Raw genomic sequence first — 72,089 nt, 5'->3', positions numbered from 1 at the left:
TGAAGCCATGATCTAAGAGACAACAGGCCCAATTCATAACGAAGGGAGACTATTGGAATGCAGTCCGGCAGTCCCAGTGTACGTTTCCATAACTTGGCTTCCCAGGAATCCCACTCAAGGTCCATAGCTAAGATGTTACAGTCAAGACCAAACAAAAGAATCGGGATTACTTTCCATATATAGAATTTCATCAAGGGGAGAATAGAAAATCAGCAAAACTGGGATTTTATTTTTTTCATTTGTGCCCCCAATTTTACAACTTTTAACTCCAACAAGCACACCAAATTGCCTTTCGTCGGGAAGGAGCTAATCGAGGCTCCCAAGTATGTCAACACCGAGACTACCTCAATTGGAAAGTTCATCCAGAGTCCAGACGTATTGCTTAATTATCTTTTTTGGGTGTTTAAATCTCATAATCTTGGACTTAACTGGATTGATAATGAGGTTATTATTTTGGGCATAACTTTCTAAGGCAAATAAGAGGCGCTGGAGCCCTACTTGGGAATGATCAAAGACTACGACATCATCCGCATATGCCAACCAATTAATTTTTGTTTTTCCTAATATCGGAGATATTAGACCTATTCTCTTCATCGCCTTGGCCAGATCTGCCATAAACAAGATGAACAACAGGGGAGCTAGACGACAGCCTTGACGGACCCCTCTCTTTACACCAATTGGATTTGTCAAGAGGCCTGATCTTCCAAGCCTCACCTGCATGGAATTATTATGATGTAATTGTCTCAATATTGACAAGAGAGTAGGAGGCAAACCCCATCCATCTAGTTTTTTTTTCCAGAGAAGCTCCCTGTCTATCGTATCAAAAGCTTGGGAGAGATCTAACCAAGCACCAAACAGGGGCGGGCCCCCTCCTTGGACAGACTGGGAGGTCAGGGCACTCAGAACCAGCCCATTTAAGGAAGTAGATAAACCCTTCCTGAAACCCGATTGTCTTGGGATGACACCCATTTTTTTTGCCCATGATTCCAATTCCCCTAAAATGAGCCCTGTAAAGATTTTACTGTCTGCATCTAAAAAGGAAATTGGTCGATAATTGACAGCTAGCAATCTATCTCCCTTTTTATAGATTGGTATCACTAGGGAGTTTTTTCCATGAGTCTGGGAAGCTTTTCTGATAGATTATAGTATCAAAAAGTTTCTTTAAGATCTCAGCCCATAGGGAGGGGTCCTTTTGAAAGATTGAATTACTCAACCCATTCAGTCCCCCCGCTTTGGAAGTTGATGATTTTCTTATCAATATTTCCAGATCTATAGCTGTAAAGTCCAGGGACCACTTAATCAATTTGTTCCTCTCCCCGATTATAGCATTAGGTGAGTCATAAAGACTGGCAAAATGCTCAGACCAGGCTTGTTCTTGAATAACCACATCCATTTTTTTATTCCGGTTTCCCTCACCTCACCCTACCATTGTCCAAATATTTCTTGTATTTCCCCTCGAAAGAGCAGATAACATTCTCTCTCCATCTTGTTGCCATATAAGCTACCTATGAGCCCTATACCAATTTCTATAGTTGTTCCTAAGAATTCTCATACCCCCCTTGAGTTGGACCAAGTCTATGCAGGAACTCTTTAGCTATGTTCTTTGCTGCCTAAGCTCCTTCTTCCTTTTCACTATTTCAACATTCGGAGCATGCTTGTGAATTCTATGAGGTCTCTGCAAGTTGGAATCGATAGGCGCCGAGTTAGAAAGAAAGAGAGAAAAATCATCAGGATTACAGAAATTTGAGAGTTGTTGATCTGATGATTGATTCACCCAACCCCTCAATTCAGAATTTAGATCGTCCCCCCCTATGAAACCTCCTGACAACATTTCCTACTCTGTTCGTTATAAGGACCTGCTCACAGAATAATACATCCCGAACCCCTTCAAACAACAGAAGTGCTCTCAGGATTTGATGGTCATCTACATTCCCTTCCCCCACTTGAAAACCTGAACAAGATTCAAAAATACATTGCGAGGCAAAGAGATAATCGATGGTCGAGAAGGCGGGACCTCTACGCCACAATGGGGCGTTAGAAATGTCCCCCCTTACATTACCATTGAACATCTCGAGGCCCCATTCATGCATAAAGTCTGTCCAAGTCTTCCCATTTGCGGTCTTCTGGCGGGTTTTTCCTGAAATAGGGTCAGTTGTGGAAACACATTGGGAGTTAAAATCACCAGCAATAATAAAATCATCAGAAGGATATTGTTGCAAACAGTCTACCAAAGCGTTCGAGGGATTAAGCAAACAATCTGAGAGAGGGATAGCATTGGGGTTCCAATAGACATTTACAATGAGCCAAGTATTCCCCTTGGTAATCCCTCTCCTCATCACTCTTACCACAAGCATACCATCTTCAGCATTCCATACAATCTTTGAATTCTCAAAAATCTCACTACTACATGCCAAAAGGAAACCCCTATTGGCCTACCCCCTTCAGACCCTCGAGCCAGTTGCTGAAAAATGGAAAAACCATCCAACCCAATTACACCAGTTAACCAAGTCTCTTGAAATAGTATTAGTTCAGATGATTTAAATATTTGCGATTTCCTTTGTTCCTGGGAGAAAGATGCATTTCCTCTTGTGTTCCATGACAGTACATTAATTTGAGTCTTCCCTAGAGTCTCTGCTGGGGAACACCCAGTTTACGGAATACCTCAGAGATTATCCCTGGGACCATTTCCCACATATTGATTCTCTCTTTGTTATTGATGTCAGTCTTCTGATTTTGGGTGTCAAAAAGGCCTTGACTCGTATTTACTAAAGTTGGGCATATCTGGGAGATCCTAAAACCTCTCTGGTCCCATGCCATTGACTCACCCAAGATTAAATCGACACCCAATCTTGATTTCAAGGTAACCTCTGCGGTATTTGTGTCAGGCCCAAAGGGAAAGCTCACCACATCAATATCAGCTCAGCAGTTGTAGTATATTTGAGGAATGGAATCATCTTCATTTCCCGTAAAATTGTAGATCAGTTCAACAGGATTGTATTTTGGGAGCTGGAAGATTTTCTCGAAAGAAAGACTCTATGGTCTTTTACTTTAGTATCAACATAGGAAAGGCTCTGCAAACCTCTTATCTTCTTACTGAGATCATAGGTGCTTTCCATGGAATTATTTCCATTCTCCCTTAGTAAATTCACCGTTCCCTGATCCACAATGGGAGTTATTTCAAGATTGTTATTCTGCGGTCCTCCATCTTCAAGACTTATAACTGCCCCTCTGATTTTGGCCCCACCTCCAGTGTTCGTGCCCTGATTCCCCACTGGGTTTACGGAGGGAGCACTTAGGTAAGCTTAGTTTTACGTTTTGCCAGAAGGAATATAGGAGCAATTTTCTTTGGCGGCTTTGGCGGCTCAATTTTATCCGTTTGGATCCCCACCGTTCATTTTGCCACAGTTATATTTTTATCCATCAAATCCTTAGTGTCTTGGCTCTTTGATTTATTAATCTTCTTCATCTTTTTTCCTTGACCCCTTTCGGAGAAACTTTCCTTCTGTTTGATTTAGTCTTTTTTCAGACCATCTTTTACGTTTTTCAGGAATTGGCTAGCCCTTGATGTCTTACAGTTCTTTTTGCTATTTTCTTGACTAGTTGCCGCCGATGGAACTCCAGGTATAGCTCTTGCTTGCCTTTTTCTTTTCCGCTTCATTTTTCCATTTACTTTTTTCTTCTTAGTAGCAGCACAATCAGAGTAGCTGAGGATATATTAATCGGCTGGTCATAGTCGGCTTGCATAAGATCATTATCTAGCACAACTGCGAGCCTCAAAAACTCTTCCATGACCGATGCTGATAATGGGGTATCTTGCAAAGCGGATTCTGTACTCGTTTTAGAGCAGACATCTTTCTCTTGATTCTCGGGGCTTCTATCACTAGGATCAAGTTTCTCTGAGTTGATCATTGACACCCTAAGAAAATCTGCACAAACTGCTGTTAACAAATCTATTTTTAAAGATTACTCCTTAACTTCTTTTTGGATCACCTTCACAGTTACCCCCATTGACTCATTAATTGCCGATTTCAGAGCAGTCATGGTTGAGTCGTTTATCTCCAATTCTTTAGTGACCTCCAGCAGGATGCCCGTATGCTGATGAACTTCCATCTTAAGATCTTCAAAAACTTTTACTAGCGAATTTAGGACAAAATTTAGGGCCATTATCGTCGGCTGAGCCAACTCCTGGGATTTATTGCCTTGATCCATATTAGAAGTTGCTTGTGGACTTTTTATAGAATTAGCAAACTTACATACAGCAGGATGCTCAGTGGGCGATTGCCCTTGATCTTCACGTCTGCATTTAACTCTACAATGCCTTTTGGTGATTCCACCACTTCTAACTCCAGGAGATTTTCATCTCTTAATTCAGTGAGGTTGTCGATTAACGGCAGTTGAGAATCCCCATAATGGATTCGAACTACTTCTTCAGTCGGTGATACATTCATCAGAGTATTCATGGAATGTTCTGTTGTTTTTGTTAGCTGTTTCGAAATCACCTTTCTCATTGTAGTTCCTCTTAGTGTATAATCCAGGGTGCCCTGGACTTGAAGGAGTAGACTCCGTTCCCTTGAAACTTGATTCAGCAGATGGATTTTGGAGCCCTGAGCCTGTAAGTGATTGATTATCAGATGGATAAATGCCAGGAGAAGGAACAAAGATGCCTCCTCCTGTCTTATAGGGTTTGAAAAAACTCGAACCCCTCTTATCAAGACATTCAGAAGAGTTTGAGACTACCATAGTCTTGGAGTGGCCGTCCCGATTAATTTGGGGACCTTGGGTTGAGCTGCGCAGGTCATACATTATGGCCCCTACTTCCACCATCTCCTTAATATGATGGTGATTCTAAGGTCCAGCTTTTGGAACCTAGAACTGGTGGTAGAATACTTCTCCAATAAATGCCAAGATCAAGGCTTGTAATAAGTAAATAGATGGCAGCACACTTCTCCACTGGCGAATACCGGCAATAGTTATAAGCCTCAAAAGAGTGTCTCAAAGGACTAAGTCCCGCAGTCGCCACTTCCTTTAGTTCGCCTATTAAACTACCACTCCCCAATACTCCTTTCAACTAGAGGATGATTTCAGCAGTAGTACGGGCAGCCCCCAAATCAAATAATTCTCTGAGTTCTCAAACACAGCCAAACACAGTCTGTAAAACAGACCACTTCCACGTGCAGTTTCTATGCTTCTGAGCACTTCCCACACATTAGATTTTATTATTTATTGAGGAGAAATGCCCCCCAGGTATGTATGTTTGTGTGTGCCGTTTAGAATTAGAGCCAATCAACAGAAGATACAACAATCACACAGCCATACCTTTGGTATAGCGATCACACCTTTAATATGGTGGCCTCACCTCTCCTGTGGCTCAACCTCCTCCTCCTGCATGCTGCCGCTGTCCACCTCTAGCCAATTGAGCAGCCACGAGAGGACGAGAGGAGTTCACAGCCTGGCCTTTTTCCAGCCTGATTTTTACTCACAAAGGGAGGGGGGGCCCTTAGGGGTCTGAGGCCGGACCGCTGCCGCTGCTCAGGTGCCGCCCTCGTGGAGAGCAAGTTTTGCAGACAGCAAGTTTTGCAGACACATACAGCTGATACAGCTTCCGCCGTGTTGCCGCGTCGAGTTCAACACAGCACAGCCAGAGCTTGTATTTGAAAAAAGGACCCTACAGGCCCGTCAAGCCGCAATGGCAATGCTACGCAACGTCAGCCGTTTCCGACAATCCACAGGAGTCTTTTGCGCCCCACATGAGGGAGGCGATGGTGGCAGTGTTACTCCCCCAACTAAACCCTGCCGCACAAGCACTCTCTCAGTGGAGGGCTGCGGCTAGGTCTGTGCCGGCATGCTGGTGTGCCAGGCGGCAGGCCATGGTGGTCTGCCCCAGTTGGTACTCCATTCCATGGAGAGCGACAGGGACACTGTCTGGCAAGGAGAGGGTGGTTTGTTCCTCTTCGTCAGATGGGGCCAGCTGATGGCAATGTGGTGTTAGGGCACTCTCTCTCCTCTTTCCTCCAGGCAAAAATGTGTCTAAACTTAATGTAGCGGCATAGGCCACTCCTCTCCTCCAGGTGGAAGACGACCAACTGACTGCAGCGGCGGATGCCGTGCCTCCTTCCTTCTTCCCCCAGAACGGGAGTGATCAAAGCTGCTACAGCAGGGTACCACTCCCCATACCTTCTCTCCCCGATAAGAGTTAATTGCCACCTGATTGAGTTGATGCAGTGGTCTTCGCTGCTAAAGGCGCCCCTAGGTGGGAGTAACTGATGACACCCACTTGCTCCCAGGCAAAAGATGATTTCACTAAGGTGGTGGCCCCATTCCCTCTCCCCCAGGAGGGAGGTGAATAACTTACCTTGGCAGCAGGCGCCGCGCCAGGTTTCCTCTCCCCCAGGTGGGAGAAGTTCACCCTCATGCGATGGGTGCTGCACTCCATCATCCCTCAAGGTGGGGGAAATATTTACTGGATGCAGCGTTGCGCTGCTTCCTCTCTCTGCCCGCCCAGGGTGTTTGTGCAACTGTGGCGTTGGTACATGCTGTGTTGATCTCAGGATCCCCCCCAGGCGGGAGGGGCATGGGTAGCATGTCTGGGCCATCCATGCTCTCTCCCCCAGGCAGGAGGTATAATTTGCAGCAGCAAGTGGGCCGCACAGACCATGGCTCCCCCACCCAGGAGCCTCCCTCCACCTAGGCAGTTGGACATGGCGCCTACATCTGTCGTGCATCAGCTCCATTCAGCAGCGGCACATGGGCTGCGCTACTCAGTGTATCCCCCAGCGGGAGCATATTTCAATATAACCCTGTTGCAGCGGCCCACGCCGCGAGACTTCCAGGATTCTACATGTGGGAGCAGAGTGAGCTACGCGCGGTGTAATAACGAGACCTCCACAGGTAAGTTATTAAGTCTTTATTCTCAAACCCGAACGCCGTACATCATCTCTTCCCTCCTCCTTTCACTCTCCCTCCACCAACCGTCCCCCCCGAACCTTAACCCCTCAACATTCTATTGTAGAACCTTAGATAAGAGCTCGCGGAAGCACGAGCAACTACTACACATCTCCCCCTGTAAACCTCCATAATGAACATTCATTAATTATGAACATAGGTAAGGCAAGGTTGGACAGGAAGAATCCTTAATATGCAATAAGAGGCATATTTATCTATATGGAACATTGATAATGATTACAGTCCAAGCATTAATCATCTGCAAATTCTAAAACAAAATCCTTGTATTTGGCTGGAATATTCTTTATACGGTTTGGGCGATTATTCACTTGGTTGGAGGATTTCGCAAGGGCAGAGTTTTCACACTGTCCCCTTCCGTGTGGAACTATGCTTGCATTATCTGATGCAAGCACTGACAACTCCTCTGCAACCCTTACATCCACACCAGTCAAACCAAAAGCACCTTTATCAGAATCACACTCAGAATGTACATCCATCCCTTTAGCATAATGAGCTCCTTCTAATGGCACAACATCATCACTTTCCGAGGCAGACGCCTGCCTCCTACCATACCCCACCCGAGCATCCTCCCCAACCAGCACAGCCATATCCTTATCCCTCTCTAGGGGAACCACATCCTCAGAGGCATAAACTGGATCAACACCTATTGTATCACCACCTCCCTCACAACACAGCTCCTTAGTACCCGCCAGCTTTCCCTTAACAAGGACCACCCTCCTCAAACTCCATCTGGTACCATCTTGCAATTTAACGTATCCATGACCTACTTTGGTCACAATTTTTGGTTCCATAAATTTGGACAAACCCTTTGCTACAAATCTTGGATTTTTCACCACTACAAGATCACCAATTTGTACACGCAGGGGTTTCTTTTTTTTAAGCTGAGATTCCCAAAAACTGGATTGTTTAACACGCACCTTGTCAAGAACCTCCTGCATGTTGATGCGACTTTGTACACCACCCCCAAGAGCGGCCACCCTTAGTTTAGATCCTGGTTTTCTCCCTCTCATTAACTCAAAAGGAGACACTCCAGTAAAGGAAGAAGGGGTAACCCTATAGGCTTTTAGAGCTTCAGTCACCACACTGCACCACGGCAAACCATTTGCGATGGCCAACTGAACTGCCCCCTTCACAAACCTGTTCATCCGTTCAACTAATCCATTGGCCTCTGGATTGTACAAAGCCACTTTATGGTGACGAATTCCTAGTTTTGAGAAGAACTCTTGCATGGTGACTGATACAAATTGGGGACCATTATCTGAGACTATTCCAGCCGGAACCCCTTCCCTGTCAAACACTGCTGACAAGAAGTCAATCACCTTCTCAGTGGTGACCGAGGACAAGGCCGTGGCCTCCACCCACCTAGAGGTATAGTCCACTAACACCACAAAATATCTGAAACCTCCACCCAAGGTGTCCATGGGACCCATAATATCTACTGCCACTTTTGACCACACCTCTTGCGGCACTTCCACAGGCTGTACGGGTTGGGGCGACGTTGTCTTACTTTTATCACTGACTGAACAAGCCATGCAATCCTTAACTACCTTCTCAACCTCCTCATCCATCTTGGGCCACCAATACCCTTCTCTCAGCCTTCTTTTCGTCATAGATCTCCCGAGATGCCCTTCATGAGCCAACTCCACCAACTTGGCCTTAAGAGATTCAGGTGGTATTAACCTGGTACCCCTGGCAATGCCCCACGGACCTTCAGACAACTCTGTCCATACTTGTCCGAACGACTTGTCCAATTCATCCTTGCCTGCACCTGTAGTAAGAGCAGTCTTGATTTTGTTCAACACAGGGTCCATCGCACATTCTCTACCCCATTCCTGCTCATTTACTGCCGGAAACACTTTGGCCACCAACACATATTCATCACTCATCACAGCCTGTTTTGAGTTTTCCGCACTTACATCATGCCGGGGAAACCGAGATAGCCCATCTGCAACCATATTTTTACTGCCAGGTAAGTACTCCACCTTAAAATTATACTCATTCATGTCTGCCATCCAGCGCATCACTCTAGACGATGCCTGGAACAAACCCTTAGATGTCAAAACATGCACTAGGGGTTTATGATCGGTGCGTAATGTGTATTCTACTCCCCACAAGAATGTTCTAAAATGTTTGGATGCCCAGACAGCTGCCAAGGCCTCCCTCTCTATGACAGCATATCTACGTTCTGCTTCACTAAGAACCCTAGATGCAAAAGCAATGGGGCGATACGATCCATCAAAACACTGTTCAAGAACTGCCCCTACACCATACTCACTAGCATCCACTGTCAAAACCGTCTTCCTAGATGGAGAAAAGGAAGCTAACGATGGAGCCTGGTCCACTTGAGCCTTCAAGCCTTCAAATTCTAGCTGGCATGCCCCTGACCACTCAAAACGTACGCCCTTTTTGAGCAACGCTCTCATGGCCACAGTTTTGTCGGAGTACGTGGGAATAAACCTACTATAATATTCGGCCAATCCCAAAAACGACCGTAATTGGTCCTTACTGGTGGGTGGAGATACTTCACATAACGCCTTCACCAACTCAGCCTTGGGATGTATCCCCTTGGCATCCAGCGTGTGTCCTAAATAAGTCACACTCTCCACCCCTATCTTACACTTACTTAATTTGACCGTCAAACCACTCTTCTCCAAAATGCCCAAAACTCGTAGAATCCTTTCATTGTGTTCCTCACGTGACCTGCCCCACACCAAGATATCGTCCTGGAAATATTCCACACCATCCACCCCGCAAAACAACTTTTGCATCACCCGCTGGAAAACAGCGGAGGCGGATGCCAAACCAAATGGCATACGCCGGAAACGGAAAGCTCCAAATGGCGTAATGAACGATGTAAGAGGTCGTGATTCAATGTGCAAATCCACCTGGTGATAGGCAGATGACAAATCTAAGGTGGAGAAACAAGATGCCCCTCCCACAAGTGAAAGCATTTCCTGTATATTCGGTAAGGGATGCCTGTCTATCCAGATACTTGAATTCAAATCTCTTAGGTCAACACACATCCTCATACCACCATCGGATTTACGTGCCAATACAACAGGGGCTAACCACTCTGATGACTCTACCTCCTCTATTACACCAGCTTCCATCAGCTTTTTAAGTTCTGTCTGAAGACTTTCACGTGCCATGATTGGTACACGCCTAACTCTGTGCACAACGGGAACAGCATTCCTCTTGAGCACGATCTTGTGTGAGAAACCCCGCAACTTGCCCAGGACGGAGGAGAAAACTGATGGAAATTTCTTTTGGAGATTATCGGCTGACACCACACTTCCTTCACGCAAACTACCTTCTCTTTCCTTGCTTACGCACAAAACCGGGACAGCTTTGCCAGGTCGAATCTCCATCTCTAGAGCAGCCTGCTCCTCCCACCCAATAACCGGATCGCCCTTACAAGCTACGTACAGTTTTCCTCTGGCTTTTCTGCCATGAAATTCAATTTCAACCCACTCATATCCCAATACTTTAATTGGAACACGGCCATACGCACAAGGATTAATATCAGACGGGTTAAGACTAGACACCTCCTTATGGAACTTAGATTTATACATCTCAGGAGATATCATAGTGTATGGAGAACCCGTGTCAACCAACACACTGAGTGGAACTCCATTCACATTAAGAGTAGCCCACGCACTTCTTCCCGACGGTCCCACACTCAACAGTGCACCTTCTTTTGGAAGCACATCCGCCCTAACAGAAGGACTAACATATCCTACAACAGTTACATTATTATCATCTTCTTCGGGGTCCACCATCCGCACCACTTCCTTCTGTGGTATAGTCTTACACATGCGGGCAAAATGTCCTCTTCCCTTGCACTTTCTGCACACAACGGCAGAAGCAGGACATTCCCTAGCACCCGCAATATGACCCCTCCAACCGCATTTCTTGCAGAATTCTCTGCTATTCGGCGTGACTCTTTGATCCTTGTCCCTGGCTCGACTTTCTTCATTTTTGCGTGGCTGAACCATGTGTACAATGTCCGCCTTTTCCGTCACTTCTTTGACACTCTTCCTTGACTCCTCCAGGGCACGGGCTATTTCAATTACTTTCTCCAACGGAGGATCCTTCTCTGTCCACAACCTCTCCCTAACCTTCGAGTCACTAGTTCTCATCATGATCTGGTCACGAATGTATTCTTCTGCCATGCCCGTGAACTTACAAGTAGAAATGAGGGTGCGCAGTGCCGTCACATACGAATCAATGTTCTCGCCAGAACCTTGTGCCCTTGAAAAGAAATGATACCTCTCAAGCACAATGTTTGCTCTTTTGCCAAAACGTGTCTCAAGTTTTTTTAGAGCAGTCTCAAATGCCAAAATCACTGCCTGCCCCCCTTCACCATCTCCTTCTCCTGAAGACAAAGCCAACACATCCTGGCCCGGAAGGTGTCTGAACACCCTTAAACCCTCCGTACCAAGGCAATTGAGTAGGGTCGCTTCCTTGTCATCATCAGACATTCTGGAACCCCCTGACGCTCTCAGATATACTTTGAAAGTGTCCACCCAAAGCTCCCATGCAATGGGGGGCTCCCCCGGATTGGGGAGGAAGGCCGGAGGAGGACGTGCATTGCTGCGCTGCATAGTCACTGGATCCGACATAGCCACTGACTGAGGTCTATGCTATGAAACACCTGAACTCTCTGCGCTCTTCCGTGAATAACAATGTTTAAGTACCTTGTTCAACACGGCAGACTAGCAAGATGAATATTCCACCTTTACATATGCACAATACTGTTAAAGGCAGGCTCCAGTCACTTCCCTCCTCTATATTTTGTAGAAAATAGAAAGCACAGTATCTCAATGTCAGCACACAAGTAGTTAACTTTCCTCTCCTTGCAGTTCGAGTAATATAGACACACCCACCCTTGAACAGGAAGCCTTCCGTTAACTTCCTATGTGGTGGGCGGAGCCGAACAACAGGGCATCCGTGTTTAATTTGCGTCTTCACAGCTACGAAGAACGCCGGACTGTGCCCCCTCCCAGGGTCCTCCTCTCACCTGTGCCGCTCCCCAGTATTATTGTGCACCGCACGGCACAGTCGCACCCCGCCGCAAGCCGCACTCGACCTCTTCCGGGAGCACGGCTCGGCAGGATTTAAGCTTGAGACAGCGGCCGCTCAGCCGTGAGCACGGCTGCACTCCTTGCCGTGTGCCGCGCTCGACCTCCTCCGGGAGCGCGGCCCGGCAGGATCCTCTGCTTGTGGCAGCGGCCGCTCAGCCGTAGCACGGCTGCACTCCTTGCCGTGTGCCGCGCTCGACCTCCTCCGGGAGCGCGGCTCGGCCGGCCGCTGAAGGCAAAGTAGCGCTGGCCCAGCTGACACTTTTCACGCCGGGGCCCGCGCTCGACCACGTCCGGGAGCGCAGCCCAGAAATCAGCTGAGGTACCGGATGATGTGTACGGCTGGCAAGGCGCGTGGGTCGGGTTTGAAGATCCTCGTCGCCAGTGTAATAACGAGACCTCCACAGGTAAGTTATTAAGTCTTTATTCTCAAACCCGAACGCCGTACATCATCTCTTCCCTCCTCCTTTCACTCTCCCTCCACCAACCGTCCCCCCCGAACCTTAACCCCTCAACATTCTATTGTAGAACCTTAGATAAGAGCTCGCGGAAGCACGAGCAACTACTACACGCGGCATGGAAAGGCTGTGTCCCTTTCATAGGGATCAGCGTGAAGCCAGACTCCATCCTCGTTGCCAGTTGTTATGGGGGCCAGCCAGTACGGCCCCCACTGTGATGAGGTTGCCTGGGGAGACAGGGTGGCCAAACCGCTCTCCCCTTTTATCGAAGAGGACATGTGATCACTTCACATGTCACTCATCACACATTGCATTAATATAAAAGCTTGTAAATAATAAGCCTGCCACCGCATTTCACACTGGAGAGTGTTTATAGGACTTAATTGCCTCGTGTTTTGATGAAGTCTTATAAACACGCGACAGTGTGAAATGCTTCAGCTCCATTGCATTAATATAAAAAAAGCTTGTATTGTTAATACACGCAGTGGCAGGCTCATTTGGAAAGTGGTTAGTGCTTTCCAGTGACACTAATACGGTTGGAAAAAAAGGCAAATATGAGCATTATGAAGCATTTCAAAAACACATGTTTACAACGTGAGCCTGACGCTGCGTGAAGCATGTTTATATGCGTTTTCAAAAAATACGAGGCAGCCACTGCATTGTGTTAATACACTTGTATTACCACAGCAGGTTGTTGAGAGAGGAAGCCGTTAATTACTATACATTTGTAATTTAAATACGGACTGCCAGTGAAGCATAATTATCTACCATCGCAACTGGCGCAGCTCAGAAGTCTCCTACTTTGGGCTGCGCTAGCTCAGAAGAAGGGGGCGGTGCCGAAGGTAACACAGCCAATCAGCGATGACCCGAAGACAGGGGAAGCTTTCCGGTATGGGATACCAAATATGACATAACACCGGCATGGCGCGCGGCGGCGGCACACACTGTGAACCAAGTGAAGCCTTCTAGTGCTCTATTGGAAATCTGTGGCCCCGCCTCTCCAGGTCTGCTGCTGTCTGTCCGGGAGGCTGTTTTCTTCAGCCCTCACCCTCTTGCAGATTTGGAAGCAGGAAGGTCGAGTCTGCGGCGAGTGTGAAGGTGAGCATATCCTCCACGGGGGCAGAGTTTGGGGCGATAATGTATCCAGATATGCGTGGGACTGCTTTGACCAGTGGTTTGGTTGGGGGGGGGGGGATTATTTCATAATAGTCTTGTTTTACCTTAAGAGGAGTCCCCCGTTTGCCTGGAAATGTAGGTTTGTTTTGTCGACCAATCTTTATTCGCAATGCAGAGGTAGGGGGTCAGTGGATTCCCGGGCCATAGAGGAGTGTGAGAGCAGGATCAGTTGTTCTCTGCCACCCCCCGGGGCCTCGGTTTTTTTCTGTTCACTTCAAGTACAAGGGAAGAAACATAACTTTCTTATCGGCAGAGCATTTAAACAGCAGCTAGCGTTACATGGTCATAGACGCATCATTGAGGGCGTAATATGGGGCACATGGTAATGGGTTGCCCCCTAAGAAGCACACATGCTTTGTGATTAAAAAGAGGAAGGGTACATAACATGCTGTGGTAAACAGACTGCACGTGGGTGACCTTATCATGCATTAGCACATACCTGAAACGACTACATATGGGAAGATATGTGGCCCAGGACCTAAATTGCAGAAGGGAGATCCATACTTAACTAAAGGGTGTGATCCTGGGTAATTCAGTTAATCACACTGTTGATTAGCTTCCAAAATAAATTTGGGAGTCCATATAAGTCATTCAGTTAGCAGAGTGCCATACCTTTTTTTATAATTATTATTATTATTATTATTTTAAAAAAAAAGCCTTACTCATGGTTTACTGGAATACAGCGTACCAACTAAAAAACCAACAGTTATGTCTTGTTGATAGTGAAGATGTTCCTTCGCAGCAACATATTCACCATACAAAGAAATATGTGTTATTTGCAAAGGTGTGGGCAACCCCGAGTATCTTGACTAGTTGCTTTTGCCGACTGTTTAGAGGAGTTTCATTAGATTAAAACTAACAAAACATATTTACAGTCGTTAATGGCCTAAACAAGGAGGCTATTGGCTCTAGTTATGCACTCAATTGTGAAAACATTATTGAAAATATGTTACGTAGCAACAAGAAATACCTTTCTGATGCTACAAAAGTCTAGGAGAGAGAACCTTTGGCCAACAAACATATACATGAAATAATGAAAGAAAATACTTTGTTTGCAATATTCTTGTCTACTTTGCTGTGCCTACTTATCACTACAAGTACAAGTTAAAAAAATAGCTTCGGTTTATTTTACAATGATTTATAATGTTGCAGTACAGCATTTGCAGAAAAAGGGCGTATTCTAGTGTTTTGCAGTGGGCCCTATAGTTGTAGAAAATGTCCTGTGAAGGGGTATTTTAAAACGGGTCTATTAAGTCCTAACCAATGTAGTAGTTGCATTGCTAGGTCAATGTCATCCTAAAATCCACAGTGTGAAGCCCGATATGTCTTGCTCCGGACGTCCGTATCATGGTGCACACTGCGCCCCCAACCGCCCGCTGGAGCCCTATTATACGCCTTCCACGTCTAACCCCCGCCAAAAGCTGCCTCCGCCACTGTACCGTACCACATGTAGGGCTTTGGCGCAGTCTCCCATATCAAGCATGGCCTGAGAAAAGAAACTGCAAAGTGTTGCACAGCTACTGATGGCCTGATTGTGCAGTGTCTTGAGCAGTGGTGTTGTGGCCTGGACAAATGACAGGACACTGTTGAGGTTTAGTTGGGTGTTTAGACACCTGGCATAAAGAAACAGTGGAGAGGGGTATTTAGCCCAGGGCAGGGATGGTGTCAATACTCACTGTTCATGTCCCTCCAGCTCATGCAGTTGATTTCACTGCATACTGAATGTCAAAGGTGTTGACCTTTTCAACAGCTAGAGCTCCCAGGAGGCTGCCCTCAGCCTTGGAATTAAGCTCTGCTGTTAGGGCCTAGATCTGACAGGCTGTATGGTAGCTGATAACGTCAGCAGGAGGAGCGCCGGGGCTGATGTGCATTCCTCAGCCTCCCGCCGAGTTCTGTCGGATCGCGCTCTTCGCATGCTTCACACACGCCACCGTGATCTTGCGAGGAGGAGTCCCCACACACCTCCTTTCGTGGGAAGAGGTGGTTGTTAGTCCAAGACATAGTCGGTGAACCTGGTTGGCTTTCTTCGCTTCCTCTGGTTGCTAATGGCACTTGGGGATTGGGTGGTTGTGCAGGGTGTTTCAGGTGGGGTGGGGTCCATTTGGGTTGCCCCCCAGTGTGGTTCTCTGGACTGGGTCATGGGGCTCATGTAGGCATGTTCCTGTTGGTTCCTTTCTTCTGAGATGCCCGTCTCTGGTTGATGAGGGTCGCTTGCCGATACCCATTGTTCATGGTCATCACCTGCTTCCATGGAGGGGTAGGTGGTGGACGCTCCTTTCCGGTACATGGCCACTCTTTCCAGGTTCTTCTGTCGCTGGTGTAGACAAGATTGGTCCCTTTCTGAGTGACTTCTATGGTCTTGCTGTATTTGGAGCCCGTGCTGGCATCTTTGTGGAGTAGACGTATTTTTACTACGTCCCCTGCATTGACCACTGTAAGATGGGCAGCTCTGCATTTGTCCCCTTGAGATTTCATGATCTTGTTCCTTTGCAGTTGGAACACAATGTCACTCATGTCTATGTCTTCGTCCTCTCTCTGGTGTAGCCACGGTGGTACCATCGTGGATGCAGCCCTTCTCTACAGTTGAAACGGAGATACTCCTGTGATGGTATTTGGTGTATGGAGATGAGCTGCGACCGCCTCTTTGACGATCTTGTGTGGGTTAATGCATGATGCGCATGCCAGTAGTAAGGCACCTTTTGATGAAACTGTTTGCCCTTTCTAGCAGTCCATTGGCTTATGTGTGGTACAAGCTTGCTCTCAACTGGCGGACATTGTGCTTCTTTAGGAAACTTGAAATTTCCCTGGAGACTAGCTGCACTCCATTGACCGTTACGATCTCTTTGGGTAGCCCTTCCCTTTGAAAGACGGAACTGAGTACTTCTATAACTGTGCTCGTGGTGATGTCAGGCACAAATTTAATCTCAACCCACTTGGAGAAGTAGTCCACCATGACTACTCCGTACCTGTGGTCGGCCGACATGCCATCCTGCAGGCCAATGCAGTCCAGTCCTATTTTGTGCCAGACGCCTTTGCAGGATTTCCGTGGGTATCATGGGTGCCTGTCTGACTTTCAGTCATTTGTCACTGTGCATTCATGGCATATTTCAATCATTTCCCTTTACGTCTTGGTCCATGCCGGACCACCAGTATGCGTTGTGTACTCTGCGTCGTGTCATGTTGCTGCCCAGATGACCTGCATACGCTCTGCACAATATTACTTTGCGGATGCCTTTTGGGGGAATCGTGTGGTCTCCTCTCATTATCAGACCATCCATTACTGCAATCTCGTCTCTGACTTTCCAATATGGCAGCAGACTTTCCAGCACTGCTCTCTCGTTGGGCCACCCGTTGCAGGCCCATTCTGCTACACGGCCCAGGACATCATCCTGTTCCGTTTCTTCCTGCCAATGTGGCTCGCTCATCTCCATAGAGTCTCTGTTCCTAAGATCTCCTATTGATGCCACTACACATTTTTGTTTTTGAGGAATGTGGTGCCCGGGTTACTTTGGTCTAGTAGCCTGGACATGCAGTCTGCTTGGGCGTTCTCCCAGCCTGCGATGTGAGTGATCTCATATGTATACTCCTGGAGTTTTGCGTCAATTCTTGCTAGTCGTGGTGTCGCAGTTTTAGTGCCGCCGGGGCTCAGCATGTGCACCAGTGGTTTGTGGTCGGTTTCTAAATGGAATTTGGTTCCCCAAACATACGACCTGAAGTATTCCACACACCAGCATCTCCTTTTCCACAGTGCAGTAGTTCTTTTCCAAGGTGGACAGAGCTTTGGCCGCAAAGGCCACTATATTTTCCATGTCTCCCTTCTTTTGGGTAAGGGTGGCGCCCAAGCCGTATGTGCTGGTGTCTGTTGTAATGCACGTTTGCCAAACAATTTGAGATAGGGTGCGTTTTTTTTATCTCGGTGAAAGCCTCAGCTTCAGGAGCAAAGTGGTTTCAGAGAATCTAGGAACTAATTTCACGTAATGCTCCCCGAGACCCAGGAACGACCAAAGTTTGTCCTTCAACGTTGGGGCTGGGGCCTCAACTATGGCTTGCAGCAGGTTTTTCTTGGGGCTCACCCCTTCATTCGAGATACGATAACCCAGGTACTCTACTTACCCAGCGCCGAATATGCACGTCTCGTGGCGCAGGTGGACTCCAGCCCTCTGTAGTTTGCTCAGCACTACGCTCAGTGCTTTGTCGTAAGTTCCTGTGTCCTTGGCGTATACCAAGATGTCATCTTGGAAATACGACACATTTTCAATGCTGTGCAGCAAGGAGCTGCTCATTCTCTGGAAGGCTGATGCCGCGGAGGACGGGCTGAATGGCATGCGTGTATATTGATACGTGCCAAATGGGGTGATGAATGATTTGAGCGGGCGCGAGGCCTTGTGCAGATCTATTGGATGGTAGGCATCTTGCATGTCAAGTCTTGAAAATATGGTCACTTCCTTCATCATTAGTATGATTTCGTTGATGCTGGGAAGCGGAAAGCTGTCTGTGACTACCTCTAGATTTAATCTGCGTAGGCCTATGCACACTTTTAGCTCGTTGGAGGATTTCTTCTTTGAGTACCACTGGGCTTAGCCATTCAGAGGACTCCACTGTCTCTATGGTTCATTCTTTGACCATTTTCTGGAGCTGAGATTCGAGTGCTGTTCCAGCTGTAGCTGGAACCGGTCTCACCTTGTGCTTTACTGGTACTGCATTTGGTTTGAGGCAGATCTTGTGCACGTCGGTTTTTATTTTCCCGGGTGTTTCGGATAATAACTTGTTGAATGCTTCTTTTAGGTTGGGCGCTCCTCCTGAGGAGACCAGCAGCACTTGTTCAGGGGTGCTGGGGCCTAGTCATATGCTCAGCTTGTGGCTTTCTTTGTGGTGGACCTATCCTTGAATTCAATTGTTGCCTTGATATAGACCAGTAGATCTACGGTGGCTCCTCCGAAGACAGTTGGCTTTTGCTTTGTGCTTCTGATTTTGACCTGGTCGCTTCCCATCATATCCTTGTATGTCTGGATGGTGAGGTCGGACCCGGAATCGGCCATGAAGCGCGTTTCCATACCGTCCACCCTTACCACGCAATGGGGTTTCTCCCCCTTTGCTTGGGTGAGTGTCCATGAGCACCATGGGCTTGTCGTACTGGACATCACCATCACTCGACTCTCTGTCGCCGTCAATGCAAGTGACATTCTTTTCCCGCCACGTGCATGCTACAGCCACATGGCCGAAGCGCCTGCACTTGGGGCATTCCTTGTTCCTCGCGGGACATTCACGATCATTCGCCATGTGCTTGGTGCTGGCGTATCTGTAACACTTGGATGCTTCTCTCGATTTTGGTCCCTTTTCCTTGATGGTATCTCAGGGCTGTCTCTCCCTGCGTCCTTTCTATTGCACGGCGGCCAGTTCCGGTGCAGGTGATGGCCCACTGACTTCTCTGCGCCTGCTCGAGGTTTCCTCTTCGGCCCTGGCGATTTGTATGGCTTTATCCAGGACCAGTTCTTTCTCCTGTATGAATTTGTCTTGGACATTGCAGGAATTTGTGTGGACTACTAGCATGTCGCAGATGATTTGTTCCACGTTGTCCCCAAAGCCGCACATTGCCGCCAGTTCCCTCATCCTGGTGATGTAATCATCTACGGGTTCATTGCTCTCCTGCTTCCTCGTCCAAAACTTGATTCTGTGGAGGACCACATTTTCTTTGTTGGTGAATCTTTTGACAATGTGGCAAACCGCCTCCATGTAAACATCGTCATCATCACTTGCGATGGGCATGGCATTTAATCCTGCAAAGATGCGTTGCAACCCGCATAGCGTTGAGCAGCATGGCCGTTTTTCTGGCTGGTGAGTAGTCCGTGTTGCCTAGTGCCTCATGTAGGTGGAAAACAATGGCTCTCATTGCTGCCACGGGATAGCCGGGGGACGGCAGGAAAGCGGGGGGCGGTGTGGCGCCCTGCATGGCTTCCCCGCGGTTGTTTTTAAGTCCTCGTCGCCAGGACAAATGACAGGACACTGTTGAGGTTTAGTTGTGTGTTTGTTTAGACACCTGGCATAAAGAAACAGTGGAGAGGGGTATTTAGCCCAGGGCAGGGATGGTGTCAGTACTCGCTGCTCATGTCCCTCCAGCTCATGCAGTTGATTTCACTGCATACTGAATGTCAAAGGTGTTGACCCATTCAACAGCTAGAGCTCCCAGGTGGCTGCCCTCAACCTTGAAATTACGCTCTACTGTTGAGGCCTGGGTCTGATGGGCTGTATGGTAGCTGATTCCCTCAGCAGGAGGAGCGCCAGAGCTGATGTGCATTCCTCAGCCTCCCGCGGAGTTCTGCCGGGACACGCTCTTCGCTGGCCTCATACTCGCAAAGTCTCGAGAGATCATGGGGTGGGATCTCGCAAGGAGGAGTACACACAAGTGGCCTGCTCAGAAAATTAAGAGGACATGGCGTTTTCCACTTTTGGAGGGCGCCGAATTTCCTTAAGAGGGTGTGGTGGAAGTTAGTTTTGGAAAGCAAATGTAACAAAACTGCTCTTAAAAGAGCAATGTTGTATCTTGCACAGGAGTCCTAGGTGGATCGCTGCTTGAGTATTGCAAGAGTAAATCGTTTGGGGTCATTGGTGCACAGTCAGTTTTGGGTGTTGCTTTGGTAGTTAGCTATATCATGGCTTTTCCCCTAATGATGCAGATAGGATGTACCCTAGGGGCACCCAACTGAAAGAAGCCATGCAGAGAATAACGTACACAGTGCAGTACTCCCCCTCTCCCCGCCCAACCCATAATGCATTGGCGTGGCGAATCGCAGGCTGTCAAACACAACAGTTGAGACTACATACAAGTACACGCTTGATAGTACATGACAATATTTGAAAACAGTACTCAGACGTAAGCATTGTATATTTGTGGGGCATTGCACCAATTTCCAACAAAAAGGTCCCTAGTCCAATATTAATGACGAAGAATACTGACCATTCAACTCAATGGTCAAGCTGTCGGTTGATCATGTACACTTTTAGATAATGCCAGGTGATAAGAGAATACCATTTTAGATGCATAGGGATCAATGAGGAGAGAGAAGCTGAAAAGGGCAGCAACCAAACCATGTTAGAGACACCACCTGTGCCACGTAGGAGTGAGCTTGGCAGTCTCTGAACGAGTTATTCTGCAGTACATATAGACTAAGTGCTACACTGATTTATTACTTACATGACAACATACCTAGAACTATGACACTATTTTTTTCCAGATGCTGCCCCTTCTTACCCCCCCACCCCCAACCGTTAATAATTGCAGCTCAGGCAAGGTGGGAATAATTAGCCTTACATCGAGTGAGAATGCCTGCTTGACAAATCATCAGCAGAGCTTCTGCCACTAGACACAGTGCCTGGCTCTCTGGCTCCCACATAACTTGCAACTGATCTCATGTCAGAGTGGTCACCTTCAACCACTTATTTTAAACCGTACGAGTGGGCGTGCAAGCACGATCATTCACAATTCTGCTGGATAAAGGGCTCTGGTGACATGACGCTAGCCGACAACTATTACTGTAATAACTGCCTCCTCTTACTTATTTACCCCAGGATATTCAATGTATTTTATCCTGCAGTGTCATGGAATTTTGGGAAGACCAACATGAATGACTAGAAGTGAGGGTAGATTGGCTCTTGTAGTGACGGACGTTCTCAACCCATAGTATAGAACGGTTATAGGTCAAAGGATAAAAAAAGGGTCGAATGACAAAAGGGTGGAGTCAATTCGACTGAAAAAGATCTATTTTATTTTTAAAAAAAAAAAAAAAATTGGGGGGGGGGGAGTCACCCCCCCATCCCCTTTTTTGGGGTAAAACATTTTTTTAAAGCTACACTAGAGCAAATATATATATATATATATATATATATATATATATATATATATATATATATATATATATATATATATATATATATTTTTTTTTTTTTAAATGTAGATCCTTTGGTTTTCGGTCAAATGCACTCGACCCTTTTGCTTTCGACCCTTTAATTGGACACCGTATAGAACCCATTGATCCAACTTTAGAAATCAGGCCTGTGACGCAGGCAGTTCTGCTGAGCCTTTGATAGCAGGGTTATGTGGGGGTGTTTTCTATCGCGAATTAGGTCTGAATACCTTCTTCCTCCAAAGAAGATGGTCAGTTTCCCCTGGGTAAACGGGGCCATGTTTGAACTAACATCATTTTAGTGTTCAAAATCGACACAGATGACAATGCTGATGAAGTTCTAGGCACTTAATTACATCCCTCTGGGCTGCCTCTATCTGCCACGGCCTGTGTGAATAAGTAAATGTGTGGGATTTGAAAAGCTGGTGCATTAAGACGTTCTCCTCTTGTGTAAGGGGTTGCCTTAAGCTACTTGCGTGGCCTGACCATATAGATGCCATCTATTTATATTTGACTGGGGTGGTGACAAGATGTACTCTGATATCCGCACAACCGGGGCTCCTGTAATTGATGACCGAGGGATGGTTCGGCCTGGTGAAGTTCCTCGACGTGTAGGCCCAGTGAGTAAAATCTATGGAGTGATCCCCGAAGGAAAGATGATCCAGTGGCAGGGATCGAAAATAAGATTGGATAAGCAGGAGCTTAAGGCAGCTCCTGGGTATCCAGCATTAACAGTGACCAGGAATTACCACTCTGGAACAAGGAGCTAGTTCATAGCGTTCCGCAAATCTAACTTCCACATATGATAAAAACATATAGTGTTGTCCATTATTTATGTCAATTTGTGCTTTAAATGTCATGTGATGTGTATTTATGAAATGTCCCAAATTCACGTAGATGTGTTTGTTCAGCATCATTTGGCTTGGGGAGCTAAAAGTAGTGCATGGTTGCTGTTGGCATCAGGCTAACCAAGCGCTTCTAAACGACAACCGGATGCTAAATAGCTCCCAGTTCCCTTAATTTCGAACCTTGCAGTGGAGTATGAGCGCTCTAGTCAGTCACCCTAAATTACGTACATGTGCCTGGCAGAACCTTCCCTGCATTCCAGATATATTTTGCTGGCACCAAATCGGTTACCCATATGCCCCAATTCTTTAAAGGGTAGCAAGTCTTTTCTTCCAGGAGCCAGTTGACCGCCATCATTGATTAGTGAACAGTAGGCGTGCTGCGTGCTCCATGACAAGATCTGAGATGAGGTCAGTAAAGATGCAGCTGTGGAGCAGTACATTATGGTGAGGATGGTGGGCATTTCCTCCTTGGTGATGAATAAAGAGCCACCAGGCTACTCCTCCTTTCAACCACTCCTCCACGGCTGCAACCAGAACTGCCATATCATTGGGCTGGTACAGCGCTTATTTCGAATTGCTTGTGCCCACATTATTGCTTTTTCTGACACTTTTATGAATACTGACATCCATCCCATTTATGGAGTCTTACAGAGAATAGACAATTCAGCATTCCATTTATTGCCGCTTGCAAGCGGATAAACAGACTGTATCCCGACAAGCCCACCACCCAAGCTAACCCAAATCGCCAACAATTCACCTACTCCTTATATTTCCTCATGGTCGGTCCATCTTCTGTTTCCGTCTCATCGTCCATTGTCACGTGACTCTCAACTTCCGGATCAGTCTTTCTGCTTGGATGATATCCGGCATCCACCTCCTTTGGAGAGGGGCGTACTGCCACCACTCTCTGATGTGATTCCAGTGAGTGATAAGGCACTATTGTTCTGACCGCTAGTACGGGCCAGTAAAATACAAAGATGACGACTGGGTGTCCTTCACCCAGTTACCCCGAGAGCCTCTGAAAGCACGGCTTAAGCAGTCCTACTGCACATGTCCCTTTTTTATAAAGCTCTTGGGGACAGGTTTTACCAGAGGCCAATAGGTGGTGGTTTCCCTATTCAATGTCCGCTAGAATTTGAAAGAAAAATGATAAACTCTTGCTCTATAGTAGCAATTTAGGTATTCAGATATCATCCCAGTCTACTCCTCTCCCCACGCCCTCCCATGTCCTCTTTCACCTACACATTCAGACTGCACATCATACTATCTCTTTGTGGCATTGGCATAATACAACCCGCCCGCAACCCTTGGTGGCCATTCGTGTCCACAGGTGGGAGACATGACTATATGGTCAAGCTAAAAGATGAGATTCTTTTTCCTATCCTTTATTAAAGGATCTGGTACGACTTTGCTTCTTTAAAGCATTTTATTTGATTCGCTAGACAAATGTGTCTGTTAAAAGGATTCTATTCTTGAATCATAATGTAAACTGGACCTAGTGCTAGTCACTTTTGACAACACACTCTCCCTAGCGCTATGATCTGATATGATGTGCCATTTATAACGCGCCTGTACACAAGTGTTTCTAAGCGCGACAAGACAAGGAGGGGGAAACAAAGGGAGGACAAAATAACGATCTTATTAGGCCTTGTCATTCAGATCGCGCAATTGCAGGGAAGAGGGACGTGGAGAAATGCAAGGGGGGAGGGGAAGGGTGGAAGTGCAGTTAACTTGCAAGTGTAGCCAGCGTGTGGCTCTTAAGTGCAGAGAGAACGGACTGTAGGCTTGCAGATCCTTAAGTGCTGGGGAGCCCGGAGGCAGTGCAAGGGCATGCAAGGGTAAAGCGTTAACATGTTTGTAACATTGAACCACACACACTGATTCAGACTTTTTCTGGATTTGGGTGGGAGAATAGAGTGGATGCAATATCAGTCACTCCGTTTGGGTTCAATAACGTTTCCTCTCCCTACCAGAATTTTAGCTGGGCCTCAGGGTAACGATGACTGTGTGCACGGTCTGTTCCCAGTGCACAGATATCCTAAGACAATTACTCTGCATAGTTCAATCTTTGGGTATATTGTAAAGACCTACATATTTGAAATAATTAAGACGTGATGAGGAAAAAAGTATTTCTGAATTTAGTGTGGCATTGAACAAACATGTTAGGTAGTCTAACAGTCTCTTGCATTTGTCAATGCAGTGTTCGAAATTGACTGGAGCTGGGAGATATTTAGCTCCTGGTTGGCTCTATAGGAGCTACGTTTGATTCCCTAGGCCAATTGATGCCATACAAACCTATGTAAATAGCATTGTGTGTTTTGGACTGTGTACAAACGAGCATGTTCACGTATCTAAAAGACATTTAAAGCATAATGGGCTGCATATAATTGGCAAACTGTTACAGTTTTGCTCTCATGTGCAAGCTACATTTACTGTCTCCTCGTTCCCCAAATGTAGCTCCTGGTTACTAAGAAGACACCCATGAGTTCCTATTAGCTCTAAATACTTATTTTGGTCCCTGCAATGGTAACCTTGATTAATGAATACCAAGAAACCATGTGTTCGGTGTCGATGAAGGTTCCTCTGCCGGTCAGCCAGAAATCAAACCAGGCTGAAACACTTGTATGGGGTTGCTGATGGTACTCTTGTTCGTAAGGGAATTGCCATAGCATTTCGGTGCTGAACTGCCAATGTGGCCTTGACAAAGACTGATATGCAAATGGATATTTCCCATCTGTGAAAGGTACAGTGAGCTAAAGTGTGGCTGCGGACTCTCAAGTGGGTACCTTACCAAAGAACAGGTCAATGGTCCTTGTTTGTTCTCGTAGAGGGGCGCCTATAGACTATGTTTTGATTCTATACGAACTGTACTTACATTTATATATGTACACTACTATAGGTATGAACGCGCCATCAAAGCTAGTACAGACTTTGATATGAGTTTTCATATGTATCTGAGACGTTCACAGGATTCAAAATTGCCAATAGCTGGGAGCCATTTAGTTCCTGCTTATAGCCTAGTAGAGCCTGGTTCGCTTGGTGCCAACTGCCCCCAGGAACTACTTTTGACTCCCCAGCCTCACTGGTCCGATGGGCACATACCTATGTGCTTCTAAAGGTTGGTGTTGGGGGAATTTATCCTAAGGTGCATTAGTACACATCTAGAAGACATTCAAACTATAATGGGATATGTCCCCAATGTTAGCACCTATTTAATGGGTGATACCAGATACCCAGGAGCTGCTCTTAGCTCCTGCTCCAGAAATCCTTATTTCGACTTCTGTGTATAGGATATGTAAAACTATGATAGGCTTCCTATGCGTATATGACCTATGCATTTCATATGACTTTACACCAAACACTTATACACTACGTATACCTCAAACACGTGCATGCCAGACAAGTACACACCAAGTACTCAGTTGCTTTATACCACACATTTGTACACATGTGCCACTCGTACACCATTGGCTGTCCATGTGGAGCATATGCTCAATAGCTAATGCACCTATATGAAATACTCAATCGCTGTACTCCCCGCAAAAACACTGTAAGAGAATTGAAAATAAATTTTAAGAGTTAAGGTTACTGTAACAAAAAGTAAAGTCTACAAACAGAAAGAAATAACAATTCTCTCTCTTTCTCTCTCTCTCTCTTTCTCTCTCTCTTTCTCTCTCTCTTTCTCTCTCTCTTTCTCTCTTCTCCCCCACACCCCCTCTGTCTTTATCACTACAAATTCAACGATGAAACTCGAGGCATAAACGCTCACTTCATACCACTACAAAGCTACACACATTTAAGGATGACAATCCCATAATCATTGAAAAGGCACCAAAGCGGTTTCAGACGCGATTTATTGATTAAAGCACTTGCAAAAATGTAATTTCTATGAATTGTTACAAGACTGCCGCACAGTGTTTATTCAGTAAGTTATCAAAGAAAAACCGGATAACTGTTTTTTTGTATGGACTCATAAGTAAGGAAGAAAACAAGCATTTGATAAAAAAGTGGCTATTTTCTTCCTAAAAAGCATACAAGATTTCACTGAAACCAATAATCAGTGGTATTGGCACCGTCCCAGATCACATTTCTGAAAAGGTAGATTTAATATTGAATCCCATTGCGACATCTAATTTACAAGACAGCCGGGTTTGAAATTGAGAGAGGTTATGGGCTATTTAGCTTCTGGTTAGCTTAAAACCATCAGTTACCAGTACTTTACGCTCACCAGTCCAACTGATTCAGAACAAACACAACTACGTGAATTTAACTCTGCATTTGGGACAATCTTTAAATGAACATTAGGACACATCTATATGACATTTAAATCATAAGGGGTCATAAATAATGGATACAATTGTATGTGGAAGTGAGATTTGCATAACAGTATGTACTGGCCCATTGCCCGGTGTTAATTCCTGATGATCAGTTACTGCTGGATACCCAGGAGCTGCTTGTAGCTCCTGCTTATCCAGTCCGAATTCCGAGCCCTCGACAGTATGGATCTGTTGAACAAAATTGCAAAAATGTAATAAAGCCAAGTAAACAGTTGGTCACTTCTGATGGGAAAGAAAGCAGTCACTTTATTACTTGACAAAAAATCAGCAAGTTGCTTAGCACATGACTGTGGTACTAGATGCTAGACCCCACCCAAAATAATCTTTCCTTTTAACTGTGACATTTACAGCAAACCAAAGGTGTCATCCTGTGAGAAAAGTGCTAAGTGTCCCAGGCAAATGTATTCATTTGCCATTCTAAAATCGCACACGTGGAGACAGTTCCTTAAGCATTAGGCAAATTCATGATCACACTTAACTGTTTATTGATTATAACATTTTGTCATGTGGGATGGAAATGAGACTGACTTTGTCATACAAAAATTGGCTAAATCTGGATTAATTTACGTTAAACTATGAATACCCAACACATTGGGACGTGGTTTTGTATGTAGCTAATACTCCACTCCCTAATAACATTTATAGAACTACAATACAAGCAAATTATGTGTTGCATGCAAATAGTGCCTGTGCAAACCGCATTGCCAGTAACATTCTGCTGGGAGAGAGTTTGCATGCCAAATGGATGCAACTCCAGTAAACCAGGCATGTGTAGAAATTACATTTTAATGATTCAAAATAAATTTGCATGAGTTGGCTACGAAAGGACAATACAAAAAGCAGTTGGTTGAGGGAAAGAAAATAAAGTGGGACACGCTTCTTCTACACAACACAATCTATGTCTACGAAGTATGACCGTAGCATAGCATTCATCACAAGCTATTCAAGAAATAGCACAGATGTGTCCAGGTCCATAATCTGGCCTTGGCAAACAGGGTTAAGAACCCACAACAAAAGTGGGTGGGAGGCTTAGGGAGACGTCCAGAGCCAGCCATCAGCGTGAGCATGGATGCTGCTGAGAATTAATTGTATAGGGTATTTCTTATTTATTATGCTTGCGGAATGATTAGGGCTATCAATTCTGTTTTTATATACTTACTATGATGTTTGCGTGCTCCTTGTGAGAACAGTGTTTCTAAGGCCACTACAATATTCAAATGGTGTATGTGCAACATATATATTTTTAAGTATGAAAGGCATACATTCGTTTGCAGAAATTGATTAGCAGAGTTTGCTAGTTAACATGTTCTTGATTAGCAAACAAACGTGTTTGATTAGCAATTTTGTCAGCAGACATCATTTGTACCCAAGGCATAACATTAGCAACAATACAGCATTTTGGCATACCTCTGAAGTAAGACATTAGTGAGGTGAGTGTCTGCAAAATAAAAAGGTTAGCTGCATGAATTGACAGAAATAAAGAAAAGGATATGATAATGCTCTGAAAACACTTTTCACTGCAAGGATCTGTGCAGTGGGTGTTGCACAGGGCAGTGCCCCATGTATTGCATGATTGCCTCATCATTGTCTGTGTTAAGAGAACTTCAGACGTTACATCAATAGGTTTGCCATTTATAAAGGAAAGTCATAGCTGGAGACCAAGTACACAATATGACGTTGGGGCATGCAGAGTTATCAACTTCAGGTGGACAAGATGGCCCTTGCATATCATTGAGATCAACTGTTTTCAATATAGCATTACATACCACTTTCGGGGGAGGGCAGAACCAGTAACTGCCCTCAAGCCTGAGCCAGGTAGGTCCAAGCCAAGCATTCCAGACCTGCGCCCCTAAGAAAGCAGTGTTTTTCGTTAATAGCACTCTGAGCCACCATCGGGTGCTGATACTTTTTAATTTTATTTTTAAGGGAAACAGGCTTTGCACAAATCATGTTTCCCTTTAAAAGAAATGGTACGTGTCTGCGATTAGGTATCTCTATTTCCAGGTCCTGGAGGTGCGCAGGTGGTTAGCTGGGTGGGGGTGGGAGGGCTCTGTTGGGCAGGGAGGGTCAAGGTGAGGCCCTACAGTGGAAACGTGATCTCGGGCGTTTCCCCAAGGACAATGTAAAAGCTAGGCAAAGTTGCAGTGGGCAGACATGAAACTCGGGTAGCTACTTTCGGTTCTATTTGTTTTACCGGCCTCCTGCTTAACCAGCTCTCTTCCCCAGGTTCTAATATATAATGCAATCATAATCATAGAGCAAAGCCAGCTTTGGAGACTAACTAGAGTGTATGGTATTGCAGAAGGTCTGTAGATTTACAGACTGGATGGAACTATTGATCACTACGTTTCGTAAACATCTAGTTAGCTTTGTGTTTTCATTATGTAAGGGAGTAAGTGAAGGGGTGGCATAGCTGATAGAGAACTGGGCAAAATAGGTGGAATATTGTAGTTTGTAGAGATCCCAATTTCAGGGCAGCTGGTATAAAGTAACAGGTGATAAGATAAAATGCCAAGTAGTTTGACATCAGTTTATGGGTTGACCACCAGTTGAACAGACTTATACAAACATCAGACAGGTCACAGAACTCCATTTTCCATCAATAGCTTTTGGTCGTGTAATCGTGTACATTTTCAAAAGTGTTCACTCGTCAATATGATGCACCTTCCCCCATTAAAATGAAATATAGTTGGCACTAAGATACACTGAACTTTATTGAACAAGATGGAGACAAAGCAGTGTTTTACAGTAGAAATGCTATAATTATGCATTCTGTAGGAACTTATTTTTTTAAAAGACTGTCACTCACTTCCCCAAACGCTCCTACTTTTCTACACAACGTGGTTCTTTCCACAGTTTTTTCCAGCTCCGGCTCGACGTTCAGCATTCACATGGTGTTTGGTGGACGTGATTTTGACTGGTAAGATTAGAGTGCTGCTATCCAGAAGGTGAGGCTGTGTCCAGCTAAGGGGGTCCGTGTTCAGTGGTCCACCCCCCCCCCCCCGCTCAACACCACCTGCGAACCAAGAGCCATAGAACAGCCTCTCAAAGCCGGTGGTTGGTAGTGCCGCGGCATGGCATTGCTTTTTTGTTTGTTTGATTGGTCTCCTTTTATAACACTACACTTGAGTTGATGGCAACAGAGCACTTGCTGCCTGACTGTTTATTATTTGTGTACTGTGAAACTCTCGGGGTAGAGTGCAGTGACTACAGGATTCCCAATGTGGGTCCCTTGAGCTGCACATGTTTCCATTGGCTCAAGGTGTGGCAGTATTTGCTGTCTTTGTCCGTTTTGAGACTGAGTTTTATATTTGTCTATTGAACAGGTGCTTGCACGAGGCACTGTTGCAGAATTGCAGCTCGAGTGCTGAGGCAAGCTTTTCTTTTTTTTTTTAAACGAGAATTAAGGAGTCTGAGACCGTGGGGATTCTCCCTTTGGACTGACTTACCTTGTGTTAATCGCCACCTAATTTGGAAGTTCCAAGAGTGTAGTGTCATACCATCTATTTGTGGGACAGAGTTCTCACTACAGTGTGAAGTTGTGACCTCTCTCTTGGGACAGAGAGTTAACTACTTTTGTTTGTGGTGGTACCGACTTTGAATAATGCGCAGAAAATCGAAAAAATATAATCTCAGAAGTGGAGAACCCACTTCACTAGACAAAAGTGGTGGACAATCTAAGGTTTGAGGCAACAAAGGCAAATCCTGGAGCCCAAGAGAAGATTGCCACATTCTTCCAGGTACACCCCTAGACTTAGTCAAGCTGGGCAATCCTTACGTGATACTGTCCTGTTGGGAATTGTAAATGAAATGAGTGAGGGGAATCGATATCTCGGGCCCTCTACTCAGTGACGTGGAAAGACATGATAAGACATCCTTGATGAAGGAATGCTTGAGTCTGGAAGACCAAATTTAGGCCTTGGGGATACCATATACACGGTTAAAAGTCTCCCCGAATCTCCAGTGAGTAAGGAGGAGAGAGCTCCGAACACGAGTGCAGAAGCGTAATTTGGTGGGTGATCGATCTTCCCTGCCCTTTCACGAGACACTGTTCATCATTACTCTTCCCAAATGGGAGGTAGTTCCATTGCTGCATTAAAGTTGAGGCTGCATTCATTCATTATATTATATGATACTGTGGTCCTAGAGGTGAGATCCAATAACTCTACTGTAACAGAATTAAGGGATGTGATAAAAACATGCAATTACTGTTGTAACAAGGCAACAGTCAATGTTTTCTCAGAAAACCCGAATTATACCTTAAGGGCGAGTTGTATCTTTGGATGCCAGTACAGAACTAAATAGTGTGAATGGGGCACAAGGTAATTCGATCTCCTCTGTTCAGCTTGTACCTCAAAAGAAGAAATTGAGCCCTGGTATGCACGCATAAATGTTTTAAAGGGACAAATAAGGGACCTAGAAAATCATTAGGAAATGTTTTATGTCAGACTCGGCAACAGTATTTATCTAAACAAAGAGAGATGGTCACTCAAATTCCTGAAACGATAACTGAGGATACACAACAACTGTCAGAGGTGTATGTGATTGAGAGTGAGGAAGTGCAATTGCCCCTGCCCAAAGATATAGTAATGACAAAGTTTAACCTGGTGAAGGCCACAAATTAGGTGGAAATAAAGAAGCTAAAAGCAGGAAAAAGAGAATAAACAGACTTATAGTGAGAGTTTTCCAACCGAATAAAGATGGAACTGTGAGGACTGCAGATGAAGAACCTGAACAAACGGAACAAAGATACGAACATTAGTCCTAATTTAGAAGGGGGGAGATATAATGGAGGTCAGTCTTCTCTAGAGACTGTGAATAATGTCATAACATGGGAACGTCCAAGGGAAATGGATCGTTGCAGTTTCAGTCCTAAATTGAGTGCCTCAATAAGGCTGTAAATCAAAGAAATGATACACAGCAGCCTCTAATTCAAAATGATAATCCATCAATATGTCTATCATCATTTGATGACTATCAAGAAATTCCTTTGAACAGGTCTTGGATCTTGGCCTTATTGAATACTATTCCTGAATTGGAGGTTTTGTCTACGACCGATTTTACATTTTTTATTTATGGGTGGGTGGTGTGCAGTAGAATTTCATTCAAAACTAATCAAAAACTTGGTATATGCTAGTTATGATAATATATTGAAAAGAGGATTTGCAGTGTATATACCCAGACCTGAGCAACATAGTGGTGATGAGAACTATGACCACTTTAGTGGGTCTGATAAAGCAAGAAAGACTATAAAATGTACAATTGATGAGCAGAGTCAGGTTGTGTTCGATGAAGAGCTAGCCAGTTGGGCCTGGCTTGCGTCCACACTTAGAACCAACATTGGGAATCGACTGGGCTTTGGAAAAAGAGGAGGTTAAATTATTGAGTTGGAACTCACGTGGGCCCAACAGAACACTAATATGCGAAATATTTTTCAGGAATTTGATATAGTCCTTATTCAAGAGACTTGGTTGAATGTTGTCATTGTTTAGGACGATTTTATTCTTGATGCCAAATTAGCAGGAATAAAGGGAGACCATTTAGAGGTATGATAACAGCAGTTAAAAATGTGCAAGGTGGGATCATTAAAAACCTTGATACGGAGTCTGTTATTTTAGGGACTATCGTCATTAATGTCAGCAAAACACTCTCTCTGCGGCCCTTGTGATAAATATTTCTTTTAATCCAATTTGTGTGAATATTGATGAGGTGATCAACCAGTTGGAAATGTATTGATAGGCTGTTCTGGTAAGAAAGATGAGTCTCATAATAATTGCTGCCATTTTTAATTGTATGTGCCCTAGAACTGATCAGTCACTTTAGGAGCTGGATGAGGATAAAGGTTGTGATGTCTTATCTAGAACATCAAGGAAAAAACTGAAGGATGGCAGTATTTGGGCAGGATTTCTTGCCAGATGGGAATTTATCTAACTTAATGCACATTTTAATGTGAAATCTGGTCCTAAACTGACATGATTATATATTTCTATCAAAATGTTGAATCAAAAGATATATGTACCTTGTGAAATAATAAAAATAAAACTGTCTAGTGATCATGCTATGATGACCACACGTTTTTTAAGATCGGGTGAAATAACTTGTGAAGTTAACCTAGCATGCACTAATGTGATAACGAACCCTGCAAGAAATAGGCTCGTTCAGTTTAGCAAAAACACTGTAAGAGCTAATGGAGACCTGGAAAAATTGTGGCAGAATTTAACTGACTAAGAATAACTTTCACTGTTCTCCTGAAGAGTTTACCAATACTCTTGGTGTTCTTAAAGGGAGACTCAAGACGGTAGTCGAGTGGAAGCAGAAAATGTTTGCTGAGGGGAAAGGGAGGCATTTTAATAGCACTATAAATGCACATAAACAAAACCTGAGGTCTGATATAAAGAAAGTAAAGAAATCCACTATCACTGACTGGGAAGAGAAGAAAAAAAAGATGCATTCCATAAGCAGAAACACAAATAATGGATAAAGAATGACATCATCAGAATGCTATGTTAGAGAACCAAGAATGTTTGATAGATCTGGCCCAGAGGTTTGCTAGAGCTATCTGGTGGAAATTAACAACAGGGACAAGATTCAATGGAAGTTGCAATCATCATGTGTGGCGGAAGAGGAGTGGGTTAAACACTTGTCTACCACCTTTCTGAATGATTGAGATAATTTGGTTCTGGAAAATGACTCTAAAATCTCTGGTGAAAGATGGAAATATAAGTTTGATAGCAATGACCCTTAGGTTAGTCATCGAAGAGTCAAAGAATTCAAGATCTTGTGGCCTAGATGGTACGTTGATTAACCTTTTAAAAAATAATGTTGTTATGGACTGAAAATGCATCCAATTTATTCACACAAATAGTCACGTTCTTAACGATCCCAGTGTCTTGGAATCCTGCAATTCTATTACCCATTTGTAAAAAAGGTAGTAGGGAGTTTGCCGGAAAAGCTATTGCCCTATCCTTCTCATTTGACTTAATCTAAAATGTAGCAGATATTGATTTGAAGGCTCTTAATCAGTGGGCCGAAGGAATATAGAGCTATACCCCTCTTCAAACTGTATGAAGGAAAGGGATGGGCACGGTGGTGAGTGATTTGGCACTGTCCTCTTGTATGGCATAGGCCGGAGGTGCAACAGGGAGAGCTTTGTATGTAGCACGCCTGGACCTCTCTTCAGCCTTTAATAGCATATATGGATCAATATTGTGGGAGTAAGTTTGTCAGGTGGGGAATACATCAAGGCTTGCTGCATATTTTACAATAGCCTTATACTAACCATGAGGTTAGAATAATTCCGAGGGTGATCTTTCACGTACGATAAAGGAGTCCATCAGTGCTGTGTAATTGCACAGTCACTTTTTCATATATATATATATATATATATATATATATATATATATATATATATATATATATATATATATATATATATATAGGCTTTTGGGAGGATATTCTCAAATGGAAAGGCTACCCTCCGAAATTAAATGGTCAGAGTATCCATTGTATTGCATATGAGGATGATTTATTTTTACTGGATTTCACACAGGCAGGACTGCAACGTTCACTTAATGGGGTTGCTTCTTACTTGAGTGATAATAAATCAGTCAGAAAACCAGCAAAATCAGTAATTATGACGATTGGCAGCAAGAGGCGGAGAAAGCAGCACTGTTGATTTATAATTGATGTATTTGTTTGATTTATGGGGTGGGGGGCAAATGTGCAGTACATTTACATTCAAAACGAATCAAAAACCTGGTATATGGTAGTTATGATAATATATTGTTACTGGGTTATACTTTTTCAACAAAAAATGTCCTCCATGTGCAAGGTAAAATGGGAGCATGCATCCCTCTGAAGTTCATAAAGAACAGGCGATGTGCCTATTCATTGCATCCGTTAATTGAATTCCATTGCAGGAAGATTACTACCATGGTACTATTTGTATTTGTAAAGCGCCGAAGCACATGGGCCTTAGGGCGCTGTTGCGGGACCAGTAACATACAGAGGAAGCATACATTAAAATATTACAGTATTAAGCTTTCAAGCGTTCTTTTGCCGCTGCCAGTGTGGGTGGGCTGGGGTGGGTGTAATGAGATTAATAACTAGCATATTAGGCGAAAAGCCACATTTTCTGGGCCTTGCGGAAGGACCAGTATGGCTCCTCTGCTCTTAGATCAGGAGGGATGGAGTTCCAAAGGTTTGCTGCAACCGTTGGGAAGCTGGAGCCTCCTCCTCTGGCTTTTTTAAATTTTGGTGGTGCTAGGCGGTGAGCTCGGACTGACCTTACCAGTCTGGTGGTATTGGCTCTCACAATTTTTATGGAACGGAAATGGTATTCTTTCCAAAACAGGAAATATTTTGACATCTTATCACGCGTTTGGAAATAATATCTCAGTATGTCAAAGTCTTTCCCTATTAGTGTAATAAGGTTGGAGTTGCGTCTTCAATCCTGGTGGTCCCAATAATAAATGTATCTCATTGTACAAGAAAGTTAGGAATATGTATGATCCCCGCTTCGGATATATCTTAGATGAGACAATGGGACAGGATTCCAACATGTACTTGTAAAATTCTAGAGAAAGGTATATTGGGTTTATCCAAGTGGTTGATCTCACTGATAATGATGCACAATAGATCATTAAAAGGAAGATTAGAAATTGGGACAACATTGCAGATAGTGAAGACCTATCGAGAATGAAATTGAATGGTGGTAGGTCTCCTTGGTATGTTAACCAAGGGGAAATCGAGCCAAATCTTAAGAAGTTTCCCTCACAGTTATACAGAACCTTGTAAATGAGATTTTGCTTCAATTGCCTTCCACCTTTTGAGGTTATTGGTCCAAGATTGAATATTCCCAGGGATCTAGAACCTGAAGACTGTGGAAGAGCGAGTGTACTGAGACTTTGTCTCATGTGGTGATGGATTGGCCCTCCCTGGTATTACATAGGAGACAATTCCTTGGACCCTTTGTGTGTGCAACCTCTGCAGTTCTATCCTTGGGCCTGTGGGAAAGATTAATGAACAGAGCACACGTTTCTTTATTGTTGGCCCTGGTATGGTTTCTAATGGTAATTGTTAATGAATTGAAGTTTGTTGTAGAACTGGGTAATGTGATTTTAGATGCGGTTTCAGTAAATGGTGTGATAAATATGAAATGATGGGGTTTTGTATTTTGAATATTTATTATAAATTTGATTATTGACGTGTGTAAAACTTATTTTTATCAGTGTATTATATTTCAATGTAGTGAATGGTATGATTTATACATAAAAAAGACTGTTCTGTAATTCCATTCCTAATAAAAAAAGGTAACACATTTGCCAAACCGAACATTGTTGGCTGAACAAAAATATCCGATTTACATCTGGTTTGCAGTTATTTGAAAAAATGCATTTTTAACACACAGGCCTGTGGCCCGAGGAGATTACTGTTGTGTTCTCTCTTTCTCTGCTACACAAGTGTCTAATTAGCAAACCTACAGAATTGCATTGTTAATTGCTATGCAGCACTGCTTGTTTTATGCTTTGGTAAGTTCTGTGGGTTGTATTTTGTGTATGAGTGTCTGTCTGTCTGTGGGCCTAATTGTACTTCTGTGCAAGCCCACCCCTTCCTAAGAGTGCAGTGTAAGTGCCCATCCACATCCAATTATGACCGTCAAATTAATTTGATGGACCCCCTGCTATTTTGCTAAGAATGGGTCTTTCCACACCCTTCACCAGAGGGCTCTAGAATAACCTCACCAACTGGTTCCTTGGACTCAACTTGCAATGTTTCTACCATCCTGTCGCCTCAAAGGAAATTTTACTAACATGCGTATCCTCCCGCCTCACGCCAACACATCCCGGCCAGTTCCCCTTTGTACCTACTTGTTCCACTAAAGAATTCTGTTAGCCCCGATGTCATTTTCTGACATTTTCGTACAGCCAGAGGTTCTAATGGGTCCCTATAATTCCACTTAGCTTGGGGTCCGAGCCCTGAATCCTTTTTGAATCACTAACCCGGTCTTATCCTGGTTGTGCTTGTTATGATTTATTTGTGATCACTGCAGGTTAGCTAGTCCCTGAATTCATACTATTTTGGCGTTCCTTTAGCACATGATTACTTTATTTCTCTCAACTACCTAGCCAGGGCTCAAACCATAGCTTTAAGCTTCTGCAGTTACATTGGATGCCTCTAGGATGCGGGCATCCACGCCCTCCACCTTTAAGCCGTCTACCGGCTCATAAGGTGATTATTGCTATTATTCTAAGCACTTGCTGTGCTTCACCTTCACTGTCGTGGATGTCTCTTGTTGCTATGCCCAAAACGATCGGTGGGAGAGGTTAGTGGAATCGGCAGGTTGTAGTTTTTGGGATGCATCATGTTATTAAAGTTTGAGAACGCAAGGTCATAAGGGGCCGAATTCATGTGGGTTGGGGGGTGGTGGAAGAAGATTGCTTCCTGAGGCACGGTGAGGTGCCTGGCTGCAGAGGGGTGCCGGAATGTGGAGGTGATGTAGAGGGCCTTGGTTGTTGCAGATGAGACTTAAGGCTTCCCCTTAACTATAATCCTTCCAGGAGTAAGCCTTGAGCTCTGGAAAACAGCCAAATGGTCAATAGTAGCTAAAGGGTAATTTAGTTCTTCGCCAGCTGTTAATAGCTCAATTCAGGTAATGTGTAAGCTTGGGTGTAGGATGCTAAGCCTCTAACAATCTCTGAAAAGCAAATTACTTCTCATCTCTAGAGCACATTGCCCCCCCTTAAGTGCAGGATTGGCCTACACGTGTGTTTTAGAGGAGGTGAGGGCCTGTCCCTCTGTGCTCTCAGACGTGGTGAGCTCTTTCTTGAGCCTGCATTGGTTGTTCCCATTGGAAGTGTTTATTCTTCATGGGAATTCCTGTGTAGTACTGAATGACCCCTTTGCAAAGTGTTCACTGCTGGAGACCTCCTCTTGCACGTCTTCAGGCGTCTGAGGATAAACAGCGAGCCAAGTGTTGGAAGCGGAGAAAGAACTGCCAAATAGGGAGACACTGGCCCTTGGCTCCGGGGTCCGGGATCCTTCATTGGTCAGAAAGGAAAGGCGCAGTGGGTGCTGCACCGCAGTCGGTGCCGGCCCCAAGCCTGCCAGCGCCCTGTGTGAGAACTGATCTGTTCTTGTGTGCCAGCTCAGTGTCCTGTAAATAGCGTCTATTAAAGAATCACGACGTGATTCAAAAATAGGCCCTGTTAACATGATACGGATACCTGGCTACCCTCTGATCTCGGGCCCAGGTCCCCTCCCCGCCAGTTGCCCCCCTGGCAACCCATGCACTTGGGGACTGTGTCTGTATCTCTACAGCCCCTACTAGCACTTGATAACGCCGGATGTCTACACTTAACCTGTACTTGCCACACTTTTATTTATTGTCTTTATTTTATTTTACTGTTTATCCTATGTACTGCACTGCCTCCTCCCTCTTTCCCTCGCACTTTTCCCTCCCCCCTGCACTTGCGCGATCTCAATGTCACCTGGCCTAGTAGGATCATTGTCTGTTCCATTCCCTTGCCTCGTCGCGCCTTGAAACACTTGTGTATACGCGCGTTTATAAATGCCTTATGATATATCCTATCACATCATGACACTGAGCTGGAGGCAATGTGCCCTTTATTGTAGGTGCGCCCTTCTGCGGCTGCACCCTCTCAGCGCACCTTGAGCTGGCGCTGCACCCCAGTGGTTGGTAGGTTGGAGCACTGCTTCTAAGCTTTCGAGGTGTGATAGCTAGTCCCTCTCTTGCCTTTCTTCTGTAGTTTTACTCTTTGGGTGGACAGGAAAAGGTTTACTCTCAGTATGTGACTAGTATAGGTAGGGTAAATAATGTAATGTGGCCACAGAATTGTCTACCTGTAACTGTTCTTTTATTACTATGGTATTTATTGAGCGCAGACCAGGCTTCGAGAAGCAACGGAGCGCCTTACAGATATGCAACAGTACAGATACATAACCGAGCGCTTATCAGAGGTAACAGAACAGATCTACTGCCGGGGGCAGGATACAGAGGGGCACAGAGTAGGGGTACAGCTGTATTGGGTGGCGGGGAGGAGAGGGACGGGCAGCGTCTAGTGCATCAGGTGGTGCAAGGGGTGACATGATGGCTTAGGTGTTGAGGAGAGATTTCCTTGAAGAGGTGGGTCTTCAGTTCCTTTCTGAATTGTAGGAGCCTGGGGGCGAGTCCGATGCTGACTGGGAGGAGGTTCCATATTCTTGGGGCGTAGGCAGAGAAAGCTTGTTTTCTGGTCCTTTCCTTTTTGCAGGGGTGGATTTGAAGTCTGCATGTGTCCTGGCTTCTGGTGGTGCCCTGTCCACCGACGATGCTGAGTTTGGGTGACTTGAGGGCGACTGCCTTCTAGATGATGCGCAAGACGGTTTATAGTCAAAATCTCAAAGTAAAATCTTGAAAAAAAAGCACGAATTTAAAATCTCGAAAAAAAAATATCGAATATTTTTTTCAAAATGGGTGGTTCCCTCCAACCCCCTTTTTTTTTAATTTTTTTTTTTTTATTTTACCCCTTTTTTTACTTAACTGACTCCAAAAACGCATATAAATAAATGAATAAAAAATTCGATATTTTTTTTTCGAGATTTTTGGTTCGTGCTTTTTGCAATTCGAGATTTTATTTTCGGTATTTTGACTGACCACCGCGCAAGACTTGAAGGTGATTTGTGCGTGCAGTGGGAGCCAGTGAAGATCGATGAGGGCCGGGGCGATGTGGTCGAATCTGGGTAGACCCTTGATGAGACGTGTGCGGCCGCGTCTATCCAGACATGGCTAAAAGCGCGCACGAATCATGAACATTCGGGGAAATACTTCAGTGCTTTTGTCGTATTTATTTTAAGCCATGTCCGTGTTGCTGCAATATATGCGGGTGGGGCGCCCCCTCCCACCTTAATTATTACCCTTTCCCAGTCCTCACATATATTTGCGGCCAAATTCGGGCAAAAAAATAAATCCATGGATATGGATGGCTTCGGCCAAATCTCCTGCGATGAAACCTCCTGATCCTGCATGAACAAGTGCTGCTACACCTGCAGGCACTGGACGCACAGTCTCTGGAGCTGTGCTGTCAGTAGCTCTCACTAATGCTGTGTGCTACCCAGAGCATAGCAAAGCTGTTTGTAATGTGGCCACAGAATTGTCTAGCTATAACTGTTCTTCAGTTGTGACTTTCAATAGTTAGGGTAAAGCTAAAGACCAGCTTTCTGTTGGATAATAACTGAAAAGGTAATGGTTGGAGGCTACAGGGTTTCTTTCGTGTGCCTTATTTGTAGTCTTTATGGTAGTAATGGAAAGAGGAATAGGTATATTTATATAATGCGATGGTTTCTTGTATCTTTCGAATCTCGCTGGTGGTCGTTTAGTCCACTTCAGCAGCATTGCTGTGCTTGGTCCTCCCCTGCCCGCATTCGACCCCTGATCTATGGGCTACACGCAGGGCTTTAAGTGGGATGGGGCCGAGCCCCGACAGGCTCAGAAAAATCTCGTTCTGTGGCGGGGCCCTGCTGGGGCCCATAATCTCTCCCCTGGCAGCCCCGGCCGCTAGAGGACAAGGCTTTTTTTCTAAAGCCTCAAGTTCTCGCTCAGGTGCGAGAGCTCCAGACTTAACGAAAAAATGCATTTCATCCATAATGGTGGTGCCGGCACCTGCAAGGCATCCCTTTAAGCAAGAGATGACTGTGGGCCGGCGCCACCCTTATGGAGAGAAACGTGAGGCTGCTGGAAGCAGAGGCCTTTTTTTTCAAAATACTAAAGCTCCCACCACGAATGAGCGGAAACTTCAGGATTTTGCAAAAAAGGCCTCTGCTTCCAGCGGCCTTACCGTCTTAGCCTTAATGGTGAACTGTCCCTCCCCAGCTGGTGAGGGGCAGCGCCACCATTAAGGCAGACAAGGTGAGGCACTGTCCCCAGCCAGGCAAGCATTTAGAAAATAAATGCTGAGACCAGCACCCTCTCCCCACAGGGGAGAGGGTGCTCATCTCTACAAAAGGCTGCCTGGCAGGGGTGCCTGTAGCCCATTGAGCTGGGGCTCGTCAAGGGGGCGTGGCCTAATGCGTCAAAACCCCGCCCCACCGTTAAGCCACGCCCCCTTGATGAGCTCAACCCATTTTTTAGCTCCACTTAAGGCACTGGCTACACGGACTCGTACTGCAGATCCATTGGCCCGCAAAGCTCTGCTTTAGGGTGGCCAACCGTCCTGTATTGTGCAGGACTTGCATGTATTGATGGGGTTTGTCCCGCATTCTGCAGACACACTATAAGGGACACCAAAAGCTCCACATTTGCTTCGCCCCGGCCCATACATGCCTTTTCAGTTCTGGGCTCACACTTACCTGTGATCGATGGAGCTCGGGCAGCCGACAGCTGCTCATTGGGTCCGTGCAGCACCTTAACACATAGCATTACAATGGGAACACTTAGGCACTGATGAGAAGGCGCAAGGGGGACTATTGGCAGGGACTTTGACACTTAAGAAATGTGAACGGCAGTGATGAGAAACGGGTAGAGTGCACAATGCAGCATGCTGTATGCAATAAAACTAGTTTTAAAACCCAAGTAAGATTGTTTTGTCTCACGTTACTTTAGGATGGGGAGCATAAAGCTAAAGCCATACTTCTTTTGCTCAAGCTGTTTCCATGACAATTTACATAGTGTACGTTTAGTTTATTATGACATACTTGTTTATTATGTTGTGTGCGTGTGCATTATTTTCAAGGCCTTTCTTTAAACAAAGGCTAAATAAATATTGATATCACCTCACCCAGGAAAGACATGTTTTTACCCCCTAACCAAAGTGCTTGATCCTGGGGAAAATCATTTAATCTCACTGATTCAGTTCATAGTTTGTTGCATTATGTTTTTATAATAAGCTATTATAAAAATAATCCTCACTCACTGTTTAATGACTATAAATTGCTTCATATCCAGTGATGGCGACCTTCATGTTTTTCGCACCCCAAAGTTATTTGCCACTTAACTTAATCATGCCATCTTATTCTAAAGCCACTTCCCATGGTGCCTCGAAGTATCAAAGACTGATGCTGTGACGGCACTTATGTTGGTGTCAACACGTATCCACAGTTTGCATATATTGTGGCCCACAGGCCCTGCTCACAGCTCTAACAGATGAGGGTTCTTCATCTATAATGGTCCCACAGTTTTTGGTGTGCTGTGTGTGTTAAAATGCCATCTGCCACTAATTTACTCCAAAAGTGGAATGAAGGGGGCAGTGGGTGGAATGACACTGTAAGGAACCACGCGCACTGCAGGCCGTTTTCAATGGCTACAGCTTCTAAAGTGTCCTGCAAAACTATTTTGTAAAGTTGGCCACCCAACTCTGCTTGCAAAGATTAGAGGGGATACACAGTTACAGTGATGCTGCACACATTTGAGAGCCACCTGGGAGTTGACCATCTCTGGGTTCAGAAGACTGGTGGGTGGCGAGTAGGATGTGGAACATCGAAGGAGGAGCACTTGAGGAACACCTCTGGTTTTTTGGGCTGTGGAGAGTGCAGTAAATGAAATCTCAGGCACATTTTTGTTGAATAAAAATTCGAATTCTCTTTCCAGAATGGGTCTTGACTGGATTGGATTTGGTTACGCAGCCTTGGTGGCTTCCGGAGGAATTGTCGGTTATGCCAAAGCAGGTGAGTGACTTGGTCAAGTGAGTATGAAATGCATGGGGGAGATGTATGGGGAGCAGCGACATTCACTGTGCAGCTGAGGTTTGAAGGCAACTGTGCGCGCAAAGTTTGACATTTAGGTATTAGTCCAGACTAAATAGTGTTGTTATGGGAGGGTTCTTATTGCTGGACAAAATTGTCTTCTGTTAACAATGGAGGGGCATACGGTAGCCAATCCGGTCTGCAAAATGTACCAATGACCGAATACTTAAAAAAAAAAAAAAAAAAAAAAAAAAAAAAAAAATTAAAAAATGGAAATGCAGACCTGTATTTATTCAAAGTGTGCCTAATTCACGAGACGTTTGCAGTATGGGCGAGTAGTTGATGCTTTTTTTCCTGGTAAATGGACTACTGTCTGGAAATGCATTGCTGACACGCACAGACCTGAGGTGAAGAAGTTGTCTTTGGAGCAAATTTAAATGTTTCATAGCCTGTTAAAGTGAATGATGAGGTTAATGCAATGCTCTATATACTCCAGCGATGTTTCTACCTTAATGTTAAGTTAAAGGTATTTATACTGTGCACCGTCGCCAACGGAATTGGTCCTCAGGCGGATCTGTAAACAAGAAGGCGAGAGGGTTAGGTTAGTCGGGTGAAGAGGCAGTAGGAAAGTGAGAGAAGTGGTGTGTTGTTGGCGGCTTCAGTTCGGTTTTCACCATGCTCTGAGCTTTGGTGTGAGTATCGGACGGATGCAAGACCTTGTGTACTGTTGTGCTTTATGTGTTTGTTGTTGCAGTGTGGTGAAGTGCAGGCGGTTTGCTGGGCGATGGATGGTTGCGTGGATTTTCGTGTGACTTTGGTTTGTAGAGATTTGAGCTTTGTTTAGTAGGTTATATATCCTAGGCCATTATTGCAGGTCTTGTTCTATTTAACTGGCATTCCTGTAGGAAATCTTAATTGCCACTTTCCTTTCTTGTCCATCTAATTTTTGGGAGTGATGGTGTGGCGTGTTCCCGGCTATGTTGTATTTGAACTTTGTGTAGTGGGACGGGGGGTGTCTAGTCCCCCCTCTGGTATCGGTGCTGTAGATTAGCCGTCCTCTAGTCCCTCACTATCTATTTCTGTCATAGGTCTGTTGGAGCTTGTTTGCAATTCGGGCCAGGGTGCTATGATCCTCGTCCTTGTCTTCCGCCCTGGTCCAGCTGTGTGTTCAGTCTTTAGTTTCCTACTGTCATAGCCATTTCTCAATTGGCGACTTTGGTATGTCGTAGGGTGTCTTCCTTAGATACTGTTTGAAGTTTATTGCTTAGTGGGGGTCCAGGATCGGTTTCTTCACTCATCATTGTTTCAACTATGTGTATGCCCCTGTGGGCGTTCTTCTAGTTACGCTGTGAAGAGCCAGGATTGGAGTTTTCTGAATAGTAGGCGATTTCTTGTGTTGCGTATGTTATTTGGTAAGTCGTTCCAAGTTTTCGGTGCAAGGTGAGAGAAAGAAGATCCTAAGAGTTTTTTCTTTTGTTGTAGGGTTTCGGTTCCAAGCAGATTTCATTGCTTGATCGGAGCGTCCTTGTTGGGTGATGTAGGCTTCATTTGTCACTTAGGATCTCTGCGCCTTGGTTGTGGATTGTTCTTTGCGTGATGCACATTGATTTGAATTTGATTTGCTGTTTTATTGGTAGCCAATGTAGTGTTTTTAGCACTGCTGTGATGTGTTCGCTTCTGGGTAGTTTGAGGAGTAGTCTGGCCGCCGCATTTTGTATGTGTTGTCGTTTTTTTAGAACTCGTTCCGGCATACCCAGTTACAGGCTATTGATGTAATCTACTCTGGACATGATGGGAGTGATGAGGTAAATATTTTTTTAGCGAATGACAGGAATGGTAGGATCCTTTTTACCGCTCGCAGGAGAAAGAAGTATTTCTTGAGTACAGTGTTTACTTGTGGCTCTAGAGTAAGTTTGTTGTCCATCAGGACACCCAGGTTTTTTACAGTCGACGATTGGGCTGGGGTTGTACCGAGTTCCCTTGGCAAAGGGATGTAGTGGTTGTCGTCTCCGTTTTTAGTGCGGATCATTATTTCTGTTTTGCCTGGGTTGAGTTTGAGGTAGTTCGAGTTCATACAGTTGTACATATCATGAAGGCAAGTTCTCCAATGTTGTATTTTCTTCTCTATTGCCTTGTATTTTGAAACTATTTGTGTATCGTCAGTGTAGTTGTAGCAAGTTGTCTTTTGATGATCTTGATTAGTTGAGATGGGTAGATGTTGAATAATAATGGGGAGACTAATGATCCTTGTGGCACGCCGCATGTGGATTCTCTTGGGTTGGATTTGAAAGGTTTCATCCATATGGTCTTTGTTCTGTTTGTTAAGAAGGATTTGATCCACAGTAGGGCGTTGTCGGTTATTGGCAGTCCTTCCAGTCTCATGATGAGAATGTTGTGGTTAACTGTGTCGAAAGCCACGGAGAGGTCTAGAAGTATAAAGGCAGTACTGTTGTCTGATTCTGCGTTTGCTTAAAGGTCCTCCCATATTAAGAGGAGTTCTGTTTCTGTTCTTCTCCTTGGTCTGAAACCTACTTGTGCTTGGTTTAGTAAGCAGTGCTCTTTCTACAAATCCTTGGGTTGTTTTGTAGATGTACGTTTCAAGCAGTTCAGCTAGATGCCGGATGCCGGATGTTGGAGATGGGTCTGTAATTTGAGAGGTCCTCTACATTTCCTGCTGTTTCTTTCAGTAGCGGCCTGATGTACGCTGATTTGAAGGACTGTGGCACTTTCCCTGTTGAGATTGAAAGGTTGAGGACATTCCTGTGGTATTCCATGGGCGTTCCTTGTTTGAGGATTGATTTGTATATGTCCGGGGGGGCAAGGATTCGCAGAAGAACATGCTTTGTTGCTTTTATTTACCAGTTAAACGAAAGGCTCCACTGATATTTCGGGGAAGCTTTGGAGTTTGTTCGGGTGTTCTCATAAGGGTAGGTGGGTTCCGTAGTCTGATCGCATGGTCTGTTTTGTATGGTTTGTTGGATGGTAACGATTTTTTTTTAAATGGTCTGCTAGGTCATTGCATAGTTTTATCGATGGTATTGGCATGTTGTTGCAGCCAGGTGGGTTTTTTATTTCATTTATGATTTTATTTTTGCGTGTTGCGTGTTTGGTGCATTGAAGATTCGGTTATCATAGTATTTCCTTTTTGCATTTCCTTTTTGCATGAGGGGATATGTTGTTGAAATTTCAATTTATTTCCACTGTCGTTTTTGATCTCCATTCTAGTTCCAGTTTTCGTTTTTCTTTTTTTTTCTTTTCATGTTGCTGACTAGTAGGGTGAACCATTTTGCCATTGCTCTTTTGCGTGATGGGGTGAAAGGTTTTTCTTTGGTGATTTCGTCGATCGTTGTTGTGATCCAGTCCTGGAGAAGAGCTACTTTTTTGTCCAGGTCCGCTTCTTCCATAGTTGTTGCTTGTGGTTTGCTAAGTCCCAGAAGATCAGTTTGGTTGGAGTTTGTGATGGTTCTCCAATTTCTTTTCATGGTGATCAGTGGTTTGTCTTGTTGCTTTTTATTGGAGTGGTCGTTATGATTATGAAGGGAATGATGAGGTGGTCGCTCCAGAATATTTGAATTGTTGGTGCTGTGGTAATAAGTATTTTTTTATTGGCAAAGATTGCGTCAAGTGTATGCCCTGCCGTGTGGGTTGCTCCTTTACTAGTTGTTGTAGATTAATTGCTGCTAGTTGGCTGGTTAGAGATTTTTGTGTGGTTGAGGTTTCTTCATCGAACCAGATGTTGAAATAGGAGTACGATCAGATGATTATGCTCGATGGCTAGGTCGTTGTTTGCTTCCATGAAGGCGTCTACAAAGGTTGCATCGTAGGTTGGCGGTCTGTATATCAATGTGAATTTCCGGTTTATTTTGGGGTTTACCGATGGGTTTAGGATTAAGGATTCATATTTATCGATGTTTAATGGGTCTTCCAGCTTGAAAGCCAGGTGTTCCTTTTGGACGATTGCCAGTCCACTACCTCTTTTTGTTTTCCTGTTTGCTTGGACGCATTTGAAGTTATCGGGCAGGTGGGTGTTGAGGGTGATCTTGTAATTGTCATCTAGCCATGTTTCAGTTACAAATAGGATGTCGATGCCTCTGTCACATAGGTCGTAGATTTCGGTGACATGTTTAGACATTGACCCTTTGTTTTTAAGATGGCAGTGGATCTTTTTGGTGTGGTTTTGTTTATTTGTGTTCCTGGTTTTGGTTTGTGGTTGTTCAATTAGGATGCTTCTGTATTCATGTTGATTGGATGAAGATGCTTCATTGAATAGGTCTGCTAGATTGATAGTGGGGCTTTTCAATCGTGGTGCTTCTCTATTGATGCCGATTGGTTGAAGATCAGGTTAGTGGTTGGGTTGTTGACTAATAGTGCTTCGTCATCCTGTATGGTGTGTTTTGGGTATTGATGGTGTCCTTCTGTTCTTGTGATGCATAGAGTGAGGGGGTTGAAATCTTCCTAATCTTTTCTTCGATACTCCTGTCTTTTTTCTGGCTGTGGGGGGGGGGGGTGGGGTGGGGGGGTGGGGGTTTATTTGCTTGTCTCGAGATGTCAGTGTCGTTGAGGAATCAAGGCTCTGTGGTTGTCGCAAGGTACTGTGTACGATAGAAGGATTTTTCTCTTACAATGTTTGTTCTGTTGATAGCAGTATTTGGCGTGGTGTGTTCTGCATTCTCAGCCGCTTCAACTGAGGGCAGTTGAATTTGTGTATCCGTATTAGTAGTTCCATGTTCTTGCTCTCTTTGTCTGTGTCCATTTCTGCATCGGGGCATTTTTGGTTCTCAGTGGGAAGAATTGGTCTTGGTGCAGAGTTTACAGGGCAGAAGGCTGTCTGTCATGTCTTATGCTAGGATATTGATGTTTCCTGTTATGTTGCTATGCCTGGGTGCTATCGAATGTGCTCTGTCCCTTCCGTCGGTTGGTGTTTTCCTATAGGAGCTCTGTCTGGTGTAGTGGGGGGCGTACTGGGAGTTCTTGGTTGTCTGGCGGTCTAGGACTCAATTAAGGTAGGTATCGATGGAGTGCCCGGAGGTTTGGAGTGTCCAGGTAGTGGGAGCCTAGGTTTCACTGATGTTCTAAAAGAGAGTAGCACACAGTACTTAACACCTTGAATTGTGAGACCTAGACAGTGAAGAGAGGCCCTAGTGTCACAGTTGCAGGTATTAATTAGAGTAGCTAGATTTGAGACACCTTGATAACGGAGGGAAGGACTAGGTTTCAAAGAGGGGTAGGCAGTAGTAGAATACCTAGATCTGAATCACCCAGACAACTGGAGGATGTCTAGGCTTCAGATATTTGCTGGCAGTATTTAGGACGTCTGGAATTAAGGCTCCTGGAGAGTGGGAGAGAGGCCTAGGCTTCAGACAGTAGGACGCTGCGCAGGCTAGTGTTCACAGTACCATCTCAGGGTAATATCAACAAAACTCTAGGATGCGACAGAGGTAAGCAATCACAACACTATCGCAGTGCGGTGCAGGCTAACATTCACAGCACTATCACAGTATGGAGCCCTCCAGATATGAATCAAGTCAATATGAACAATTCTCTGGCGTACGATGCGGGCTCGCAATCATAATGCTATCAGTGTGCTGCAGGCTGACATTCGCAGTTTGATCACAGTGTGGCATTTTCTAGATATGATGTGAGCCAATATGAACAATTCTCTCATCAACAATCGCAATACTATCACAGTGAGGAGCAGGCTAATATTCACAGTACCATTACAGTGTGGAGCAGGCTAGCAATCGCAATACTATCAGTGTGGTGCAGGCTAATATTCACAGTACCATTACAGTGTGGAGCTTTCCAGATATGAATCAAGTCAATAGCAACAATTCCCTAGGGTGCGACGCAGGCTAGCAATCGCAATGCTATCACAGTGTAGGTTAGTTTTGTAAGTGGTAGGGCTTCCAGGGTAGAGTGATTGCTCTATCCTTCACCCTGACCACTCCTACCTTAATTGTAGTTGCTGGTTGACGGTTGGCCACTGGCTTCCCCTGCTGACCCCCTGGGAACACATTTTTGGAGCCGCCCCTGTTGGAGTCACCTTTTGCCTCCGGGCTCTTAGCTGCAGGGGCTGCACGGGCAGACGGCTGCCCTGGGAAGGTCAGTTATGACGGGGGATTCCACCAATTGCTTGCGGAGGCGGACTGGAATCGGAAGGGTGAGTAAATAAGGGAGCAGGGATGGGGTCCGGGTCGGAGAGGGCGCCAAACGGGGCTCGGGGACCAAATAAAAAAACTGCAAGGTACGTTTACAGAAGGCGTGGGAGGGTGTCCTTTCTCCTTGCCTCACCTGCTTCGCATATGCTAAGCGTGGCGAGCAGGGAGCTCTGCTGCTCTAAGGCACCAGGAAAGCAGGTACATTTCCATCAATCAAGGTTGGGGGCAGGCTGGGAGGGCGAGGAAACGGGGGAGTGGGGATGGGGATGGGTTCTGGGTCGGTGAGGGCCCCAAACGAGGCTGTGGGACCAAAAAAACGCAAGATGTGTTTACAAAAGGCCCAGGGGGGTCTCGTTGCCTCACCTGCTTCGCCTGATAATAATAATCGCGTAAATGCGTATAATCGTGCACTCAACGCACCCTTCGTGTCGCACCACCCCCTTCCTGTGACCCTGCCCCATCCCCCTGCATAAATATTCGAGACCTCTCTGCAGCCGTGATCCAGCCATGAAGGGTAAATAAGTACGGCAATGGCCTCGGTGCAGTCATTCCATGCCTGTCGTCCTGGCTTATCCTATAGGGAAGTGTCTACCATTGGATGAGTGCAATGGGGGTGCATGTCTGAGAGGTAATAATTCTGGTATCATAGGAGCAGCTGGACGCATTTGTGGGTCTATCTATCTCTCTTGATGGCATAGGTCGTCTGCCTGATAACGGGAGCGCTTTAAAATCCATTGTATGTGCATACATTTGAGAAACGATTACATTTTAGACTTTCTAATTGAATGGGATTGCAAATTAAATGTGTTGCTGCTGTTTGCATCTCTCTGAACTGATCGTCCCCATGTTTGACCGATTTGTTGAAATAGAAATAATGTCGACTAATGATTGCACGTGGGATTGCATTGCGGTAGGAGGGTGGTGGTGTGAACGTGGGTAATCTATACACAGTCCAATACATGTAAGGTACATCCCCATTTGAACAAGCATTGGCAAAGCCAACAGTTTTGGTTTTTGTGTAGACCATGGATAGGCATTTGCCAGGCACTGCCGTGGTGATACTATCCTGGCCATAAGACAGCAAGAGCTGGAAAATGGTGTGAAACACTGGGCATGTGATGCGCAGTGCCTGGCTGACACCTATACACAAGTCATAACTATTGTCTTTGTCTTAATGTCTGTTTTAAGAAGACTTCAGTGCATGCAATGGGTATAAATCAAGTGGCTGAACACATACTTGGTTAAGACATTTTTATTGCACCAGAAGCCCATTTACAGCTGCAGTTACCACTTAACTCTCAGCAGACTGATTACATAATATCACTGACAGGCAAACGTGTGGTGTTACTGCTTGATATTGTACCTCAAAGAGGCTCCAGGAGGACTTGAGTGGGTGGGAACGGGCGTAGGGTTTAGAACTGCTATGGACACCCCGTGAGTGAGTAAATAGCTAAACAACCACATGCTGTGTGGCCCTCCCATGTCATCGCCCTCCAAGCTGTACTCCAATGCAATATTTTTGGATATTAGGTGGCACTGAACCACCACTGAAACCCCCCCCCCCCCCCCCCCCCCCCCCCCCCCCCCACAAGCTAGAAAAGAGGAACACTCCTGTGGCACGAAGAGTGCACTGCTTTGGGGCTGCGACAAACGGAAAGGTTTGCTCAATTTAGGTTAATTATATCAAATAATGGGCACACTGGAGTAAAAGAGCCTACATTCTATGGCGTAATATGTTAAGTGAAGAAGACGCCGTATGTAGATTGAAGGTGTTTATTTTAAGTTAAGAGGAGAAAGCAGCAGACACCTCTGCAGGGCACAAAAAGACACAACACCAACTGTCCGAGCTCGAGCTCGGAATAGAACATCAACAACAAACGTAATGTAGAATGTACAGACCTCGTAATGAACCACACGGCTGAGGATAACAACCAGTATTAACAAATGCATAAACATAACATAATACGTAATCAGTGTGGGGAGGAATTGTGATGATAGTGGGGTGGGGGGTCCTTTTTAGTTTTGTCAATTGGGTGACGCTAAAGCCTCGTGGGTGTTGGGTTATTTACCCATCCATTGACTGTCCATTGCCATGCAATCTGTATGGCCATTTCCTCCCACTATAGGCCGCTGCCCACCCTAAACACACTGTCCTGCGATAGTTTCCGAGCTAGCTCAGTCGAGCTGTAACATCAAACTTTGTGCTGACCGCGTCCGCCAGTATTATTTAAAAGCAGTTCTATGAGAGTTAATTGCTTGACTACGTTATAAATGCGTTACTGGTGCGCTACACTTTTCTTAACCAAATGTGTCTTCAGCACTTGATTTATAAGCAGTATGCGTGCACTTGCTCGGACTCATATTAAAAACAATAATTGGCAAAGCTACCCGTTTTGCCCAGCTACCTTACCATTTCCCAGCTGTTACTATCTTCTAGCCAGGTGGCACTGTTCTGACAGTGTTAGGAAACTGACTATCCTATGTCTACACAAATGCCCAAACAGTTGCTTTTGTATGTCCCGTTGGCCCTGCCACACCTCTTCTCCTTACTGTTTCATGTGTGTTTCATTGCCCCTTTGTGTCTTGCAGGTAGCGTGCCCTCTCTGGCTGCCGGCCTGCTCTTCGGCAGCTTGGCTGGGCTGGGTGCTTATCAGTTGTCGCAGGATTCCAAGAACGTGTGGCTCTCTCTGAGTAAGTATGGCCGCTGCCCTGAGATAGCGAGGCAGTGCCTGGGACTGTCTGATATTGCTTGGTGGGTGGGTGGGTGGGGGGGGGGGGGGGGTTCGGGGAAGCACAGAGCGGTTTGCAGCGGCCAGCCCTACGCTTCTAGCCTGGGGTCTTGCCATCTAATGATTTCACGCTTTGCCAATCCACGCACGAAGACAATGGTAAGGGATGGTCTTTCACAGAGTATACACGCATTGGACATCTTGCTTTGGACTATGACCGCCTACTGCTGAACCCGCTTGCCTTGTAGCGTGCATTGCAGATCTAGGACATGTCAATTCAAAGAAACCTGCAGGTGATGGGGACAAGTACTGTGACTGTCATTTGTGTAGCGCCTTTCCCCATCGGTATGGCCTCTAAGCGCTGTAGGTGAACGCCCTCGGGGACCGAAGTGCAAGGTATGGGGAATTTGTCAGAGGAGTTTAGACTGCGTGTGTGCCTTTGCATGAAAAGTATAATGATGCAAAGGAGTACACGTGGTCCAGAGGAGGTGTTCGTGACGTGAGGTGTGCATCAGAAGTCTCGAGGAGCGTGGGGGGGGCAAGGTCGCATATCTCTAGTTGGGAACAGAGGCTGCAGGGGTGAGGTAGGCAAAAACCTAAGTAAATGCATATAACCCTGAGAATATTCTAGAAGAGGTGCGACTCTTGCAGAGGTGGGCTTGCGAAGACTCGCTTGGGGAGGCTAAAGATTAATCTTAAATAAGTTCTTTATAGAAACCGTATTATACCCATAGAGCTTCCTTTCTGTTGGGGGTGTCCCAGTATCCATTAAGGTGTACTGCTAGCCTCGGTTTGAACTAAGACAGAGTTGGAGACCTGACGTAAGCAGATGCAGTGGGCCTGATGGCCTTGATGAGTGATGGTGGGTTAGGGGTTTGTGCAATGATTAAAGCAGACGGGTGGGGATTATTTATTTGCATATGCCATGATGGCATTATTGTAGAAAACTGCTTGACATTCTCCATTATTTTACCCAATGAGTAATGCACATGACCCGAGACCTATCCAGGCATGACTTGGGTGAGCAGTACAGCTACTCCTTTGTTAGGTACTTGTGTTGTCCAAATCCAGCCCCAGATCCATGCCAGGTTTTCACAGTAGTCATCATTAAAATCCACGAGATAAATTGGCATACAATGATTCTAAATGCATGTAGATTTTTCATCATGAATATTAATGAGGGATATCCTGTGTGTAAACCCATCAGGAGTCCAGCCCTCGCCCTGAGGCCTGGAGTTGGACAACTGTGGCTGCCATGCTCTGCACATTGTGCTCTCACCATATCGTGCAGTACACGTGCTCCTTAGTTGGTGAGAAGGCTCGCTGGTGCACGTGGGTGTTGCTAAGCGCTTCACCTGACGTGCACATGTTTGGGCCCTGACGCGACTGTCTCAGCTTTTGATGCTTCCGGAGTGTATACATTGAGCGCCATTCAGTTGCGTGATTGCAGCACCTGCTATTTGTTTACAGTGTAAAGAACGTTGGGCGCATGCACTGTATTCATGAAAGCCGCGTGTCTCTTCCTTGCAACTCCATGACACGTTAAATGTGTAACATTGCTCTACATAAGAACTTTGAGAGGAAGGAAAAGTAAACGGACACAGTAGAGCAAAGGCCTGGTGTTCGCTTCAAAGCTCTACTTTCCCAAAACCCTTGCCCATATCAAGTAATTTGGGTTACCCCCGCATCTCTTCCTCCTGTGTCAAGGGGGTGTTGTCAGCGCAGAATGCTTCACAGACGTTCAAAGTTCTGCGACGCCAGTTATTAAAAGCAGTTGTTCAGTGCTTTCTTATCTTTTACTGTATCAAACCTAGTGCGGTGAAATAGTGACTCTTTTGCTTACTGCTTGGTGCACCGTTTAACCTCTTAGTAGTGTTAGCCAAACTAAGAATTGTCCTAGTATTGTGAGCCATTCTCACAGGCGCGGACTCATCAAACTGGCCCACATTGGCCATAAAAGTAGCCCACACCAGCATTTTGTGTTTTTGGTTCGGCTATAGGGCAATAGGCTTATGGCCGAACCAAAAACACAAAATGCTGGTGTGGGCTACTTTTATGGCCAATGTGGCCCAGTTTGAGGAGTTACTTCATTAGGTGACTAATAGTTTTGACCAGTGCTTCTGATTCTTTAAAATGCACAATTTTGCATCACATTTTATGAAATCACTCCCCCTTGGGTACTATTGAAACAGTGTCGCAAAAGGAATAAAAAGCCATTTACAAATGTGGGCCATTTTTCATTGGTGCCTGAGATTATTTTATGGCTCAGTCCCGACCCTGCATTCTCATGTGGTTCGAGTGATTGGCACTCACTATTGCATTTTCTGGGCTGGTTCCCAAGTGCAACGTTCGTGTGTTACTGACAAAAGTGATCTGCTTATATACAGTACACAAGGGTGGCGCACCAGGCCTTCTTAAGCAACTTTGGGACCCAGGGCACAGACACCCTTGGGGGGGGGGGGGTCCGCCCCCTTTAGAGAATCATCAGAGCTGAATATATTCGTCAACAGCAGCCAGGCAGTAGGTTTAGAGCCTTGGCGGCACCCCACAAAATATATTGGCTATTGACTATTTGCGATTTGTTTTCTGAGCAATGGGCACTCAATTCCTTGCACCAGGCAGCCATGTGGAAGGCCCACCTCCAAGGGAGGTGCCTGGGCATGTGCCCCTTTTCCCCCCTCCCATGAAGACCTCTCTAACGCCACACACTCGGGTGATGAGCAGGCATCAGCTCTGAGATGCTTGCCTTTCCCCTTCCCTCAAAAGAAAATGGTTGCCTTGTTCACAGCTTGTGGTGTTGAGGGTCTTGGAGATTGCTCACCCACTTCCATAATGACCTGGGAGTGGAGAGAAATGATGGGTGTTCCCCGCTGCACAAAGCAGAACTTGAAACATGTGCAACACAGCAGTGCAGTCTGTCGTGCTTACAATAATACTCGCATGTCGGAACAGGCTTTCGATTGTGATTGATAAGTGGACATCTGTGAGACTTCTGGTTCCTTTTTGTTTCATTCCCACATTTTACATTGGATCTGTTCGGTTCCCTTTCTACTCGGACATGTTGCTGCATCTGTTCTATTGTAATTTGCCTTTCTGTTGGCCTTGCAGTTGCTTCTGGGACCTTGTCTGGAGTTATGGGATTCCGCTTCTACAACTCTGGAAAGTTCATGCCTGCAGGAGTAATCGCTGGCGCAAGGTATTTCCTTTTTCCTTGTCTAGATCCACCGCCAAACCTTTCGGAGCATTGTGGCAGTAGCTGCACCCAGGAAGAACTTCCTAACAATTATATTTTTTTCTTTCTAAAATCGTTTGGATGATTTGCCAAACACATGTTCAGAGGGTGTTCTAGCAAGCGACTTTACAAAGGGAAGGGTTTGCTAACCAGTCTGGATTCTGAACCTCTCGGGGAGGGGGGACGGGAGGGGAGGGCGTTCGGGGAGGGAGGAGAGGGGGGGGGGGCATTCTTTTTTTTTTTTCTTCTGGTTTCATGCTTTCACCACACCACACCATACCATGAAGCATCCTCTGTTAGGTTTCAACATCAGGCTTTTGCCACAGTCTGTGTTGAACCTACTCTTGGAATGGAGTGTGGCGGAGCCCAGGGTAATGTACTTAGTCGGGTTCTGTGCATTTGTATTATCTCCTTGAACAGGCATTATTAGGCTTGCCTTGAAGTTCGAGGGCGGCCCTGTAGAAAAGGCAACAGAAACTCTGGTAGTCATCAGTTTGCGCTGCCCAAGCCCCCCCCTCTCTTGACTCTCTTCCAGAAATGAGGGTCTAGGCACGGTGGCTTGTCCAGGAGACAGATGAGTAAAGCTCTCAAAGAAAGCCTGTTACTGCTCCTTGTGCTTTCAAACCCTACATGGTTAAATACGCTATCATTCTTTTTGATTTTAAGTGTACGCCTCTTAAACATTTTCTTTGACAACCACTGCATGCTCGGAAGATGGACTTTTTATTTGCAAAACCGAAACTGTTGCCCACGTAGTTAAGAACCCAACTTAAAGTTTCAACCAAAGTCTTACACCAAACCTTCATCGCTGGTAGGGTGACCCAGAAGGAGATGGGCTTTATGTGAACTAGCGTTAACAAGAGCAGTCTCAGTCTGTTCAGAAACAGAGATCTGCGCATGGCGTCATTAACCGCAAACGTTCATTTCTATTAATGTTAAGTTACTCGAATCATTCAATTCGGGGTCATGGAACACCTGAAGAACCCCCACTTTTCAGATATTATTCCTAGTCGCTCCCTTTCGTTCCTATAGAGGTTTAGACCAACACTTACCTTGACAGTGCTCGAAGCACAATCGCAGAAAGGTTCACTGTGGATTTAAAGTGATGCACACACCGGCATGTAGCCCCTGACAAAGGCATAAATGCTCATTACTTTTAGTTTCACATTATTTCTATGGCATCGCGTTAGACGTTAACAAATAAACGTGTGCTGAGGGCTTGAAGGTCGCAGCTGACGATGCAGCAGCTATATTTTGGCTTGATCGCTAAACACTGATATTGCAGGAGTCAATGTGGCCAGTTTTAAAAATGCAGACGTTACATGTGCGCAGAACTCCACTTTGAGAATGACCAGCAAAAATGAAGACCTGGTCGATGATGTAACAAAAGCAAACCGCAGGCGGCAAGACGCGCTCTCGCAGAAGAAAATTACATTTAGAAGATATTGAACACCAGAAAAGACGCACAGGCTCTGCGTCTCTTCCATAGACCAAAGATGGCGATGGAATTCGGAGACAGGAGCATGATCTGGAAGTCAGACCGATCTGGACCGCCATCCCAGAGGGAATCCACGTTGTCTGGAGTTGAGAATTCCGCGGAGTAACGCCTTCATTCTTTTCACCAAACACCAAAAAGAAGAGGCCTCTCGGATGAGGCAATGCTATCGATCAGGCGGCTGGAAAAACGCATACTATTAAACCTGAAATCCATGATCACCCCTATAGTTGGGAGCTGGAAAGAGGAAATGGACGAAAGTGGCGTCACTGAAAGTAACCTACAGCGTGAGGAAAAAGAAAGTGAATTTTATGGACATGTTTTGCGTATCTGGAAGTGTGTGCCGACTGACTGCACCATGGGAGTAATACGCTGGACCAAACAATTACCCCGCTTCCCCGGCTCCTCCCCTAAGGTAACATCCCACTCGCCACATCCCCTAATCATTAGACTAACCAATCAAATATACAGCTTGATTCGCTTTGTGCTGCCCTCTCTGTATTTCTGAGGACATTTCCCTGCAAAGATGTACCCACTTGTGACAATGGATATCCTTACTATTTATGGGAAAGGAATTTGACAGTCAAGTCTTAATGCAGGGAACCCTAATAAAGGTCTGTTTAAAAATAAAAAACACAATGCATATTCCAATTCAATAATGCTCCCAAAATTGGTGTATAAGGAAAGGATAAATCTCAAATATATATAAGTACATACTGCCAATAATTAAAATGGATATCCATGTTATTGATGAAGTGCCTAATATCTCCAGTTAAAATGAATATTATCAAAGCACTGTTCATAAAGTGCACAGTCCAAATCTTTAAAGTACATAATGATAAAGCTAATTTGAGCTACTGATTAGGTGTGCATTGGAAATAAAAATAATCGAAGAGCATATTCACAAACGCTATTTTTAAAATGTATATTGTCAATAGTAACATTAATAAAACAAACATACTATTGCATCTATCAAATAGATGCAGACTTAAAATAATGGGTATAAAATTGCAACTTCCTCCTAACAATCATTGCCAGTTAGCTCTATCCTGCGGGTTAACTTGCATACTAAAGTCGGGGCCACAACGTTTCTGATGGCTCTGACATGTTCTGCATTTGTACATTTTAGCCTATAGATTGTGACTCCCTATAATACTGTTTTACACATGGACAGGTTAGAACCATACACTCAGAATGTACTATTGCAGTTTAAAAATTGCTGGATAAGGCCTAGCATTCCACAATCCAATACAAATATTGTTCCCATATTTACTGAAGGGACATTTGAGCTGGGCCTAGATTCCCACTGGCCTATCTATAGCTATAGGATAGCTTGAGACTAAAGTGTGCCTTATTGAAGGTTCTTTTTTTGTTCTGTTCTTTTGGGAGAGTCTATGTGACATGAGGTGTCCTAATAATCAAATTCCTTGTGCACAAAGGTGTGCATTCATTTGCTGGTCATAATTCACAGTGAATGTCTATTGGTTCTCAATTCATCAGCAACAGAAACTAGCATAATCACTTGGGCTTTTTCTTTTTTAAGAGAGGGGGGGGGGGGTTATTTGCCCACCTTTCATTTTCTTTATTTAGTATTGTTAAGATGGATTTCTGAACTCTGACCTGGTGGGCAGAGGTTCGGAAGGCCAGCCTAGTTTCTTGGAACAGGGTAACCTTCTGGATAAGCCAGAACAACCAAGGTAGCATTGGCGGCGGTCAAGACTAGGTCTCAGGAGGGGTGAAGGTGACTGAAAGAACTCAATGAGTACACAAGGGTAAAGGACACATACAAATCGCTCCCATTCAGGTGTAGGTGTGTGTGTGTGTGTGTGTGTATATATATATATATATATATATATATATATATACATACACACACACGCAATCCTACTAAAATACATATATACAAAACCAAGGGGCCTAGAGGATTAATGCAAGAAATGGGTCCACAACCTAGAAAAGGGAAGGAAGCAGGTAGTGCAAAGAATCTTTAAGCAGTTCTTCAGTAATCGTGACCCTAACTGAGAGGCAGTCCAGTCCCTTAGAAGAGGGGAGCCTATTGCTCAAATGTACTTGCAATGCTGGCGCACGCAGTAGTTACAGATGGGGCGAAAACGGGGTCTCTTGTAGGGTCTTTAGCCGCTCAGGAAGGTGGGTGAGGTGATGCAGAATAGTTTCCCACTATTCGTGGAGGGTCCCCCCGAGAGGGCAGAAGAGGTTCCAGGGGTTGGGAATAGTCCGAAGGAAAGGAGGGGCCCATCAGGGGCCACTTGTGCGTAAAAATGGATGCGCTAGGGGCCACCGGTAAGGGTTGCAATTACTTACCGACCCCCCGGCGCACTCTGGACCAAACTTCGGCAGTCGAGTCCAATTCGGTTGCAGGTTGAAAGGAGGCAATCTTGTCGCACTGCAGCTTTCAGCGACAAAGTTACAGCGTTGATTCCCAAACGGGACTGTGGTGATTTCTCTGCTCCTGGTGCATGGATCTTACCAGTTTCACTGTGGAAGGCTTCAGGGCACAGAGGGTCACAGCTGCAATGCACTTGCAAAGTTCGTCACCACAGCTGGGCGACACAGTAACCGTGTCTACTCCTGTTTGGGCGCTCTCTCTTTATCCAGACCTGGGAACGCCAAGTGTATGAAATTCGGTGTGAGAGTGCCGTGAACACAGAGTTTGCGATGTACCAAGTTTCAAGGGCCTCCTCGAAACGGCGGCGGTATCGGAACAAAGGTCCTGAGCAAGCTGGTCAGCCCACTGGTTGGCCCAGGGACACTTCCGAGAAGGCTTACTTGCAGGGTTTGATGAAGGTGCCGAGAATAGTTAGTCCTCCTATTACAATGTTTCGAAGCGCCTTCGCAGACCTTCTAGTTCAATCGGATGCAGAGGGATCCAGCGGGACGACAGCGGGCTCAGGGTGCCAAACCTTCCAGCGGTTCCTTGACTCGGCTTCTTAGTTTCAGAATACTTGGATCCTATCCTTCGTTCAGTGAGAACTCAAGAGATTGACATGGTATGGGTGTTTGGAGCCTTCTCTTATCCAGAAGCTCCTTCGTGCCAAAACAAAGAGGACCCAATGGGAGATCTGCTCACATACAGGCACACCATACGTGGACCACGGTGTCCGAGGTATTTGCAGCACACCAGACTCTCTGGCACCCAGGATGTGTATTGGAACTAGACAGTCCAAACCATGTCTTGGAAGCACACACAAGGCATGCAAAAGCTTGGCGTTTCGTGGGAGAATGCATGCCCAAATAAGGACTGACCTGGGTCGGCTCGACCTGGGTAAGGTGAAGGGGCAAGATGGCCAAAGTACAGGACAAAGAACCTTGTGGCATGGCCATTATAGAGCCAGGCCACCTATTTGTGAAAGGGTTAAAAGTACATGAAAAGGTAAGCTGCCACCAGGCCTGTTAAAGGCACATCTGCAATTCTCCTGAAAAATCCTTTGAGAATATCTAGGACCTTTAGAAATGACAGGAAGATCCAAGTGCGCTGTATTGGAAGGTACATTGTGCACTTGCAACATGTTGCAGAAAAGTTGCAACATTGACAAGGACTAAGGAAAACTGTCCCAGTAGTGACTGTCTGTAAGGGCATGTCAGTTTTCCCATAATAAAGTGAGCTAAATAAAGTGAGTGAAAAGCCAAGGGGAGTGCAGCAGAAGGCTGTGCTCTGGCAAAGTAAGACTATGGTGTTAAACATCGGCAAAAAGTTGGGGGGGTACACAACTGGAGGGAAAAATACACATGAAATGGAAATCTTTCCTAACATGTATTGACTTCACAACTACTAGTACATAGCTTGAAGAGGGGTCAATAACTGTGATCCTGTCCTTCCTTTAGATGTTTCAATCAAAAGATGATTCAGTATGCCTTCTCCTGGACCTTAAATTGTTAGACCTCTGTGGTGGAAACACCAAGCAGTATAATTACTAACATGGTTGCTGACATTTTATAAAAACAAATATATATAAATAGAGATTTTAAAAATTGTGGGGCTACTACTGTGCCCATAGGAGATTGACCTGGCAGTCCAGAGAACCCTTCACTATCTGTCTGCTGAGGGTGCACAGGGATTATAATGTCGCACCTCCTCGTACCACAGGAGTCAACACTCCTGTGGTACGAGGCCTACAAAGCAAGATATAAAAACGAGTGTAACAATCATGTACCTCGTTGGTGGGAGGTAAGAATGATGGAAAACGTTTTCCAATAAAAATACAAAAGGAAGAAAGTCTAAAAACCATAGGCTTGTGGAGTAGAATGTCTGTACGTGGTTATCTACTTCAGGAATGCATCCCGTGTGAAAAGCTTGCACAGTAAACCTCAGCAAAACATGGGGGCATGTATGATCAAAGCTGTCATTGATATGTATTTGCTGTTATGATATTCTGCGGGATATGAGGCAGAATTAACTGCAATATGTCCTGTGATACGGACGAGGTCGGGTGCAGTGTGAGACAGGTGTCAATTCCAGTACTTGCATCAAAACAGTTGGGAGAAGTACGTTCGCTGCAACAAGAGGTCCCAAAAATGGCATGAGCGTTAGAGATGCAGGGCGAGAGGAGCCTGCCTGGGTGGCTCGCCCGAAGGGTTGAGAGTGGCTTAGCTTTGCTGCAGGAGTTGGCCGTGTCACGAGAGGAGAGCAAACGCGGCCCGATGCAGCCGGTTGCTAAGAAACCTGTGGCGGGGACGGGAAGCCGTTGCTCTAGCAATCGCTCGTCTACAAAGTGCACAGGAGAGTCACCTACGCAGATAGCAGTATTTGGATCTGATCGAAATACATTCTAGTGTTTGAACATGAGTTTCCTTGTTTCTGGAGCTTCTTGCCTAGATCTTACTGTAAACTGGACACTTAACCATCCATCTTTTATGCTTTGTCTGTTTGTATTACACTTATTTAGTATAAAATGTATCATTGTTCAGGGGTCGAAATTGGAATTTGTTTACCAGGAGCAAAAAGCAGCTCTTGGGTATTGGGCATTACGCGTTAGGCAGGAGCTACTTCTGGGGAGCTAGTGCATATTGCACGGCAAATCTAACTTGTGCGTAAGATCCAAACTTTTTGTGCATTATATATTCTCCAGTATGCTTTAAATGTATCTTAGGTTTGGCCTTTATTCTCTAATACACATTCCCAAACCTACACAGCCGATATTACATATGTTTGTATAGCACCATTCACAAGTAGCTCCCATTATCAAGCTATCCAGGCTCCCCTTGGCTATAACCAGCAGCTCAATAGCTCCCAGCTCCTGACAATTTCGAACCCTGATTGGTTTTTTTTCATCGCTCTTGTGGTGTTCCTGAAGAAGAAAAGCCCTCTGTTTTGACCCCCAGTGTTAAGGCTGATGCAGTGAAATGGTTTGGAAATACGTTTGGTCCGAGTCTTCATTAAAGGCACCTTTTACTGATGGTCTATATTAATCAAATTGTTCTTATTTAAAAGGTCCAGAACAAGGCACATGAATGGCTGTCAACATTGCAGCTGATAAAATATACCCATATCGGGCTCCAGTGTCTGGTGCATGAGAAATTTCATAGTTACTATTTATTTTTATTTTATAGCCTGCTTTAAACTTATGTTTTAGATGTCCTATGCTTTTTGCCAAGATCTAATTGCCGTTAGGCATATAAGTGTCCAGAAGTGCATATTACTTGTCTTGTGACCACTAGGCGGCTTTCTTCCCCAAAATACACTCTCCAAGTATGCTACTATGTATGTCCATTTTAAGTGTGCTGCTCATGTACATTTATTTTATATATGTGTTTACTGAGAGTCTGTGTCGCTTTTCTTTGGAAATGTTTCTACAGAAAATAATTTTGTCTCCAAAAACAACTGGTCACAAATGTGTTCCTCATGCAGTGGGATGGTGGGGTGACGAGTAACCCCTCCAGAACTGTAAAGGGGAACAGGAGCATAACAAGGGTCCACCAAAAGATAACATGGGGGGCGGTGGGTGAGGGGGGACCCCTGGTTGCTCACAGAATGTGCCATGTTTTATTTTTCCAACACTGATTTCTATTTTTCTTTTAAATGTTTTTTTTTTCTTTTCTTTTTTTCAAATGCAATCAATGAACCTATAAACTGGTAATAATGGATCCATCCTGGAGTAGTGAGGCACTGCATTAATGAGGGAACTCCTCCGTAAAGCTTTTCATGGCTCTGTGCATGACTCAAATTTGCAGGCTTCACTGTTGCTTGACAGTGGCGTTGAATATTCTGAAGCAGAGTGTACCAAAGCCATTGATTTTAGTAACTGTATTTGTCTGCTTATATTTGACTCTAAACCTTATTTGTGTCCTTCTTTGACAGTTTACTTATGGTTGGAAGACTGGCAGTAAAGATGATGGAAAAGCCACATAATCCATAACTTTGTTTTTTTGGTGCTTGAAAATGACAGAACATGAAATCCTTAAATCAAGTGAATATTATTAACCTACATGTTTTTTTATATTAAATGTACACATTACAAAATAATAAAGATTGTAAAACATTTTTCATATAAAGTTTGTACTTTGTCCTCATGGTGGCTGCTTTTAGTGTGACTGTGCTTAAGTAGTCTACCTCACAAGGTGCAGAATAGAGTTTACTGCATTTTGTTTGACCTTTTTTGAAGTTAATTAGAAACGTAATATGTAATATTAGTTTTAGATGAATGTCGCAAGTAAAATATGCAGAGATCTTTCAAAAGGAACTTTCTGTTTAGTTTTAATGCAACAACTTAGTAATAAATTAAACGTCTTTTTGAATGAGATGTATATAATTTTCATCTCCAATGTATGAACTCCCACAGCCTGTGTTAGTTTCAACCAAAGTCCATTTCTGTCTTGCAATTCCTTAAGCATCGAGCTGTAACCACTCCACCCACTTTTTTTTTTTTACCAGAATCTAGGTGTATTGAAAACGGGAAGGCGTGACACCTGCAAAACTCAAGATGACATAGATGGCCATGTACATAACTTTGCTAAGTGTAACAGTATGTGGGGAAAGTACAATTATTCAGTATGTTATTCTCCCAAGTTAATAAACTCTCGAGTTCTTCTCAGCAGTCGCCTAACAAAGCTAAATACTTGACTCATGTGCATGTATTCAGTGTTCACCTAGGTTGAAATGGAACTACGCGGTCATAATCGTAGCCCCAGAACTCCAGTGAGATGGGGCCATAATGCACTGCATCCCTGTCTAGTTTTCTCATTTTGTTTGTAAACTTGCCTAGATCGTAACCCATTTGTTTTGCTTGCTTTCATTTAGAAGAATAAGGTACTTGACTTTGATGGTTCTAATTGCATATTATCACTTCTCATTCATAGGAAAAACAATTATTTGTCTTTCCTATGTATAACATTCTTCTGCCGATTTGTTCTTCTTGTGAAATGGTCCCCCAACAATACCTTCAAAACATTGGCTGGGATCCGGATCCTCATGTATATTTCATCCCATAGCATGTGCTATGTCTAAAGAGGCACCTCAGCCCACACAGTAGCATCTAGGCAAGTACCATTTTATGGAAATGGACAGAGCGAACCAACCAGCGGCTGTTGAAATTTCCTGAATGGCAGCTTCCCCTCAAGAATGTTGCTCTGCTTCTTCAGTAGGACTAAGCTTTGCAACTCGCCTCTTCAAGCATACAGACTATTAACCCTTTGACAGCCATTAGACCTCGCAAATGTGGGTTTTAATGTTAACACCTAGATGAGTGCTCAGATGACCTGCTCTTAGACGAAGATACATGTTCACACCATGAATGGAATATATTTGGCGCTTAAAAAAGTTTGCTAATCTGGAAAACCTCATGAAACCATAAATCCAGCATTGATAACAGAAACTATGCTCTAGAAGGTACCAAAGTTCTACAGAGATCTGTTTGGCCAAGTTACTTACTCCAAATGAAAACCAAAAGTGAACCTCCGGGATGATCTAAACCTAGGTTTCCTGTCCCTTTTTAGGGTGCCAAAAACAACAAAAGTCCATGGAGCAATATTACGAAACTCCGTGCAATCCTTATTCTCATACTAAAAATGTAGACATACAAAACCTGTGCAATACATACTTCGTACACGTTGCTGTTACAAAGAACCATGACATTATGTCACCATTTCTCAAAAAGTGAGAATTGGCACCTGTATTTTCATGTGTCTTCTTTTCACAAAAATAAGGATTACCTCCTTAAATCGGGATCACCCCTATAGAAATTGGCATCAAACAAATATGCTAAAACATGTCAACACATTGTTACAGCTCCACCTCTTTTATAACGCATTTACTCTGGGCCTTCATCAGGACAACACGTGTGCATAAATGCAACAAAATATAGTGTCATTAATTTACTCCTTTTTCATGTTGCATTCAATAAGAGAACCCGGGTGTTTGTATCACACATTGAGAAATATTGGCAGCGGTCTGAAATTATTCCTGCGACCACATTATGCACTGCTTGTTTATATTATTTTACGTTTTCTTTGACCGGGGCAGCGCCTCTACTTTTTTTGTGGACCTTTTGGAACATCTGTGCTTTACCTGCTCATTTCGTTAGGGCTCGCCATCTCCAGTGACGGCAATTATCTGAGCACGAATAGTTGCGAGAGTTGCTGTCATGGAGTAGTGTGAAGGTAATACACTCTTCCCAAGTGCAGATTGTACTCTTTCTCCTGGTGGTGCTGTGTTCACTCGCTTCTGGCGTGTCAGACAAGGAAGCATTGGCCCCATATAGTAAGTAAGCAGGAGTGCCGTTCCGTTCTGCTCCCAACAGGCGCCTTCCCCTTCTTGCCCACTCACAACTGTGTGTACTTCATCCCGCACAGACCCAGAATGCAGCCACTAACAGATGGCCACCATTTCCCACCCAAAACCTCTGCCAGCCTCTGTGAGGTTTGTGTGCGAGTATGTAAGTGCACTTTCGAGCCTCACAGTGACCTTGAATTTAAGGGGAAAATATGCACCTGAAGAGGTCAGAGGGTGTCCTTTCTGGGTATCCCCTGCTGTCTGCTCTTGGATCCCACGAGCCTCCTCAGGCCGCATGAACGCCTCACTTCTGTAGCAAGGACCCAGAAGCATCCAATTGCTTATTGGAGATGACAAAGATGCAGGCAAGGGATGACCCGCAGAAGGCTGCGGTTTGCTCACACCTGCAACCAACCACAGGCTTGCCTTCCAACTCTAGAATTGTTGCATAGGTCAGGGGCCCGCAACGGGTTATCCAGTGTCGCCACCTAGTCACCAGTCAAGTGACCAGGGACACCAGTAGAGGGGTACACTGGAGCTCTTTTGTACGCCTCCCAGAACATCTGCAAACCAGCACCATCTGCCACTCTGGCTATGACTTAGCATTGCTTCCTGGGCAGCTGCTGTCACTGGGCAACCACTGACCATGCCACCGTTTTGCTAGGTGGAGCCATAGGGAAACTTGCACTACAGCATCCTGCTATCCTTTCACATGGGGTGAATTGGTGTTGAGGATGGACATTAATGCTCTATATACACACACACAGACCAAAATGTTCTAATCTAGAAAACCGTGGCCGTCCAATAACCTGACTAGAAAAATATAGAGAAGGTGCTTAGTAATAGCGATACACACTTTTCCCGCAAGCAGTACTGTGAATGGATGCAATCATTGCAAGTGGTTTTGTAGGAGGGCCAAATGCACCTTGCACGCATTTCATGGGCTGGATTGTCCAAGGAACAATGACGAAACAAATGAAGACATTTAAGGTGTATTTATACGCCCTGTTGCCTCATTTTTATTTGATCAGCACAAATCCCATTACAACAGTAAAAAATAAAAACATTTGTTACACTTTTACAGGGAAAACAAGACTCAACCCTGATTAAAATACCCTACCACCTCGTGGTATTACCACCTCAGTGCTCACTCTGCCACCTGATGTTACCACCTCATTTCTCTTGCCAGCTTCTGGTGTCACTGCCTCCATCTCGGTGATCTCGTTGCCACCTAATGTTACCACCTTCACTCCTCTCTTACCACCTGATGTACCACCTCTTTCCTTCTCCCGAGAGGTGCGCCCTTCTAAACCCCCCCCCCTGCCTCCCTCTACATAGCTCGAGCTCCTTCCAACCCTCTCTCCCCACTTCCTCCAAACTCAATCCTTTTACTCCACCAATCCGCACCAACTGGCTGGGGTCACTTGATTTGTTTTTGTAGTACTCTTTCCTCCTCCCCTTGGTTTGGCACTGGGAGGATGGCTGTGCCTCTGCCCCGAATTAGGGCAGGACTGGTCATGGTTGTTGTTTCTGGATGTACTTGGTATCACTTTAGGTCTTATAGGGCTGTACCATGCCTTTATTGGGTCTGTCCAATATAGAGGATTCTCCCCCCCCCCCCCCCCTTACTGAACTCTCTGGAGCTACCTGTGCAGAGTCTAGGTCTCCTTTTTCCAAGTATCCAGTGAACATCTCGTCAAGGAAAATGCTGCCAGGGGGTAACATTGCCCATGCACCCACAATAAAATCGAACACTTTTCACATATTGTAGGTTTGGGGTTTGTAATTGTAAATTACCCTCCTAGAATATTTGGGGAAAGTATTTTAGGGGTCAGGAAAAGAAATGTGCCTCCCTGATGACTTTTTCAGGCGACATATTCACATGGAACCCTCTTTCCACAGTGTGAATGGCATGCTGGAAAAACTCCAGTTAGGCTTTTTAATGACACAATGTGTAGAGCATGCAGGCTCACATTGCATTTGTGACATTGTATCCTCGGTAATGGGACCACTCTGTCAGGAAACACTGAATTAGTAGCTTTGTGTCTCACAGTTAAATGTGTTTGGGAAGCCATGAACTTGCAACATGGTATCAAACACAGGTCTCTGGAGTTAGTTTAAAGATATTTCCTTAAAACCATTTGTTCAATGGTAACAGTATTGGGAAAAATGTTACTACTGGCATGTGAAAGAAATTGACTCTGGATAAAGTGAAGCTTTTTTTTTCTCTAGGCTTTTGGGTCTGCCTACAGAGAGCTTCAGGTCCTGTTAACGAGAAGATCCTGTGACAAAACTAAAGGCTTTGTCCCTTTTTCCCTGGAGGGAGCAACCCCCTTTAAGGCTAGAGAGGTGACCCCACTCAGCAAAACCCTCTGTAGGGGTTTGTTAAAGCGGGACTGCACTGCAACCCTCACGGGCACAAAGACTCCCATTCCCATGTGCCACTCCCTATCACTAAAGAAGTATCTGCATACACAGGATTCAGAGAAACTGATTCAGCTGTGGGACTCAAAATAATACTGAAAGGGCCTTTTGATGTTTGGCTCAAGACCATGCTGGTCTTTCTGTATCATCGCAAAACACAAGAGGTGATGGCTGGAAGGTTTAGAATTAATCTTTAACTCTGGCATTGCTCTGGACAACCCTCCAGACCATCGTTCTTTGCCTGCCAAGCCATTAAGGAAGGGGGAAAACCATACGCAAAAGGGGCAATCCAGTCCGAACTGCTAGGTCACATCTCTTCACGAGACCACAGGCATCCCCAGACATGTTTCAGCCTGTTTCCGTGGGCATGACAGCTGAACATAAATAACGTGACTCTTTTTGGTCAGGGAGTGAGAATAGACACAATCATCCTTGAATGGAGCATAAGAAGTGAGTACAGAAGAGCTGAGCCTCTTTCGTGAGCATGTCACTCAGAGGCGGGGCCGCGCTGCACAATGGAGCCAGATTTGATGTGGAGAGAAGCTGCTGACCCAGCATAGAGCTGTGCGAAGTTGGCAAGGCAGAGCAGAGACGGTTTATCTGGAGGCACGACTACACCGACGTGGTGGGCCTGGGCCTGATAAATATGACGTCGAACCCAGACCACGATGGAGGAAAGAAGCCTCTTCTCCTAATAAGGGAGCCCAGGAGCATAGAAATTCTGAGGCGAGCGAACTGCAAAACTCGCTTGTATATAGATGGGAACACTACCAAGCAGACGCCATCTCACTGGAGCAAACCCTGCGTCATAGAAGGTACCTGGGTTGTTCCTAGTGGAGGGGGGGTGGAGAGATCAGAGAGTGAAGGGGGAATAATGCAGGATTGCTCTAACACTATAGCAGGGGCAGAAAAGCCCTGAGAGAGGGAGAAGCAAGTAACACTGAGGGTTACAGGAACCTGAGAAATCTGAATATTTCAATCAGCCAAGCGGCTAACAAACTATTCAGAATGAAGGGAAACATATGGAAAGGGGGGTTACGAATACACCTGGGAGACAGTGGGATACAGAAACCCAAGGGAGCCAGAGGGGCCCAATAAGTAGAGGACCAGTTTAAGGGGAACACAGTCAAACTATAAGTGAACCTAGTGGGGAGAAACCCACCCACATGGTGGATTGGGATTACGGAGGTGTCCCTCCACCTATGACAACATGGACATTTGATCTATTCAGAATCTTGGGACTTTATTTTGCAAACTTGTCAAAACATTTGTAACTTTGAAAATGTTCAAGAACTGTTAAACCAGGGCAAACTATTTTATATGGATAAGCATTGAATCTGAAACTGGTATCTTTTTCAGCCCAGGAAATACATTGTTCTTATGGAAAGGCAGACTGTTGAATCAAAAGCCTGCCTTAAAATTTCAATACTGCTAAATGTGCCTAGCAAATCCAAATGCATGTATTTCTGCAGTTGACACAAGGAATATGTGGAAATGGGAAAAGGCACATTGTTGGTTGAGAGACAAAAAGCAGCATTTTTCATTGAAACGGTCACACATCAAAATGCTGTGTAACCGGAAAATTAAGAGTAAAAACTGGGCCTCACACGAGAAATTCAAAGCTTTCATTTCAGGTCACTAAGGCCCACTTTCCAACACAGAAACTGACCGCATGTTAAATGGAAAGGTGTGTGCATCATGCAGCTTGTAATGAAGACCTGGAGTGAACATGTCCCTGTTGCCAAAACATTGTGAGCTTATCATCTTGGGAGATAAACATTGGTGGCTCTATGCAAGTGCATGAAAACTATTCAAAGGCCTCATGGATGATTAAATACCATATTTTAAGTGCAGTTTTGTGCATTGGCAGAAATACATTTCTAATGGGATGTGAAGGCACAAGCAAAGCAACCTTTCCCCATTCCTGACTTTGCTCAGGCTCCCCCTGTGAAAGAGAAATGCTTTGAACTTTCCAGGCCCGAGCAGAAGGGCTTTGCTCCTGCATGACAGGAATGTGTAGGTGCTGTGCAAACAGAGAGAAGTGGAATGAACTTTGTAAAATATCCCAAATTCAAGAAATTGTGTGGACTATCCCTGGCCTGACGGGGATGGCCTGCCATTGAGTGTCACATGACGTCTGGGACCCGTCTGGACAGAGAGATACCATCTCTTTAGTATCCATTAACTCAGCTTTTGACTTCACTAGAATGATTGGTCATTTTATACCAGGCTAATGTTAACAGAGCAGAGGGTCCTGGGACACATTTCAAGAGAAATTAAACTTTGAAATAAATATGCGGCCATAGGCTTATATTAGAAACATCATTTTACCTAGTAACATTTGAACCATGATACTCACAAAAATGGAACACATGTCATTTTAAAGCTTGTCCCGAGCCCATCATGTTGATGTCATTTGTATCTACGTTTTCTGTTACAGCGTTCTAGCTTCCCCAAAAATGTTCTGAATCTGAAGGTTGGGGAGCTGGTGGCTGATTAAATTAGATATCGGAGTAGACTATTTCACATTCATAACTGTTAAACCTTTTGTGTAAAGGGTGAAAAATCAGTTTGCACGTGCAATCCCCTGCCAAAACAGAAATAATTTTCTTAGAGCATCATGATTAGGGGAACACATATATATAGCTATTATATTTATTTGTAAATTGCACATTGTCATGTGACTTTTTGGGTGAAAAATCAAAGGTTTAAATGGCAACTCAGGTGGATGGTGAATTCATCCTTTGCATCAATTTCACTTCAGAACTCCCAGAGCCTATCGGCAGAGGGTGTTTGAACCCTGGAGGAGGAGAGGACGTTAAGGTCCAATGAAAATTCAGTACTAATAAGTTAACACCTCATGATCTCAATATTTCGGGGGTTTGGCTTCTAGGGTAAAAAGCCCTTGCTCTATGGGGAAGTGAAGAAACTTTCCTAAAAACCACCTGGGAGCGCTGCTTAAAACAACTTGGAGACTTGCCTATAACCCAACTGGGTGAATCCTGACACAGCTGCCTGACATTACCTGGGTTGGAAAGGATTGGAGATTGCTGCAGGATTATTTTACCTGGGGGACCGCAACTGGGAACGCCTAAAAGCTGACTGGGGCTTATGAGTAAGGTGAGCTAAATTAGGGATGGATGCTGGTGACTAACTTTGAAGTGGCTGACCTGACCCCTGTGCTTCCCCAAAAGAGGCACCCTGCTGACTTTCCTGGGCACCAAGAACTGCGAAATCCTATGTAAGTAGATTAATCCAAATGAAACCAAGTGTGTTGGGGATCTGCCGGTCTTAATATTTTCCATTAATAGTGGGTTGGGGGCAAACTGTGTAGACTCTAAACATATTTTACTGAATAATAATTTAATTAACTCACAAATAGATTGATGCAGGGGGGAAGCTCAAGGGAGTTTGAAACCTCTGCCCTCTTTCCTAACGGTTAGTTAAGTTCTAGTCATTTAAAGTAATTGGGTGCATCTATTTTTCCTGTCAACCTCAGACTTCTTTAAAGGAAAGGGGTATCCTTGTCCAAAACCGAAATACCTAACTGTTCCCACTCCCCATATCTTGCCTTTTAAACACAGAGGTTCTGAATATAACTGAAGTCTGGGTTTTTGGTGCATAGGAGAGAAGTACTTTGCCAAGTGAAACCAAGTGTAATTCTCCATTGAAAAATGCACTCTTTCCTGAGAGTAAGTGACCCTGACAGAAGAATGATTTTGTATTGCTTTTGGGTGAAGAAGGAAGAATGGTTCTATCAATCGCAAGCATTCTCAAAAGTCTGTTGATTTAAACTGCTAGCATTTTTAAGGGTATCACACGAAAATACTACATATAAAAAAACCGAATGGTTGAAATGATCAAGTTTCGCCTGTAACAAAATTATGTACAGCCGAAAATGCCAAACATTTTAACCATTGGGTTTTCATTATAGTGAACAAGGGAAGCGGAGGTTGCGAGGGTGTCCCCCGCATCCATCCACGGAAGTGAAGGGAACTGGCACTGCAGGGACTCCTTGGTGGCACACAGCAAGGTATGTCGCTAAAAAGTAAGTAGGTGGTGGGGGAGCGGGATCTACAAAGGGGATTCGCTGTGGGGTGGTTATTTAGAACACAACCTTTTCATCTTAGACATTTTCGTATTCTAAATAATCACGTATATCCATTTTTAAGCGCGTTGGGAAACAAATCTGAAAGTGCTGCCTATGTGAAATTGCTTTGAAAACCAAAACTGGGCATTTGTTTTAAAACTAAACACTTATAGCAAATGCTTATGAGTTTGTAATGTTCAACGGTATTCTTTCATTTTGACATCAAAGGGCCTCGGGGGACAAGAGTAGTTTTGACCTGTTTATTTGGCCTGTGTTCCCGGTACCGAAGGAAAGGTGTGTTTTGTATTGAAGTTTTGTGTTGTGCCACAGAGAAGGTGATGTGTGTAACCATTTAGTGCAAGTATTTATTGAACCCATCATTTAAATATATATTCTTCTGTACCACTGCCTGGTTCTTGGCTCATTTTCGGCACAGGGGGAGGGATCTATGTGGCTCTATATGAGTCCTAGATGGGGCTAGCTGAACACACATAATCAATGTGCTGTGGGTCCTCTTGCTTGGGGTGGGGGGGGTCTCCCCATGTTAAGCGTGAACTCCATATATTGTTACAATACCAGGAGGGATTCCTGGAAGCCCTGGGAGAAATTAGGGTGAACAACTCTGAAGGCAGGACACTCTACCTAGGTCTTCCTTTATATTATTTGTAAGTGGCAGGGCCAGCTTTGAGGATGGGTTTTGGATCGAGAACCATGGAATAGTGACAAGCACCTTTAGTATAGTTTGTTGGGAAAGGAACTCCCCTTTTAGCAATGGGGCTTGACGGGCATTTTCT

General features: G+C 44.8%; 1 protein-coding gene across 1 annotated transcript; it reads left to right on the top strand.

The window, feature by feature from the left end:
• Window positions 1-13,264: 13,264 nt before the first annotated feature.
• TMEM14C (transmembrane protein 14C) lies at window positions 13,265-62,555 on the top strand. The gene is made up of 5 exons (XM_069613438.1): window positions 13,265-13,600; window positions 42,348-42,424; window positions 51,190-51,291; window positions 54,438-54,525; window positions 62,373-62,555. The coding sequence occupies exons 2-5, from the start codon at window positions 42,349-42,351 to the stop codon at window positions 62,428-62,430; spliced, it is 324 nt and encodes a 107-aa protein (XP_069469539.1). The 5' UTR covers window positions 13,265-13,600; window position 42,348; the 3' UTR covers window positions 62,431-62,555.
• The last annotated feature ends 9,534 nt before the right edge of the window (window positions 62,556-72,089 follow it).

This window comes from Ambystoma mexicanum, chromosome 5p (genome assembly GCF_040938575.1).
Source record: "Ambystoma mexicanum isolate Mex_15411 chromosome 5p, UKY_AmexF1_1, whole genome shotgun sequence".
Taxonomy (NCBI): Eukaryota; Metazoa; Chordata; class Amphibia; order Caudata; family Ambystomatidae; genus Ambystoma; species Ambystoma mexicanum.
This window is presented reverse-complemented; position numbering and strand designations above follow the sequence as displayed.

Bases quoted from the DNA above. Each gene is read 5' to 3' on its own strand.
- TMEM14C (XM_069613438.1), top strand. From the start codon at position 42,349: ATGGGTCTTGACTGGATTGGATTTGGTTACGCAGCCTTGGTGGCTTCC. The intron at 51,292-54,437 runs GTAAGTATGGCC...TTGGCCTTGCAG, and splicing joins GAACGTGTGGCTCTCTCTGA to TTGCTTCTGGGACCTTGTCT. The intron at 54,526-62,372 runs GTATTTCCTTTT...CTTCTTTGACAG, and splicing joins GGAGTAATCGCTGGCGCAAG to TTTACTTATGGTTGGAAGAC.